Here is a 72089-nt window from a genome sequence, read left to right on the forward strand (position 1 = left end):
CAGCGACTTTCTGGTGCGCGAGAGGTCCTTGTTGCGATGATAAAGAGATGACATCTCTCCGGCGTAGGCAGAAGAGGCAAAACTGCGGTACAATCCACCTTTTTTTTTTTGGTCCAGCAATGTGCGACAGCTGCTCAGATCCCAGAGGCGATCAGACGGACACTCCGCACACTCCCATAGCTGCCGCGGCGCGCCACACATAAAGCATGCTCAACAGGTGTCTGATCGGCCGAGTTTGGACGAGTTGCCGGCGCTCACCACTGGCTGCTCCTGACACAGCGGCAGTCAAGACTGATCCAGCGATCTGTGGCTCCTTCCCCCTTTCTCAAAAAGCACCAGCGACGGAGGAGTGATCATTAGGGAAAAAAATGAAAAACAATCAAAACTGCTGTGCTTCGCTCTCTCTCTCTTTCTCTCTCTCTCTCTCTCTCCCTCATGGCCTCCCCTTTTTCTTCCACTCTCTCTCACTCTCTCTCTCTCTTTGGTCCACCCACCCCCTTCTCCTGAGTCCTCTGGCACACACACACACACACAGATACATAAATAAACACACAGACATGCACACACGCATGCATGCACGCACACACACACACACACACACACACACACACACACACACACACACACACACACACACACACACACACACACACACACACACACACACACACACACACACACACACACACACACATACAGAAATACAGACTAATCATGTAAAAGATCCTAAATGATGAGCTACAAGTGATTTAAACCTAATCCTTTCACAGACTGTACCCTGTAGACACATTTCTATTGGTGTTATTGTTGTTGTTCTATCTGTTAAATTTAGAAACATTGACTTTCAGTGAAAAACAACATTGTTCATTCTCGCTTTCAATCTCAGACACAGACTCTCTCTCTCTCTCTCTCTCTCTCTCTATCTTTCTCTCTCCTGTTTGGAGAAATATAGAGCTCTGTCCAACTTAAGCCAAATTCTCTCACCCTCCCCTCTCTCTCTTTCCTTGTCCTTTACCCTCTACACTCACTCCCCTCCTCTTTTTCTCTCCCTCTTTCCTTCCCCTCTCTCTCACTCTCTCTCCCTCCCTCTCTCTCTCTCTCTCTCTCTCACACTCTCTCTCTCTTTCTCTCCCTCTGGCTATCTGCCAAAGGGCTTCAGTTGTGGGCAGGCCATGGGTTAGGCTGAGAAAAAATCGTTTGGAGGAGGAGGTGGGGGGAAAGAAGTCTGGAGCTACCAGAAAACTGACAGTATTATGACAATTAGCCCTTTCATGTTGGAATATTTAAAATCATTTAAGCTCAGTGTCATTTAATATTTTAGTCATTTAAGCTCAGTGCTAGCTTTCAGCATACTCTATATATAATGCTGAAAAAACTAACCCCAATATGCTCTATGCATATGCCTCTTAAAAGACGTATTCCTCCTCAAAGCATTTTGACTGCACCCTGCAAGCTTCTGCACTGATATGCAAATGCTCAGGCCGTTCTCACTGTAAGCATGGGCTTGGGAAACAGCAAACAAACATCTGCTTCTGATGTTCCTCCTAAATCTCAGAAGAGCACAAATTATGCTGAAATTAAGCTGTTCTACAGAGTAGGCTGGAGACACTGAGGCATCGTCAGAGAGAGAAAGAGAGCGAGAGAGGGAGAGAGAGAGAGAGAGAGGAAAAAGAGAGAGAGAGAGTGGGGGAATGAGAGAGAGAAAGGCCAAGTGCTTTCCTCTAAAAGTGAACTCGGTCGACCCAGGTTGAGGAGATAGGCCTTGAGAGACTTGTATGAAGCCGTGCAGCTCGGCTGGCTTGCCAGAGCTCTTTGGAGCAGCACGGAGGGCGTGGGCCGAGTGGACTGTTGTTCCTTTATGATTTTCCACATGGAACATTCGCATCACACGGGGAGAGTGTGGCCAAGGTCGGCTCCGGTCTCCACTCCACTCCGCTCCGTTCGGCTCCGCACACTCTCGCTCTCGCTCGCTCGGGCCCTACAAGAACAGAACCTTATCTCCATCCCTGCAGCTGCGCTCGGGTTGGGCAAAGGCCGCCGCAGCTCCTGCAGCAAGTTGCACACCGGTGGACTGGCGGAGGGGGTGTTTTTCATCCACACACAAGTTGTTCTCAAGGCCCGCTGTGTGCCTATTTCAAGGTGTTTCCTTTCTCCTGTTCTTTTGTATCGTTTCAAAACTAGATCATTCTCCATTCATCTCGGCTGCTTCCCTTTGCGCCCCCATATTTGTTTCACGGCACAAAAGAAGGAGAAAAAGACAGAGGGAACGGGCAACAGAGGCACAGGAAGACACTTTGACATCTTAATCGCATCCCGTGGAAAAGGGAAATGCTCATCTTCTGAGAGGATGGTCTCTCTAATCGCCATTGTGAAGCAGCACAAATGCACTCACACTCACAGTATCTCAGACAAAACTAGCTCTGAAATATTCTCTCATCTGGTAATCCATAATGGTATCAATTTGCCCACTTGTTCATTAGTTTCCTCTCTGATGACATTGTTGTTTAGTTGTATGAACAGTACATTGTCTATGGCTTATGGCCATAACTGCAATCTACATTCATGTCTAGTTCTTGAACAGCAGAGGGCATAACTTACTATGGTCATAAGCAGCTAGCACAGGACAATTCATCATGTTTCCACAGAGGTGATTATGTGGGACAAATATAGGCTGCTGCATCACTACAGAGCCTGCTCATATTACCCACCGGGCTCTGTGGAGTACCAGACTGAAAACAGCTGAAGATAAAAATAAAATAAAAAAAGTTACAGAAAACGCCTCTGCAAAAATCCCCTTCCCCTTGCCTCTCGTTCCTGCTAAAACTACACGCGTGCTGAAACCAATCACACGGAAGTACACGGTCTTCCTGCTTTCATGCTAATGCTCTTCCTGCCACTGTTTGGATTCTTGATACCCTAAAAATATCCCCCTCTCTCCTTCTCCCCCACCCCACCTTCCACATCCGCCCCCCTGTGTATTTCAAGGTAGACTCTCTGGGTCACGCAGGGTGCAGGAAGGAATTATGATCTAATCGTTCTCATATTGCCAGGCCGTGCTTTTCAGGTTGAGCTGAAAGGGACCTTTTGCCTTTGGCTTCGTTTCTAGTAGCGACTGCCTGACGCAGCTCCTCCAAGCACATATTTAGCTCCTGGCCAATGGATGCCAGTATATTTAATATCTATAAGTCAAGGATTGAGCAGCATGCTGCATCAGCAATTACAAAGGTCAGAGGGGAGAAGCAAAGCAAGACATGCTGTACTGGCCATTTTTTTTCATAGGGTGATTGCTGCAGACAAGTTCAAGGCATGGCTGTAAAGGTGCAAGGCCAATGCTGAGAGGAGATGAGAGGAGCCAGCTAGTCTCTCCCTACATGGTATGGAATGCTAAGATACCTCTGCCATGTGATCTACTGTATGCGGGAGAAAATCAAGAGAGTTTTGCCGAAGAGAGTAAAAGCTACTGGTATACCACTATCTGCCTGGAAGATTCTGGGTGGGAAAAAACCCCAACTCAGATGTGATGAAATTCTATCTGTGACAGAGTCATCACCAGCTGTTCCCTGTCATAAAGCACGCTGTGAAGTACACAACACGTAGATGAAGTTTTCGTGTTCATTATCCCTCCCATTTGTGTCTAACAACATGAAAACATAATGACTAAAATCACTAAACTTGTCTGTCTAATGCTATGCACTAATCAGCCAGAAGTTACTACTAAAAATATGATGCTGAACATCAAGTACCTGAAACAAGTCAAACCCTGACTGATATGGATATAGGGACTATAGTCCAAGGTCAACTCATTTAGAATGACCAATGAGCATAGAGCTAAATGTCTCTAAGAGTGACAGTGCTGCTCACTACTGTACTTCAGACAGCAGCACTCCTTTCACAACACACCAACTCCCCTAACACATTCACTTCACAAAAAAATATAGCAATTTTGAAAATGAGTCTCATGATGAAGCCAACTGAACTCTTTAGCGGCTCATCGCAAGCCTCCACATGAGTTCACAGCTGACTCATCTCATCTGGGGTTTTACGCTAAAACATCTATTTTCTTGCCTTGAGTCATTCCGGTGGTTCTGGCCATATTAACAGTGACTCGCTCAAGATCACACAGCCGGGTCATTATATCCTCCACTGCACGGGTCGGGGTGTCTGTGGCCTATTTATGTGAAGAGGCTCACTTGATGGAAGAAGAAAGCAGTCAGGGCAGCAAGAGAGATATGCTCCTTTTGCATAATACAGATGTCTGAGTTTTAATGGCTTGTGAACTTGTTAGCCGTGACTCAGTAAATCCTCCAGGAGGCTCATTATTCCATCCTGACTGACTCGCTCCAGTCTGTCAAGCTTGCGATTTCTAGGGTGCAGGTGACAGTGCGCCACTTATTATGAGACACCAAAAATAATTTCACCATATGACTCTGTCTGTGTGATGCACAATGTCACGGTTGATAAATTAAGTATGATCACATTTAGAAATGCTGGGCTCTAGGCGGAGTATTCGCATTATCTCCTCCTGGAGATCTTGCTGTTGTTCTAGAACAATTGGGACATTCACAATCATGCTTATCTTTCTACTTAGATCCTCTTCAGATGTATTTAAAAACAATATAATCAATATACTTTTATATTCAGACATTTCTTGCGCGTAGAGTCTATTACACAAGAGCCAATATGTTTTCCAGCACAGTCTGTCGAAACCCGGAAATTTTATATAGTATTTTAACTCCATCTAGTGGCCGATATGGAAAATGGTCATACCATGGAATTCTTCAACAAAACAAAGTTTCAACATATTTGAATCTAAATGTCACAGTATTGACAGCACAAGTACCTTTGCCATCCGGTAACAGGCCTGAGCTGTTGTGAAGTTGTCTGTCGTCTCCTGAGCAGCATTGAGAAGGTCAAGGGTACCCATAGGGTTCTCATTCTCATCTCTCCAACCAACACCTACAGTATGTAAGAACAGCAGGATTATGCAACATAATATATGTATAGCATATATATGGTGCAACAAGTTGGGAAAAGGTAAGACTAGACATGGCAAGTCAAAGCATACAGTACAACCCTGAACACTAAATGAATTAACAATAGACTGTAGAAAACATAAGATTTGAGCTAGATGCAATGTATTAACACTGTTGGACATTTAGGTTACTGTCAAATTCCACAGGTACGAACATCTGTTAAAATGCTAAAGGGGTGCTGATTTCTTCTGAGCTGAGACAGTGGAACACATTGACACAGACAGAACAAGTAACCTCCCTGATCACAGCGCAAGTGACCTGCTGCAGAATATGCGATGGTATGGAATGTTAAGAAAAACACGTTGGGTTTACAGCACATCTAATGGACTATGAGGCCCTGCCTGTAGGTTTGTGTGAGGCCCCTCTTGTATGTTCTGTGAGCCGCTTCTACTCCACTTCTCCTCTGAGACACTAGCATGCCTGTGGGTTGAGGTGTGAGTGGAATGCTGTGTGGAAGAGTAGTATAGCAAAAACCTGTACTCATGTCTGACAAGAGTGCCAGCAGTGGTTGAGCATGAGCCCTGGGTGCTACAGCAGTGAGCCTGGGCTGTTGTGAATTGCTGTCAGGGAACAGGTTTGTCACCCAGAGCTGGAAGGTTGCTTACCTGCTATTACATCATGTTAATTAGCTTGCAACAGTGACTTTTGCAGTGAAAGGGGATGTGACAGGCCCTGCAGAGGCTGCCTCATATGTTTGTTGTTCACTGATTCAAGCAATGCAAGTTAACCGTGTAACAATTGGCCATGTTTTACATTTATAAACAAGCTTAAAACAACTACTTATTGGTATAATCAATAGTATTTTATTAATAGTATACAGTAGTAGTTCTGTACATATCACCCTGCTGAAATGTAAGAAACATAGCCTAATTAGCTCATCATGGCCAACCATTTGACCAAAATATGCTAGTTAGCATGTTATCAACCTAATCAACAATGCCAAGGAGCCTGTTGATGGTGTTTCTAATGGTTTATGCATGCCTTTCCAGACACTGGCATGGTTTGTTTTAGCCCAACACTCGATAATGCTGCTGTAAAGTACTTACCGCCTGAAGCAGTGTTGTTTGTGTCTGATGCATGATGGGAAGCTGTGGAAGACTCAGTGTCCAAACAAACACGAGCCCGCAGATTTCCCAGCTTGAAAACAAAATCTGTTTTAGTCACTGACTCAAAATATTGCAGTAATGTGGAGTTTAGGGAAGATATTCAGAGTAATTTCAAGAGATGCTCCACTCTAATGCAGTTAAACTAGATTATATAATTATTACATATCCTGAATATATCTAAAATCCTTAATCCAGAACCTCTCTGGATAGCACATATTCAAAACTCGGGATAGTGGTGGGATCCCACTCTGCTAACAAGTCATTCTGGTAATGTATTATTTGGGATTTTATGTAGTGGTGGACATACAGTACTGCTGAAAAACAGGATCAAGCTATTCATGGGTTTCATCAGGTCCCTTTGCACAGGTGTATTAATCAAGCACCATGCAGTCTGCATTGATAATCAAGGTGCTTGATTGTATACACCTGTGGAAAGGGACCTGATGAAATCCATGAATAGGGTGGAACTCACAATAGAAGAAAATGATTGATGTAATGCCAATAGGTGATGTCTGGCACCCCACTCACCTCATCTAAGTCTGTGCTCCACTGGGAGCTGCTGGCATCACACTCGGGCAGCTGTGGTAAGACGGGCAGAGGGAGTCGGTCATCTCCTGTCTCCCTCTTCTGCAGGTGCGCTCCACCGAGGTACCTGCTGCTCACATCACCCTGAGTGTCCACGGTCTTCTTGGCCTCTTTTAACTCTGCTAGTGTCACTCCCTGGGTTAGTGGAAAAACAACTCGTCAGGGCAAGACATCATATGTACTGTATGTCAATGTTAAAACTTCAAATAGACCACTTTGCGTTATAAAGTACCTGGGTTGATCTTCGAGTCTGCCTTGCATGGCGCGACTTTGCCTTCCTTTGAGATTCAGCCTCTTCATCCCTGACTGGAGTTAAATATGACCTACAATCAACAGACAGTTGGGGTCATTTGTCACGGTTGAACAAAATCTCAAGATGTCTAAATTCTAACTTTGCAATGTAAATTGTTCATAGGGTTTTATATGCATACAGTACATACATGCAGTCATTGTTTTCAGCATATGGTTACTGCAATAGCCTACAGTATGTATTCTTTGTTTTCCTCAATTTACCCAGTATCCTTTTTATTCAGGAGTTTGATACACAACTAGTTCATACATGCTTTCTCCTTCAGGTTCAGTTACAACCACCTCTTCACAGCAGGCACATCTATCAAAAGGTATGATAATAACCATAGTCAACCTGAGCCTGAAAGCTTGAAACTATTTATAGAACTGGGTAGGATAACCTTAGTATGTACTGTAAGAAATTCAGTGGGATGAAGCTTCAGGGTTCAAGTCTGGCCATCGCCGCCTCATATCACCGTATACACCACACTGTAACCTACTGGGAACTATATCACCACAGCTGACTCTGTGGTGCCCTCTGACACACTGACACTCTCTTGGCCTACTAATGGAAGATATGATGAGAATGAAGAATGTAGACCAGCATGTGCTGTCATGAGACATATTAGCATGTTGCGCTGCTAGCAGTGATTCTAAATAGCACAATGAAAACACCATAGACAAAGGTCGTTGTTTTTTAAGGGAAGGAGTTGCAATTATCTGACCATTACAGAATGATTTGATTAACTTTCCTGCTGCAGTATTATTGACAACTGACTTGTGCAAAAGGTTATGATTTTGTTGTCATACATTCTCATCCCATTATGGGGAAATTAGAAAAGTGTAGAAACAAATGCAAAGTCAGGGCTTAACCCATGGCTGTCTAACTGAACAAGAAAAGAATCAGTATAGAGCAGACAGAGTTGAACGCTTGCCTTTGTTCTAACCACGCATGTCCCACTCACACATACACTCACACAAATAGCTCAGTCGGATCTTGTTACAGCTGCAGCATGGAGAAAGTAACGTGTGTGTGCGCGTGCATGCGTGATTGCTGGCGCGTGTGTGTGTGTGTGTGTGTGTGTGTGTGTGTGTGTGTGTGTGTGTGTGGTGTTGTTAAACAACTGACACCTGTTTAAAAGAAGACTATAGTAGAACATTAGTTAAGCGGACAATCTATATCCATCAGCTGAAATTGTATAAAATAATTTCCACAGACCAATCAAGGACATTTTTTGTCTAACACTGAGTCCTGTATGGCCTTTTCTGTCTGCCCAGCTTGGAGACACAATGTTCACAACTCACAAGCAAGACAAAAAAAATCAATATTTCCCCGCAGGTCACATTTCCTATGTGCAAGCTGTTAGTGCACATAATTGATGACCACTCAATGACATCCTAACGGTTGGAGCCCCAAGAACCCACAGTAACCGGAAGAGCTGAGAAAGCATTTTGTCTAATGGCTGCCCGACTCTATCGAGAAAGTTTCTCCGCCCTGAACCACCTCGTGCTGCACATCGATCCATCCCACGGCAGAAAACACCCGAGCACTCGAGTCCTGGTAATCCTAAACCCGTATGATCTTTTCTGCAACTTTGCTTTGGCAATGACACCTAAAACTCCAAAATCATTGACATTTTAAGAATACCTGACACAACATTTTCATGACAATATTGGCAGTATGAAAAAAAGAATCCATATCAGTCTATCTAACTGACAACATCAGTCATGGTAACGTGGCACAACAACACAAAACACTCGGAGATGGCATAGTGCACTCTATAGAGGATGACAGCATTTATGAAGTATACCAACAAGTCACACAAAGTCCTGTGCACAGCAGTACACCATTTGCAAACAAAATAGACATCACAAATGCATAAAAAACACAGTATTGCATACAGTATGTTACCTCGGTAGGCACGCTTGCATGGTCCAGGTATGAGTTTACGAGAGGCTGCCTGGCACTATCACTGAAGGCGTGAGCTCTCGTGTGAGACTGCAGCGCTGACCAGAACTGGGCAAATGGACAAAACAGCCTGACTAAGCATGAGCCACTGATTTAGAGAGGAGAGATTGAGAGAGAGGAGAGATTGAGAGAGAGGAGATATTGAGAGGGAGAGACAGAGAGAGAGAGGGAGGGAAAGAGGGAGAAAGAGAGAGGAGGGTGGGAGAGAGGGGAAAGGATGAGAGAAAGGAGGGGCTATTGTATCTTTCATACGCATGCCGTTAGTCTTCAGCAGATGAGTTGAGATCTGCTGTTACATAAAGTACATCTGAATATGTCCATGACTACAGCATGTTTGACAAATGGGTAATTATATTGTCAAGATCAATCTGATAGCAAATTGTAAGAAAAAATCCCTCTTGGAAAAAAAGAGGACATTTCATCTTCTAGTCTTTTTTCAGAGCCAGTTAGGCATTATAATGTCCAACAAAGTTACCTACAGTATACAGCATAGCCAGAATCTACACTGACAGCAAATCCCTGATGGGGAAATGGAGGAGACACATACACTGGAAACATCACCTGACAGAGATATTCCCATTCTTCCCAATTTATGAACCCATTCCAAACGCTACAGTAATGGCCCACTATAACACACTTCCACGGGGATCCTGTCAGGGGACTTGAAACTCCCTGATAAGAGGTAGAGGCTACCACCATTATCTGATCTCCTGTTGGAAAGTAAGTGGGGAAAAATCATTCTGACCACTTTGCAGCCACTGAGAGTACAACGCACATGAATGCTTCTCCATCACCCCTCCGAAAGAGTCAGTGTATCAGCAGTGTTAGAACATTTTGCATTCACGTTTTCTAACTTATCAATATTGCGAACACTAAGCATCACATGGAAAGATGAACTACAGTAACAGTGTACATTATATTTCGTCCAAAAACACACGCACTACCACAGCATCGGAGCAGATTAAAAATGCATAGGAGGAGAAAGGGTAAGTCAAAGATCTCCTAAAATAGCAGCATGTTTAAAAATAAAGGAGGTCTGCCGGAGGTCTCCAAACATTTTGGTTGTGGACTGCTTGGCCTGTAGCAGTAGAATCTGTTTTTTTTTTTTTAAAGTTGTGCTTACATTCTTTTATTACTTAAATTGGATAGGAATTCTCTCAGTCAGATCAGAAGCAGTCAGAATAGTCTACTGTTCCTGCCATAATATACTGCCACATGAACTTGTGTTGTCAGAGGGTAAAAAGAAATGATGTAATAATTGACTCTCTGTGTTGCAATGGCATAATGCTTCATCTGCCTACAGCATGCTGCCAAATCATGTGATACTTCATCAATTACCCACAGGCATGTAGAATCAATGATGAGATACACATTTGCTTGTTTTCATCAGCAATATTGTATTCATTTGCACAATTTCAAGAGCATTCTATTGACAAATAGTTGCTGCAATTGAAGGGGGGTGGGGGTGGTGGTACTGAAGTGAGGCATGGCAGGGGGGGGCAAAGGAAATGGAATGTTCTAGGTCTTCATGAACTTGACTCAAAGATCATTAAGGGTGGAGCAAGATATTTCGTCGTAGTTCATGGGTGCCTCTCATTCAGCGTTTATACGTTGTCCTCCCTCGCTCCTCGGGCCTCGATCCTCACTGATCTACATAAAGAATGATGGGGGGGAAACAACGGGATAGTCTATCCAGTGTTAGTTATAGATCAGTGGGAACGCCCCTCGAGGATCGAGCATCGAGGATCGAGGAGGCATGTTGAGAGGCACCCCATGTCTATGGGCGCAAAATGGGGATCACTTCCTCTGCATTAAGGGGGATTTTGACCCCCCCTCTTGCGATTCGGGTTCCAGGAAGTGGCTTCTCATGAAGTATCTTGCTCCGCCCTTAATGATCTTTGCTTGACTCACAATGATGAAGCCCTTCTTCAAGGAACAGGAAAAGACTCTGAAGGCATACAACACACACATTTCTAAAGCTCAAAGGCTGGACCTTTGCCAGATTTTTGTGCAATGTTGCCGGGCAATGTTCCTCATTAGTGTATTGGTGTAGTTGCATTTACCTTTGATATTGGGCAAGACTTTATTTTCTAGAGGCTGAAGGCAAACCATCGTAATCATCCAATCAGAATAAATGGAACTGGTTATGTGGTTGACCTGCAACATTGTTCAAAAAGTTGCCCCAGGTTATCATCACCTAAGAGAAGCTGCAGCCTGTTTTACAGTCATCTTCATGTGTTGTAAATAAATAGTCTAAGAAATTCAGTCAAATATTAAAAAAGGGGGTGAATCCAGCATTTATTTCAAAAAGTGTACATTTTTTTTTTCAGACCCAAGATGAAGTGTGCAAAAAAGCACCATTTGATAGTGAGCCTGGAGTGAGATCACAGAACATTCTAGAAGTAAGTGAAATCAAAAGACATTAGAACTCATACTCGCAGTTAGTGCATCAGCCCCATTCCCGTCCTTCCCAATTCCCTTTTCCGACATAAAGCTCTCCACCCAGTACTCTTACATCCTCGACTGTGTAAACAAACCTGATAGCACTGTAAAGTAATTTCCAAGAGTCTGGGGTGCATCCCTTTCACAAAAAGTGTTCCCCAGAAAAAAAAAAAAAGAGACAGAGGGCAAAGTCATTCTCACATAAACAGCAATCACATTTCATGGGACAGTTTGAAAAATGTAAGTTTGGCGGCTGAAAAAGATACAGTACTGTAGGTAATGTTCTCTAGGTGTAGTACAGTAAAAGTGAAGTGTGATTTTAAAAACTCTAGAAAGACCACCGTGTTGGTATAAAACGTTAAGGCTTACAAGGTTGGTATTTGCACCAGAGTGTCCTGCATATTGTAAAATCCTCTGGCCAAGGTACCCTCCAAAAAAACAAGCCGTTTCTGTCCTGTCTTTGAAAAATGAACCCGCGTATGTGACCTGGTTGCTGTTTGTGAGGAAAACAAAGTTAACACCTTCTTAACTTCATGTTTAATTGTCCTGCTTGTCTTAAGACACGTGGAACTGCCTGTTCTGTCCTCATCACTGGGTTTGGTGAAAGACTCTCTTCGTGAAACCGTGTCCAGATACAGTAACTCTGTTGATGAAAACAAAAATCAATTTAAGTCAGTCTTTTCATACACAAACCATGTACAGTATGAACTGCAATCATATCACCATACAGTATGAGACGATGAAACCAACCAATAAGCATGCTGGTCCACTGAACTGATGGGAACCAGAGCTTAGAACTAATGGAAACCAGAACTCTAGAACCAGGATGCTAAAATGAAACCATTCTCCAGACAGAACTTACATTATTCTTCTGCAGACGTGTCTTCTGCCGGCGGCTCCGCCTCCACTGCTTGTGCCTCGGGTTCTGAAGCTGCCATGTCCTCACTCGTCTCTTCTACCTCCTCAGTAGTAGCAGCAGCAGGAGCAGGCTCCTCCTCCTCCACCTCCTCCTGCTCCGGAGCAGCGGCCTCTTCCACGGCTTCCTGCTCCACTTCCTGCGCCACCTCCTCCTCGCCCGCCGAGGCCTCCGCTGCCTCAATTGCTACATTGTCCTCAGTGGCCTCCTCGACTGCCTCTGCTACTTCGGCTGCTGCCACTGGTGCTTCTTCTGCAGGAGCTGCCACCGGCACACCACCGTTCTCCAGCTGGAACACAAAAGAAATGAGTTCATTTTGATAGTCACATGATTCTTAACATTCCAACTACAGGCATTTCCTGTGTATTAACCTCATAGCTGAAGAAGTTTAGCAAAATCAGCGTATAAGCCACGGCTAATAGTTGGGACATTATGGTATGTTGGTATGGTACTGTATGTTGTTGAGTGGGTCAGATGAGAACACCCTGCAAACATGTTAAATGCTTTTACAGCATGACCTCACAAACAATATCCCTACAAAACACCAATTAGGACTTTACTGGGGATAATAGGCTACTGATGTGCTTGCAATGTCTATACATACAGTACTTTCTAGGTAGGTTGAAAACTAGTTTTGAACTAAAACTCCAGAATGGTTCTGTAATTCAAACGATTTCCGAGTTCATTTGATCACGTTCAAACTTGTATTTTGGCCTATTTGCCTCATCATGTACTAATGTGGTATTCTGGTATTAAGGTGTGCATAGTCAGAATATATGCATGTGGTAGTCACTATGAGACAGGCCATAACTTGCACACGGCAAGTTGATGCTGTGGACTGATCTCTGATCAGCGCCAATCTGGCGGCTAACCTAAAATTGCTCAGTTGAGACTTTAGCAGGCAATTAGCCTATTTGCACTTTGTAGAAAGAGAGATCCCTATGGGAAACCGCTTAGCCAAAAATAGTGCAACCGTACTACGTGTTAAACTCTGCGTAGTATAAAGCTCTATATTCAAGCTATTTGTATGTACAACAGTACATTTTCCTGATGAATACAATCAACATTAGGGATAAATAAAGGAAACCATTCCAAACTCATTAAACAGCTTGAAATGCAACCTGAATATGAACTAAGCCTGAAAGACATTTATAAAAGGGGCAAAAACAGGAAAGTGACCTGGGCCACCTGACTCTGAATAGCCTGCAGCTGGACCAGGAGCTCGGAGTGAAGATCCTGGGCAGCCTTGCTCTGCTCCTGAAGGCCCGTGCGCATCACACCCAGCTGCTCCTCCACATTAGCCTGCTGGGACCGCTGGACCCCCTCGGCCTCCAGTAACGCTCTGCACAGCAAGCACAAGACAATGCATAAGGACTTACAAGCCAAACACACACACGCACTAAACTGAGTGACTAAATTAACAGGCACTGAAGGAATGAGAGCAGGTGTACAGATACTGTAGTAAATGAGTTGAGAGGGAAAGATTCTTGAAAGACTGTAGTCTTTTGAGAAAAGTCTGAATGAGGGGCATTTGTGAAAAGACTACAATCTTTGAAGAATCTTTCCCAAATCTTGTCAGTGTAAGGTAGGCTTTAGTTGACACCTGAGAAACCAGATGATCAGGAAGTAGAAACCCAACATGGCATATACAGTACTGTACTGTAGTAACGGATAGAGTTACAGCCATGCAAGATCCGGTTCTTGTGAATGCCAGGCAGGTTAGACAATACAGAAGACATACACATATAACAAGGTCTCCTCTTCAAGACCATGAAGGTCATTTAAACTTGCGACATGTTTACATTAGCTCAGACTGTTTAGGCTAGTGTTTCCCCAACCTTTTTTCCTTGAAGGCCCCCTTGCCTGTGTCAAAGACAAGCCAGGGCCTCCTACACAAACTCCTACCCACATACACACACAAGACATTGCTTTTTCAACAATCAGGGTCCGGGGATGAAATACCAATGCCTAGCCTAGCCCGACCTGAAGGTTGCTTACGCAAGTTCAGATGTCAGAGGTAATAAATATCTGCATGAAATATATAATTAATTTGGATTATACAGAGTTTTGATTATCCAACTGGGTGTATTACTGGGATTTTATACATTAAATGTGCGCAAATATAATTTTGGTAATCTCACAAACTCAACCAAGGCAACATTGTGCAGACCCCCTGCAATCTCTGGCAGCCCCTAGCGGGATCCTCAGGACCCCAGGTTGGGAACCACTGGTTTATAGGCTACTTACTTCACGCCTGCAATATCTTGGGTGCTGGTTTCCAGCTCAGCCTGCTGTGCAGCGAGCAGGTCGTTCAGGCCTTGTAGCTTAGCAGCTTGGTCCTCCAGCTGGGCGCCAAGGGCCCCGATGGAGGCCGTCCTGTCGTCCACCATCGCCTCACTGGCCGACAGGCTCCCTGAGAGGTTCTCCACGTTCTGGGCCAGCTCCGCGCTCACCCCGGCTAGTCCTTGCACTTGTTGCTTGACGGCCTCGAACTCCTGGTTCTGTTCGCTGAGCGTGGCCGTCAGCTGGGCCAGCTGGTCGGACGAGACGGTCGCCTGCTGCATCTCCGCTAACCGGACCTTCATCTCGGAGTGCAGGGCCAGAACCTGGGCGGGCAGGTCCGAGGTCTTGAGCTGCTCAGCCGTGGCGAGGGCCATGCCCACTTGTTTCTGGGCCAGAGAGTAAGACTCCTCCAGTGAGACCAAGCGCTGCTCAAAGCCTTCCATTCCATGCTGAGTCATCACAGAGAAACAGAAACAAGGAACAAGGAGAAAATAAATAGCCACATATGTACTTCTATAATACTGCAAAACCAAATGTCCTAGTAACCATGTGATCGTTTCACGTAGTGCCCTGTGTGAATATATGCAAATATATGACCAATATGTTAACGTAGGATAATTGTGCTGCATTGGGAAACATTTGAGTCACTTTTGGAGGAAGTCCAGCATCAGGGCCTCAGGAACTCACTCCTTCCATTTCAATTCATCTGCAAACTGGCAGAGTGATTTGACAAAGCAAGTAGGTCAATTATGCTTTGCAGTCACCAGGGCCAAAACCAAGTCCAAAACTAAATGAAGAATAACTCACAGCTGCTGTACGTTAGGGCAGCTTCTATTTGACATGATAGGACCATTGGCTAAACATACTGCTTAGCATATGAAGGGTCTTGCATCATATTGCAGATCTTGCAACAACACACACGACTACTACTGGGAAAGCCCTATAGACAGAATGTACAGTAGTCATTCATCATGGTTTAATTTTGTCAAGCGTAAAAAAAAAATCTGAAAGGAAAACCCTAAAACAAAGCACATTTCCACTTAGATCAGGATGTATTCCCAGTAGGAGGTTACAGTAGGTGACAGATCCGGGTTAGTTAACCCAGAAGAAGAGGAATCAACCCTCTAATAGAACAGTTCTTTGGCTTTGTTTTATTTAGACATTGAAGCCCCCAGGCTGATTTAATATCAGGATTACAATTTCCCCTAGGTTATCTTACCAAGGTTTACTACTACTCTACCTACTTTAAATCATGGCCTGGACAGGAGCTTAACCCAAGAGTTGTGTCTTCTCCGCTATCAGAGAGCCCATTCTGGTTATATGCTGATGGCCTGCGAGGGATACTTTAAAATAAGGAATTTCCTAATCATACGCATTATGTGGTGAGATGTTCTGCACATTTATTGTGCACACGTTTTGCAGCCCTGAAACAAAAGGCTTCTCTGGGTCTACCACATTAACATACCTATCACACAAGAACTTACAGTACCTGCACCTATCAAAGGGGATTACCGAAATTTGACTTGACCAAAAATACATTTTTTGAATGAATTATCTCGAAATAATACAAGTGTCTATTTTGCTTTTTCAAAAATAAATCCAAGTCGGTCTCAATATTTTCTTTGCTTCCGATGAACATGCCTCACAGTATAGATTCCTGACTCTCTACAGACCATCTTGGTGGTCAACTGTCAAGTCATCTCTCCCATGAACTTCACTTCCCCAAATCTATTGAACTTTAAGGCACTGAAGTACATTGTGTAACATATACATCCAACCATGAACGTGATACACCTGATCTTTGTACACCTTTGAATAAGCTTATTTGATTTGACCTTACTGTCCATCAGTGACATTCACAGTTCATGGAATAGGCCTCCAGGAGGGTGTTGCTGCAAGATGCACAAGTAACTTATTGGCAGTTAAACAAAGTTCATGTTGCTGCAATGTGTGTTAGAGGTCTAATGTGTAATCACTAGACAAACACAGAGAACATGTTCCTAATACATACATGACGAGGTGGCAAGGAACCAAATACCATGTGGACACCATGTTAAAGATCATTTAGAGGGCTAAGGGCCAGACCAGATAGCATAAGTGAATATCATCCATGCATTTGGTCCAATACAGGGAAGACAAGAAACTGGCGAATCTACATATTAGGCAGTATATGATGAGGACAGTAGTAGCCTACCTAATGCTGATACATTTCATGTCATCAGTGGTTGATGTTGAAGTAAAATACGGCTTTCCTCTTCAAAGTCTCACACAAAATGAACACTCACAACTGAAGACAGAGGGCTATTTTTGATCTCTGTTGACAAACTCCTCTCTGAGGACTACTGCCAGCATGGATCAGATATAAATGCCTCTGTGGCTAGGATGAACTGTTAAAGACGCTCTGTCATTTCGCAGTGTAGGAAGAGGAAGTGCATCACACCATCATAATATAGTAGCCTACACATAGTACAGCCAGAGAACTTGAGAGTTGAAAATAAAGAATTGAGAGTTGAAATAAATATGCACATACTTTAGGGGCGTGATACTCCAGATATGCCAGCAGCTAAATGATGACAACGGTAAACCTTTGAGGGTGGTTTGGAAATAGATTCATTTGTGTCACTTCAGTGCCACGGTGGGGGGTGGGTTGGGGGGAAATATGATCGTAGTTTCCCATTGAACGTTCTGATGGGGACAACGTGGATGTCCCGCGAGCGAATAAACACATTTTGACTATGTATCCTACGGGTTTGCACGAAGTTACTGTTGCTACACGAGGTGCACAAGTAGAGCACTGACTAGAGACACTGGTCAATCCCACCATGCGCGCTGGGAACTCAATGTTCTATTTAGAACCACTGGACACAGTTTAATGTCCGGTAACTTATTTGCGACTCATATGTCGGCTCGTTTCATTTGGATGTGTTTAAGGGGTCCTAACCTTACTTACCTTCTCGGTTGACTTTCGCAATTCCTCCTGGAAAGACTGCAACTTCACCATTTTCATCTGCATGCCCATGAGGTTGTCTGTTAAATAGGTTAGTGTTTGCTGCTGCTGGAAGCAGAACCAGCCGACGGTGGCTCCACCAATAACGATAATGAGAAATAAAACAAGCAACAAAGCAAGGTTGTTTCCCGGCCGCTCCTCTGGTTCCAGAGAGTCATGTTTGTAAGAATTTTCCTCGTGTTTGTTGCTGCTTTTTCCTCTGCGGTGCTTTGCTGTCATCTTAACTCTGTCTTGATTTGAACTGAGGTTAGGGAATAGCTTGCAGGTTAGAGTAGCCTACCTAGTTGCTTGCAGCAGCACCGACACGGCCTGGATTTTTTTCAGTAAGTGTTTTATCAACTGAATGGAGAGGATAGGCAGAAAGACCTCATGGAGAGGGCATCAGAAAGTACCGAGAAGCAACGAGTGAGGGGGCCGGGTCCTTTGGCACATAAGGAAAAAGGCGTGGCAGCAGAGCTCTGTTACTGGCAGGGAGACATGTATGTAAAGGCGTATCATGACCGTGACTGGCTGGTCTGTGCAAACCCATGCGTTTCCCTTATCTAATGGAAAAGGCACACGTGTTAAAGCCGACATATATGACGACAATTAACTCCTCCGGCACATGCCTGCAGCGTGGCCATTTCTGCTCACCTGAACTACTGCAGTCTTGATTTGAATGTGTTCTCAATGGGGGATGATGCGTTTTGCACAGCATCCTCATGCATTTAACGTCAATTGTCCAAGGTAGTCCTTTAATCCAGCAATCTTCAGAATGAACCAAGGGGTCTCAGTGTCACTTGAACACAATTTCAACAGCCTTATTATATGGAAAGAGAAGTCATTTGTGTTTTCTCAAAGATTAAAGTGGCCTCTGAGAGTGTTTTAGTAGGCCTAGCTCATTTAATGTAATCAAAAATGGAGGACACCAACTTGTTTTTTACGACTTTTCTGCCAATGAATGCATATTTTATTGTGCCGATGGACAGAGACGAGAGCAGTTAAAATGCAGATTGAACTTTATTGCGAAACACAACTGATTGGATTGCATCAGGTGATGTGTCAGTTTCAAAAAAACACCCACTGCACCCATTCAACCTGGTAAAAGGTCTGCCATATTTAAACACTCAACCACCAAGTCATCAGGATGATAGTTCAAGTATGTGGTTACGTGACTGGGTAAGTTCACTAATAGTAGGCTAACTGTAAATCTCCTAGAAGAGGATCCATAGGTTTTGATTTACAAGGCTGAATGAAGGAATGAAGCCACAGGGCTCTCTTATTTGGAAGTTGAGCACTTTCTCTGAGTTAGTCTACTCTACCCCAGAGCTTCACTAAGCCACACACTTGAAATACAACCTCCACATCATAAACAAACCCAATTAGTTTAATTGCACAGTAGTCTAGGCCTACTATGTACTCAATGATAAAGAGCTTCTGAAGTAGTGTAGTACTTGCACTATGCCTTTTCTGTATTCATTCACTGTCAACTTACAGTAGTGTACCACAGATCGTCATATTTAGTCATTTTGATGTATTTGAAATAACCCAGTAGCTTTCACTTCACTCATTCTCACAACAGATATTTCTGTTTCCTTTTGATATAAAGCAAATAATATTCTCAGAGTAAATCTGAACTCTATTAATGAGCAAGTATGGTGTTTGTCTACATAAACAGAAAAAAAAAATACAAAGAAAAGGCAGTATAGCATTTGTACATGTCCTCCAATTAGATCAAATAGACATGCCAATAGCTGTGTGAAGGGTCGATTATTAGAGCAGTCAATAGTAGCACAACAAATTTTCCCATCCTTGAATGTCGACAAGATGGAGGAAATCCTGATAAATATATATGTGAAGTGAAGGGAAGGAAGTGATGAGCCTCTTGAACCCCATGCCATCTCATTCTGTAAGACAAAAAAGATATCACATTATTCATTAACTTTCATATCATAACTGTAAAACAGAACAGAGCATAAAATAAAACAGAATATTTGGATATTTGCATATCACATTTATCACACTGGTAGAGAGTAAATTTGTTTGTTTGTCTACATGTACATTCATTTAGTGACTACTATGTCTAGATTCTATAGTATTACATATTCTCAAAACATATCGGCGGTGGCCATTATCCACTGTGGGAATCTGTAGCCATTGCTGTAATTTTGCATGCATTTTCATACAGTGCCTGATTTTACAATCTAACACATTGGTCATAAGTTGCTCACCTCGGATATTGAGCTTGATGGAGCTCTCAGCCCGGCCCAGTGGGTTCTCAACCGTAATCATGTACTCTCCTTCATCCCTGGGCGCCACCCTGAGGATGAGGATGGAGCAGACGCCACAGATGTTGGAGATCAAGTAGTTGGTGTTGGTGTTGAGGTTGACGTTGTTGTGGTACCAGGTGATGCGGGGCAGTGGGTTGCCCTTCACAGCGCAGCTCATGTAGCATTCATAGCCCTTGGGCGCCGTACGGACCTTCAGTGGCACCAGGAAGGCTGGTGGGCACTGGAAATTGCAGGTTTTGTAGTCAGGCATGTTGACTACAAATTTGCCTGTTGGAGGTGGAATACAGTAGACTCAGTATCACATCCTGACACCTCATTTAATCTCAAATAGATTATTTTGAAGTTTCATTTATATAGTCCTACTTGTACCATTCATAACATAGCTCAACTTGCTACTGTTGTATTATGGAGATTATATAACAATATAAAATTAGGCTTAGTACTTAAATAACGTTGCCATTGCATGCCTTTATAGCAAGAAAAAAAATGTGTTTCAGTGCATATTTCAGTCCCTGGACACAATCTCAGAGTTGATGAAAATCCCATCTGACTCCATGCAATACCTTTCTGTTTAGTTGTACCCCACGTGGGCGATTCAGAGGGTGAGGAGAAGCCCATGTCATTTTTGGCATAGACACGGAAGTGGTATTCACGCCCCTGCATGATATTACAGGCGGTGAACTTGTTATTGAAGAGCCTGTCTGCGACTGGGTGCCAGGTCCGCTTGGTGGAGTCACGCTGGGACACCATGTAGTGCAGCCGGTCGTCCCTCTTCTCGTCCGGGGACGGCTCCCAGACCACAGTTACTGTGCCCGGCACATTCTCCTCCAGCTCGATAGGGCCTGGTGGTTTTGGCTCATCTGAAGTCACATCAAAGACATAATTAAACTGACGTCTGATCTAACTGCATGTTCCACATTTGTTGTTGAAGAGGAGCAATTTGATATGACGTGACAGTTTAATGGCCTTGTTTATGAACTTTCACTGGCCCCCAAAAAATACTACTGGAGGATATTTCAATTGTGTGCGACATAATGGCCTATATAATTAGCGGCTATTTACTAGCATTCCTTTTCAGACTCTAACACTTACCAACATAATGTGAGGACTGTAAAGCAGATTTTAACTCTCTAGTTTAGTGCAAGTTAACTTTGTCACAGTTTTTTGTGTTGTTTTAGAATGAAGGGCTTATCAAGGAAGTATATTAAACCTAAAACTCAAAAGGTTAATCATAAGAACTCCACAAGAGGAATAATGTAAATAGGCTACATGCACATGACATAATGACTTACCTGTCACTCTGACCTCAATACTGAAGGACTCCTGGCCCACCACGTTCTTCACCACTATGGCATAGATGCCTGTGTCGCTGCGCTCAGAGGACGGAATCAGGAGCTGAGATCCAGTATCCGAGTTGCTGATGGTCGCACGTTTGGTGATAGCAACGCCATCTTTCAGCCACTCAATGTCTGGCCAAGGGGATGCCTGTCAACAACAGCTTGGTGAGTTTTAGCACGTTGTGGTGACAGATATTTCATTTGTATATTGTAGGGAACAGTTGCTTCATGTCAGGAGGGTAATGCAAAAAAAGTCAATCATCAAAAGTCTGTAACCTATTATGGATTTTTTTAATATTGGGAGTAATGGCATTGGGACCTAAAATGATGTTGTTATGATGACAGAAATGTCATATTCCTCGCACTTACTTCAAAGGCTAAATTGAGCCGCACTGTATTCCCTGCGCGCACAACCATGAAGCTCTGCATGTTGCGACTAGTAAACTTTGGCCGAACTGGAAGGACAATGTAAATCAGTCACAAGCACATGGGAGTAACATGAGTGCTATAATAATAAAAATAGATAAATAATTGAAGATACTTAAAGTGTAACTCTGGCAAAGGGTCTTTTTCTGCATTAAAACATACTGGGTTGGACGAGCTGGTAGGGAGACAGTTGGTAAGTGTTCTTTAATAAACTATGGGTTCGCTATCTATGTTGTTACAGTAAAGCTTTGTTTTATAGGGACTCAGAGTAAGCTACTGACGAGGTTCAGTGCTGTTTTGAACAATATTACTGGTCTTCACCACTTATTTGATGTATTTTAATGCAGAAAAAGACCCTGGGGTAAATTTTCGCCGGAGTTACACTTTAAATGATACTGTATGTATTTGCACCACATGTCACACTTACCAGGGGGAGGCATGGCCAAGATATAGTTGTCCAGGTCAGTGGGCTCACCATCTCCACCCTCATTCATTGCAACGACCCTCACCCAGTACATAGCCATGGCCTTCAGGCCTTTAACAGTGTAGGAGGTCAGAATGACAGGTGTGGGGTTGCTCCTCAGCCAATCCAGGCACTCTGCTGGCCTGACCTCCACAAAGTAGCCCTTAGGCTCATCCTGGACCCCTGGCCGATCTTCGGGCTTAGTCCAGGTGATTGAAACGGTGTTGTATGTTGTTTCAGTCACTCTCAGTTCAATGACTTTGCCTGGGGGCTCTGAAATGGTACATTGCGAAAAAATATATGTCTATTTATGAAGAGAGAACTGACTCTATTGACAAGTTTGTATGTGTTTTCAGTCACTCTCAGAGACTTTGCCTAAGGGCTCAGAAATAACAGGTTGTATGACATACTCTGTAGACTGTATTGTGACTAGTTAAATGTCCTAAAGAAAAAAGAATGCAATGCCGACAGTGAGACAGTGTTTCCTCACTCTTTGGGTCTCGTGCAATCACAAACTCTGATGGTGGACTGGGTTCACTTGGACCAGAGACATTGATAGCTGTCACACGGAACTCATACTCCATTCCAGCAACGACGTCTTTCACCGCATACTTCTTTTCTAGAATTAAGAGGCAAAATGTTGCTTTAGTTTTTTTTTTGTTGCAGAAATAAATACAGTAATCAATACAGTCAGAATAACTGATTTCTCATTCGTTTGACACACATTTTTTTAAGTTTAATTAAAAGTACTCAAGGAGCTCATTCTTTTAAAATCGACCCAAATAATTTGATACTGGAAGTCAATGATTATAATTCACACATGATCAGTTTTAACCCTAAAACACACCTGGTATGGGTTCCGCTGATACTGCACTCCAGATGTTGCTGCCTTTCTTGCGTTTCTCCAGGTTGTAGCCACTGATACGGGAGCCTCCCGTGTCACCAGGGGCAGTCCAAGTCAAGTTGATACAGTCATTGAAGGCGCTTGCCACTTTTGGTGCAGCCGGCTGCCCTGGGAATGCTGGAAACCAAAACATTAAGCCCATTCAGTGTACAAGATGGTATCTTTTGAGAGGCCAAAGCAGTGGTGAACCCTGTCTCATTTATCTCAGTTTGAGAGTTCGACAATTAGAAATCAGAAAAACACCCCTTACCCAAAGTGCCTGCCATAATGTCGTCTGTCTCCATCATCTCGCTTATGCCCTCCTCGGTGATCGCCCGGATCCGGTAGCAGTACTTCCTTCCGTGGTCCACATTGGTATCCTTGTAAGTGGGAACGCCGGGAATCTCTCCGATTTTGGTCCACGTGTTGCGGCCAATCTGCTGGCGATCCACCATGTAGTTCTTGATGGGTGAGCCACCGTCATCTTTCGGGGGTCTCCACTTGATCTCGATGCATTGGGAGGAGGCTTCCACAATTTCCACTGGGCCCTGGGGTGGACCCGGTTTATCTGGTCAGAAAAAGCAGAGCTTTCAGCAGCTATAAGATGGTGATGTGATAATCGAACCGTACTTCTTCTAACACAAAGTACAGTACAGTACATCACTCCCTGCCCGAATGAAAAACTTCAGATATGTAAACATGAGGAAGAACTAACTGAATTTCTGTGTCATTAGTCATTCATTTTCACCTTCTTGCTAAGAGAATAAAATAGCAGACATTAACTCTATCACTATCAGAAACGTCTTTAACTGCTTTCATTTACATACTACCATGAAAATATAAGACCCCACTGAGGTTATGAAAACTGAACTCACCAAGGACAATTAGCTTTGAAAAGGCCTCAGTTGTGCCAAAGTCGTTCCTCAGTCGGAACTTGATTTCTCCGGTCTCTTTGCGCTGGCACCTGCTGAGCATCAGCCTGCTCTGGGACGGCGACTTCTCGATTTTGACGTTGGTGTCGTCCAGAAGCTCCTCGCCCTCCCTGTACCACTGGATCTTCATTGGATCGCGGCCCTCGAATGGCATCTTAAAGACGGCATTTTGTCCAACTCGTACAACCACAGGCTCAGAGAATTTAACCAAATCATCAGTGTTGAATCTTGGTGGATCTAATGTGACATAAAACACGTAAAAGTGTAGTTGTAGTCAAAGTGATATAAATATGTACTGCACTGTTTATGCTATGTTTATTCTGATTTCTGTTATATTTATACATCACACCGTATCCCATCAAATCTGACCTTTTATATATATTGTGGACTCCGATTTCCGACCTTCGGCCTCAAAGCGGTACCTTCCTGAGTGTTCCTCTTCACAAGAGCTAATCAATAACTTATGGCAGGCTCCATCTTTAATCAGGGTTACTCCATCTTCTCCATCACCAGATAGCTGGCAGAGACATGGAGGAGTGCAAAAAGTCAAAACTGGTATGAGCGGCATCCTTTACTTACTGTATACGTAACTGAATTCATACATGCATTTATCCATCTAATCCTCCGTTGATGTATCAATCATTCATAAAGCATTCATTCATTCATTCATTCATCCATTAATTTGTTCATTAATTCATTCATTCACTCACTCACTCAGTATACTGTATTTGTTTCATGATGGCCTGCAGTACCTTCTTCCCATCTTTGAACCAGGCCCCCTCACTCTGCTCACTGCTGAGTTTACATGTCAGTTCCGCTGGCTGGCCCAAGAGGGCAGTCACATCCTCCAGCCCGCTGACAAACTGGACCCCGGGATCTGGCAATAGATAGTTAGAGAGTTAGAGAGCTGAACGGTTGTGAATAAAGCGCTCCAGCAGGAGCGTTAAACTCTTGTGTGAGAGAGAATACCCAGATTTCAGTCATGCAGTTTGCAAAAGGGCTCTCTGCAGTATTCATGTGTGTGAAATAATCCTTCAATTAGGCTACTGCTTGTCAGCACAGTAGTGAAAAAAGATGTGCAAGAATGTTTGCAGATGGTCCTTGCCAATGGCAAAGGAAATGTATGATGGAATAAAAAGTTCAACGTACCAGCTCTCCATTAGTTGGTTCATTTATTAAAACCAATGAATCTTCTTTTACTTATATGTTTTTTTATTTTTTTTAATCAGGTTGCTTTTGTGCTTTTGTTATACTAAGTTTTGTTTGCTTCATTCTTGCTTCCACTCATTGGGCTTTTTTCTTGTCTTCTTGATGTCTTCAATTGGTGAACAAAGTTCACTTCAAGAAATGATCAAAATGCCTCTTGAAACTTCTTGAAAAGACACAGACATTTAAACTTATTTTGATTGCTTTATGTGAATGAATAGTTTCACGTGTTTCACAAATTAGACCTGGATTTGGAGATTTGGATCTAGTGCAAAATACAACTCACAGATAGCAAGAAGCAGTAAAGGGATGTCTTCTGAGTACAGGTGCTTCCGTTTGTCCATCAGTCTGTAGCATATATTCTTGGTATGTAAAATACTGAAATCTTTGTTTTGTGGATCTATTTCATTTACAAAGACATTTCATTTCATTTTACACTTCCAGATCTGTCATCAGAAAACACTTCTGTAGATGACGTGTAAAAACACTTAACATCTTGAAGGGTGACGTGTAGAAAATTAGTGTTGAAAGTTGGATTTCGAGTCTAGTGATGTCTTCTTAGGCAAGATCTGAAGCCTCTTCATGATGCTCTTTGGTGGTGTCAAATTGAAAACCTTCTGATCATTCTGAATCATTCCGATTCACCTTCCAAATGAACACATTGAATGTGGAAGGTAAAGATAAGCAGCTCCTGACATATTGAGCACTTTCCTTACTTTTGGCAAAAGTGTCTGATAATTAGGGGAAACATAATTGGATTTCCTTCTTTGTATTTTCATCACAATCAAAGAGAAGATTATGGAAAGCAAAGCAAAGAATGAAAACATGATGCTGCTGGTCACTCTTCAAAGATACTCCTTGTCAGGCTTCACCACTAGGGCGCAGCACATAATCAAATTTGTATGTGAATTGGACCTGTAGGTGGATCACTGGTCTTGATGGCTTCTTTCTCAAGAGGGCCGACATTAAAAGTAGTTTCCAAAAAACATTTAAGAAATAGACTTTGTAAGTAGCCGGTAATCTTTTCTGGAGTTCAGTTTAAGCATACCTCATACATTGAATTTTAATTCGAAGATAACTTATAAATGCAAAAAAGAATTTGCATGATTACATGACATGTAAAATGGCATATGCAATGGCATTTTGCACTGAAATAGTTTCTACTGACAACTCCCAAATGTCACACACTCACACACACAAAATGGAAAATAAAAATGATGACAAGACCATTTCCATTCATGTCTCTTTGCACATGAATTGGTCCTCTTTTGACAAACATGTAAAAGACAATGTTAGAAGAACTTAGTAAACTCTTTTCACTAGTTCTATTCATTAAAATCACACCCAAACTTTTTTATAGGTGAATTTAAATGAATGCTTCTCTTTCATGCCACCAGTGACCCCAGTCACCCTCTTACCAACAACCGTCTCGGGCAGCAGAGAACCTTGCCTTGCGCGGCGCCTTGCGGCCCGTGCCTCCGCCGCCGCTGCGCTGTCCTGCGAGTCAGCTCCGTCTCTTTTAGACTGACCGCCTTGAGAATCTAAATCTGTGAGGCCATCTTCCTGTCCCCCTCTCCAAACTCCATCTCCGTCATCTCCGTAGCCTCCAGCACCTCCTACTGATCCGTCTTTAGATGTTTTCAATAGTAGTAGTAGAACATTTTCAGTTATTGGCTGCACTTTGGCTCCATTGTGTGATGCAGTGACAGACAAAGATACAAGTCATTGATATGGCATTATCAATGTACTTTTTCAAGAATTCAACCATGCACTGAATGATGCCAAGTGAAATTGAACATGGCGCTTGCACATTAATGCATGATTGAATTTATGCAGTGGGGTTGGACAATAATTTGACGAAACCAGCTGGTATCAAAGAGTAAATACCAGCTTGGCTTCCATCAAACTTTTCATATTGACATTTTGACCGCTCGAATATGAAGTCCTGGGTTGAAATGCTCAAAATTTGCATAGTGTTGATAGTCGAATGAGCAATTCATTTGTTTGAGAGACGTTAAATAAATCCCGATTTGTATGAAGTTGATGGAAATGGGTTTATTCACGTCAGCTCACAGTTGTTACAGTTGGTAAAATGTAACCAACAACTGTTCACGACTCCTCCCTTAATTAGGAGGGTGAATTTGAATTGTTTGGCCAATTTTCTATGAATGCACAGCGACACAAAAGACTGCAACATGGGCACAACAAAACAGATACTTTTGTGGAGCTCATGTTGTACTGTCAGTTTTTACAATCAGTATTCAGTATTTTTAGAGATTAGAAACCAGGTGATCTTACAACACTCATGCAGAGTTTGGAAAAAAAGACATCAGGGATGCACATTTTTCCAACTTTGAAAACACACAAAAATGGTTGATTATGTCCTTGCAAATGTTCAGTAGAATTTTACATATGGTCTGTTGTTAGTTGATACAGTGCAGTGCAATTCAGGTAATTTAGTTTGCAAATCATAAACTGTATGATATAGCATTTAGCAACAGAGAATGTATATACCGGTTATGGAAGTAATTATTGTGCATATTTTGTTCATGAAAAGGAATTTGTGATCAGATGTAGCCCTCGGCTAATGCAATCCATGATGAAAAAGCCAGCATCACAGTATTCATTATAGTGCTTGTGTCAGAGCAGAGATACAGACTTTAGTCATGCAGTTTCAAAAAGGGGGCTGCCAAAAGGGGGATAACAGTCATACTGTACTGTATATGCGAAATCAACCCGAGACGGATTTTTAGGAGAGACAAATGCTGATGAATTACGGCAGATTTCCTTTGCTCGTACATGGCCTGATGTTGGTACATGATGTTGGTTCACAATATTACAGTAGTGATTTGTGCTTCCTTTGCTTTCATCCATTGGACATGGATGTTGTCTTCTTTGCATCCTGAGGTTGAGAACAAATTATATTATGTCTTCTGAGAACAGACTCTTCAGTGTATACATAAATATACACAGCTTCAAGGTTCTTCAAGATTCTGAAATCTCTGTTTTGTGTGGCTCGACGATATTTAATCAGCATTGGCCATTATCAGACATTGGCATCTAATATGGCTATACATAAAATAACTTTGGAATTCTGTAAAGAAACCTAAGAACTTGAAAGGGAATATAATGAGTCCTGTAGACGCAAGGGTTGAGAAGTTAGATTTCAGTCCAGTTGTCTTCTCATCCTTTATTTTCCATTAATAACATCATGGAAATCCTTTCATCATTCTCTCTTTGTGAGAAAAGTATGTTGTATACTTTTCTTTCTGTTTCAAATCATTCCAAATGAATGCATATCTCCAGTGGAACTTAATGCATTTAATTCCCATGGTGAACCACTACTGATGTATGGTACACTTTCCTTGTATACTTTTGGGCAAAAGTGCCTGATAAAATAGGTAAATGAATTTGACTTCCTCCTTGGCTTTTTCTTGATTAAAGAAATAGTGACAAAAAAAATTAAGACATTGAATCAAAAATACTAAGCTGCTGGTCACACATCAAAGATACTCCCGGCCAGACTTCACCACTAGGGCGCACTATAATTTAATAAATGTGTGTAACCGACTTATGCTTGGCGGGTGTTGGTGAGCTGTCTAAATATTATCAGTTGCTTGGAGAAATGTCCCTTCAATCTCATTGAAAGTCACCACCATTTTGTGGTTTACACAATATGTACATGACATATTGTACCAATCAGTATTTTCATTGTGAACATTAATGCACTGGTATAGCCTATGTTTAAAGGCTCAGTCATTTGTCTAGAAAAACAAACAAAAAAAGTATTTGAAATACTAAAATATTCTGCTTGCATAGATATTTGATCACTATACATTCATACTTTGAAGACAACCTTTTTGCTGAAATACTGTAGCTTCAAGACATTTGAATTGAGTTATTCGCAGCTTGCACATGGATCAGGTTTAGAATTTATATAGAATCACAATGGAATGGCGGTCCTGCACTGTGTAATGCATAAATGCAAGCCTTGAGGTACAATACATATCTCTCTGGGAGTCACTGTCACAAGCCCACAGTGCAGGACCGCCATTCCATGTCATGTTTATAGGAAAATAATGCACTCATCGAGTGCCTGTGGCGTCGGGACCTTATTACCACTTCGAATGTGCATTATTTTCCTATAAACGCATTGGCGCGTCGTTGATTATCCTTTACATATTCACTCTTGCTTATTTTTGAGCCACTCCAGTATAGCTTTTGCATTGTGCTTTGTTTAATGGATAAAGCCTTATCAGATTATGAAAGGGTTTCTTGTATATGCAGATTTTTTTTCCATTCTCCCTTCAATTATCAATTCTCTAGTATAGCCTACCTAGAGCAGCATGCTGTTTATGTCGACACTACTTCATCATTAGAGTGATGCTTGTTTGGCTCTGGCCATGTTAGATTTACACTATACAAAGTACTTTGAGAATTAGACAAAAAGCTGGATTTAGGTCTCATATGACCATAACCTGCCCAGTTTTACAACTCCAACAAGTCTCACTTTCCTCCCACCATTGAATTAATTTTGGTGATAACATAAGACTAAAAAACTTACAACAGCATATGTATGGGCATTTTGCTCCAAAATAGCTTCTACTGACAGCTTCCAACTATGTTACACACTAATACACACAAACACACAACACAAAGAAAACAAGAGTACCGTAATCACAAGACCATTTGCATTCATGTGTGCATGAATTGGTCTAGTTGTTGTGATAAGAGAAACATATAAGACAAAGATCACAAAACAACTACTTGACCTTTTGAATTCATATACATGAACTGGGCCTGTTGTGATATGGCAAACAAGACAATGTTAGAACCGATCAGTTCAAACCCTTTGAGGGCATTTCTCTCTCTTTTTCAGTTCATTAAAATTCCACCCAACCTTTTTTTTGTGGGTGAATTTAATGAATGCATCTCATCCATGCAACCAATGACCTAGTTGCTCTCTTACCAGTGGTCGACCCAGGCTGCCGGGAACCTTGCTTTGCACTCCGTCCGCCAGGATTCTTTCTTTTGGGATTTGAGGTTGCACGTTTACCCTGCGTGCCACCTCCGCCTCTTCCTTCAGACCGGGTCCCCGTCTTCGCCCCCTTCTGCGTCCCACTCTGTGTTCCTTCTTCTTCCTCTTCATCATCATCTTCTTCCTCTGAGGTTGTTTCAAGCCAGTCTTCTCTTTCTCCTGCATATCCTCCTTCTTACGTTTTAATAATGTAGAGCATTTTCAGTTATTGGCTTTACTTCTGCTCCATTATGGGATGTTGTGACACCAAATCACATCAGACAACAACATGCACTCTTAGACAAAAAGGTGCTATATAGAACCAAAAAACGTGCTTCATATATGGCACTTTAAACAATTTTGAAGGTTCCATCAAAGGAACCCCTTAGGGCTCTTTAAAGGAACACTTTGTATTAAATAACTTCATCCAAACAGAGATGAAGTTAGAAGCGACCAAACATTTCCATATTTTCCCTATTAAAATACAGTTACATGAGTAGTCACACGACCAAGTATGGTGAGACAAAATAAAACGTGGTGCATTTCTAAGTAGGTAAGAGGGATAACTATATTGTGTTGCGCAGTAATATCCTCACTCTTGCACTTTCAGTTTCACTTTGGAGTGAGGATATTACTGCACCAAGTCTAAGTGCTCCCAATTGTTATTCCGCCACACAATATAGTTATCCCTCTTACCTGCTTAGAAATGCACCACGTTTTATTTTGTCTCACCATACTTGGTCGTGTGACTACTCGTGTAACTGTATTTTAATAGGGAAAACATGGAGGCGTTTGGTCGCTTCTTACTTCATCTCTGTTTGGATCCTAATGAATGAACTGGGCTAGCTAAGTGCTATCAAAGTTGTGCCGCGTGCCAGAGCCAGTGAGTGCACGCATTGAAACGTGAGAGGTATGTACGTATCAACTCGTCTTAGTTAAGAGAATAACGTAGTTTAATATGAAAAAACGGTGAAGTGTTCCTTTAACTAAGAGGCTGGGAACAACCGATCAAAAGGTCCATTTTTGTCCTATGGAATGATTACAACTGACAATTGCAACGTGCCTCACATTAAAACTAGAAAAGCACTCAGAGAGCGCAGACCTCCGCCTGTATTGTTCTTCCTAGGTTGTCATACATTTGAACCTAAACTATTCAGATCACCACCACGTGGCCATACCATGCCATTACAAGCGAAACCATACCCCTAAGCGAAACACATAAACGGCTCTGGAATCCCGACATAATTACGGATCACTCCTCAAATGTAATCGTTTCTTCCTTGGCTCATATCTGACATTCGCTGAACATTTAATTGAAATCCATTCATGACTTTTTGAGTTATCTTGCTAACAAACAGACAGACAAACAGACAGACAAACAAACAGACAGACAAACATAACCTCCTTGGCGGAGGTAATAAACTAGAAAAGCACTTAGAGAGCGCAGCTACCTCCGCCTGCCTTCTTCCTCCTAGGTTGTCATACATTTATTTTGAACCTAAACTCTTCAGATAGCCACCACGTGGCCATACCATGCCATTACACCACTAAGCTAAATACATAAACGGCTCCGGAATCCCGACGGAATTACAGATCACTCCCAAAATGTAATAGTTTCTTCCTTGGGTCATGCCTGACATTAAAAATCCATCCATTACTTTTTTTAAGTTATCTTGCTAACAAACAGACAGACAAACAAACAGACAAACAAACAAACAAACAAACAAACAGACAGACAGACAGACGCCGGTCCCCGATGAAAACATATACCTCCTTGGCGGAGGTAAAAAAGGCATAACTGAAAAAAAGTGAGGATTCTAAAAATGTGAGGCGCTCAGAGTTGAAAATAGTTCAGCTTTCAAGAATTTTTTTTTTTCAACAATTGGCCGTTGCTTAGCTGACGACCTTAGCTAAGACAGGGAGCTAGGTATTTAGTTAAGTATAACATAAAGCATCAACATACATTTTCACCTCACATGTTCTTGACACTCACTAATGGAATAGAGTCAGAGGTGAAAAAAAGTGAGTTAGTGTGAACACTGCCTAATTAAATAAAACAAAAGAGGGAGAGTACCTGCTTGATAAACCCAATAAAGTGCTTACAAAGGTTGCTTTGATTACCACCAGTGGCACCCGTACCACAGTTTGAGAACCACAGTACTAGAACTAGAAATGGTTCATATATGGTATTCCTAGATGGTTCTTTAAACTATTTTGAAGGTTCCATCAAAGGAACCTCCAGGGTTCTTGAAAGCCTGCATGGTATAGCACCCTAAGGAATTTCTAATATGAAGTGATAACGCTAGCTGGTATTAGCCTGCTTACTACAGTATATCGTATTGCCACTGGAAATAAAGGTTTGCAAAGAAAATACTGACTGGGGGAAATATGTGCAAGTATCTTTGAATTGTGATGACCTTCATACTGTATTAGACGTTTGGATAGGTAAGAATTTATTTCTGTCATTATTTTTGCCAGCCTCGATGCATTTTTGGTGATAACATAAGACTACAACATCGCCTGTTTACATGAGACTTATAACAGCATATGTAAGGGCATTTTGCCCCAATAATAGCTTCTACTGACAACTTCCAACTATGTTACACACTAATACACACAAACACACAACACAAAGAAAACAAGAATACTCACAAGACCATTTGTATTCATGTGACCATGAATTGGTCTAGTTGTGATAAGAAGTGAAGTAAGACAAAGACCACATAACATTTACAGTACAAGACCTTTTGAATTCATGTATTGATGAACAAACAACAAACATGAATTGGGCCTGTTGTGATATGACAAACATGTAGGACAATGTTAGAACAAAACAGTTTGCGGGCATTTCTCTCTCTCTTTCAGTTCATTAAAATTCCGACCCAACCTTGTTTGTGGGTGAATTTAATGAACGCATCTCATCCATGCAACCAATGACCTAGTTGCTCTCTTACCAGTGGCCGTCCCAGGCTGCTGGGAACCTTGCTTTGCACGCCGCCTGGCAAGATCCTTTCTTTTGGAATTTGAAGTCGCACTGTTACCCTGCTTGCCAGCTCCACCTCTGTGAGACTGACTTCCTCTTCCTTCAGACAGGGTCCCATCCTCTAGTCCGTCTTCTCCTTCTTCCTCAGAGGTTGTTTCAAGCCAGTCTTCTCTTTCTCCTGCATATCCTCCTTCTTATACGTTTTCAATAATGTAGAACATGTTCAGTTGTTGGCTGTACTTCAACGCCATTACGTGATGTTGTGACACCAAACCATGTCAAACAACAACGTACTTTCAGTTTTGCACAAATTCAACCATGCACTGAATGATGCCAGGCAGCCAAGGAGGATTTTTATTATGTCATAAAGAATCCTCCATAGCCAAGAGCCATTGTGCAATAATGGAATTTGCACCTTAAATGCATGATTGAATTTATGCAGTGGGATGGACAATAATGTTACAAACAAGAGACAGCTGGTACATCATGTACCAAACAATGGACACCAGCTTGATCTCCATCCAACTTTAAAATGTGAATTTTGAAAGTGAAAATGCTTGGATTCCAATCAAATCTATTATATCACATCAAATCAAATCAAATAATTCACTATGTTGACTCCATATTTGAACATTCTCTTGTGAATAGCTATGTTTGTTTATTTGCATTTGTTGAGATTTATTACATTTCTGTTCAAATTGCCCTGGCAACCCACAGCTGTTCACAACTCCCTGGATGTTTTTTTTTTCATAAATGTTTTTGAAATATACAAACGTTGGATGGAAACTCAGCTACATTCAAGACAATTGAGTATGACATGGTCACAACAAAACAAATACTAGTGTTGTGCTGTCTCTTCTTATGGTCAGTGTTTTTCACAACGTTGCATCAGAAACACTCATGCAAAGCTCAAATATTTCACTCATCAGGAATGGTAATTTTTGCAATTATAAAAATAAGGAGGTACTGTAGTTGTTCATGGCATTACAAAGTCAACATTAATTGTCCACAGATTCAGGTAGTTTCTAATGCAATTATAGCTGATATACCGCACAAACTATAAACGTTATGACACATTCAATCTAAGATAATATTAGCCACCAAAAATATAGCAATATACTAGTAAGGCGGACAGCAAAACCTAATCAGAATATTATCAAATCTTTTGTACATTCAAAAATAATTTTATCAGATTTACAACTTATAGCAGCACAGCCATTATAGCACTGCTTATAGCAATGAGAACTTGGGAATGTTACAGTAGATTCGTATGTGTGTTGCTCTAATTGCCATGCTAGCATGTGCCATAATGCAGAAACAGTCTTGTCAGTCTTACCAGTAACCTTGTCTGAATCAAGTTGCACCTTATTTCTCTTGCTTCTCTTGCCATCTTTTCCCTCTTTATTGTTTTTCCCTGATTGTGCATTTGGGTCAGTGCCATCATTGAGTGAATCTGTCAGGAGATTTTGAAACCGCCTGTCAATGCACTATATTTATATATATATATATATATATATATATATATATATATATATACTGTAAATATATATATATATGATATATGATGTATGATATATAGTATAACATAATGGCCGCATTTCCCAGATTCGTTAAGAAGCTCTTAAGTGCTAAGAACTTCTTAGGAGCATTCTTAGAGCATTCTTAGAGCTCTACTAAGAAGTTCTTAGCACTTAAGAGCTTCTTAACGAATCTGGGAAACGTGGCCAATATATGTTATGATATAACATATTAACATTTTGCCTTGTTGCTTTTCAGTATCAGTACATTATATATGAGAAAATACCAAGGCCAAAATGTGCACCTTCCGGGTCATTCCATCAAATTGATGCCTTAAAGTATTATTGGACATTGTTCAGAGGGACATGATAACTTTAAGTTACAACAAATGAGAGTAAGTTGTTGCATTATATTGATATATACATTTATTTGGCATTTATTTGTTATTGTAGCAATTGTGTTGTGTTTTGTTTGTAGCAATTTCTTGGAATGACACAGATGTGAATCGACCAAAACAGATGTATGGCCTACAGTACAGTATATCTACACATGAACATGAATACAGATGTATGGCCTATAATCTACACATGAATTACGGTTAATAACATCTAATGCTATGGTTTACCTTGGTCTCCACCTTTTCCTCTGCCCATCCCACTGCCATCATCGGCGCCTCCCTTTCCAGATCCGTCACCATCACCCATGCCCTTTAGTTTGGACCCATCCGCACCGGTGCCACGTCCGGAGCCACCTTTTCCCGACCCGTCTTTTCCAGACCCATCTTTCCCGGACCCGTCTTTCCCAGACCCGTCACCTGCTCCAGAGCCTTGGCCCATGCCACCTGCTCCACCTGCTCCACCTGCCCCACCTGCCCCACCTGCTCCGTCGGCTCCAGCGGCAGCTCTTTCGGCGGCGGCCTGGGCTGCCAGGGCCCTCAGCCTCTCCGCTTCCTCCCTGTCCCTCAGCAGCTTCTCCTGCTGCTCCCGGGCCAGCTTCTCCAGGTCCACCCCGGCGCCTCCGGCCTGTGTTGTCTTCCTGGCCACCTTCTTGCCCTTATTAGCAGGGTCATTATCAGCTGTCGGTGAAGACAAAGTGGTAGCAATGAGGTATACAGTAATTTCCCGCATATTAGCCGCAGGACAGTGTTTTTTGCAAGTTAAAAGAAACACAAGCATATTAACACCATATTAACTGCCCCCCTGTATTTAACCTCATAGCTGAAGAAATTTAGCAAAGTCAATGTATAAGTCAATGTATGGCTAATAGTCAGGAAATTACGGTATGGTTTGGAAAATATTCCATAAGTTGTGTATCTGAATTTTTCTGTTACTATCCATAGTTATATAGCGGAATTGCTGCATCTGAACTGATATATCAAGCCAGAAGTAAACAGCTTTACATCATAGGCAGAGTTCATGTCTGCTTTATCCAAGTCTTAAATTCTTTGGATATATGTTAGTCTTTGGAGCCCAGGAGGTATAATTGCAAGATTGTTTTGGGGATATTGAAAGAATGTGTGCTTATTTCCCTAAATCAAGTTTTACTAGCTATAGTATATCTTGTATATTGTTGTTTTACTTTAAATTGTGTTCTCATTGCAATTATTTAGTTCCCACATATAACAACAGAGAGTTTTGTTGAATTTGGAAAGTTTGGATATTACCCTCCACGATCAGCCATGCACTGCAGGTCTTAATGCCTGCTATAGCGGTGTAGATGCCCTTGTCCAGCTGCAAGCAGTCTTTCACCAGCAGCCTGTGGATGAGCTTGTCGTCGGACATAGTGATGGAGAACTTTTCCCCGTCCTCCACGGCCACGTTTTTGGCCAGCCATTGCATTCTGCCAAAGGGGTGAGAGAGGACACACTCAAAGAGGGCATCCTCGCGCTCCTTGGCCTTCACCTCCTGGAGTTTCACGATGAAGTCCACCATAGGAACTATGCACAAAACAACAGTTTGATTAGTACTTAAAACGTCTGCACTCCCACCCTCCCTTCAACAGTATTGCTTGATTCTATTGACCCTGAAAAGCAAATCATGGCCTTACTCTTAAAATCAGTAGAGAACAAGTTGACCTCCTCAACGTCCACTTGGTAGAGGCCAGCATCCTCAGCCAACAGGTCTTTGACAGAAAACACCAGAGTCTTTCCAACTCTCTTCAGGCTATGTTTAACGTCAGTATCATCACTGTCTTCTGTAGTGTAAGGGATCATGACACCGTCCTAAAACACAGCGGGTCAAGGCATGTGAGTATGAGTCTTTTTTTTCATGCATGATGGGCTCATCACCACTTTGACAAGTTTTGAATGATGAATGATGCACTGTGATAGTGATACACAGTAATGAGGAGCAAAATGTGGCGTGAGAGTGAGTGAGAGAGAGTTTGTGAGAGAGAGTTTGTGAGAGTGTCTATTGTTTCAAGTTTAAGTTCAAGTTGTATTATAGCCATTTCAACAGTATAAAAATACATTTGATAGGAATGTGTTTTGGTATGCTCACATATAACACACATAATGACAACACAACATCACAAGACTGAAGCCAAAACAGGCACACATAATATTGTTTGCTGACGTCTTGGCCTATTCATTTGACAGTTAGTAATGCAATGTTTTAAATTTCTGAGATTTCCACTAAGGACTTTGTTAGGCCCATGGAAATTATGAAGATGTTTGAAAATATGTGCAGAACATTGAAGAAGAAGAACATCTTGCAGAATAAAGATGTTCACAGACGTTGTCTGTTGACCGTAATACACTCATAATTTGGTTATGGTCACTGTATCTCAATCAGCCTCACCTTGTAGAGGAAAATCCTACTGGCAGGGTCTTTGAGCTCCAGTTCAAGTTGAAATGATGCAGAGCCGTTTGCTTTCACCTCAATGTGTTTCAGGTTAGATATAGCCTCAACATACTGGCAAGAGTGATGGATGAAAGGGGGATGCCATGGAAGGTAATGAAAGGATGGAGAGAAGATGACGTTAGAGACTATTTTGACCGATGCCCATGAAATGGGTTTGCACCATAGACTATATATAAGGTATAGTGTATATATATACATACACTGAATAGTCTATGGTTTACAATGGCATGTGGTTGTTGAGACTTCAACACATAGTTTAATGATGAATGTTGTTGTCAAACATGCATCATTAAAACATATTTAGACTGCCAAGCCTTTTTTTCCTCTTTTAGAGGTAATTTGTCCATATGGCTTGCACTCGTGATGTGATATTACAGGGAATGTTGCTAATTCTTGCAAAGGGCAGGAATTGTCTCTGGTATCATTTCAGTGTAATCACCTGTTATAGACAGAATGATCAACAGCAATGAGTTGAAAGACTAAAACTAAATCCAATGAAACACCAACCACTTTTTGTTCCTCCTCTCTTTCCTTCTTTATCTCATTGAGTTTCTTCAGCATCCAGCGGAAATTGGTGACGCCAAACTCAGCGCAAATACGTTCATACTCCTTCTTGTCTGAGCTCATAAGGATCTCCCAGAACTTGTCGTCAACCTCTCCATCCTTCTTCTCTTCCTCCTTGTCCTTGCCTTTCCTGCAGTGGAGCAATGTCACGTTTTTCACAATAACAGTGCACCCTTAATCAAGTCTGTTTCATTCGGGACAACAAACACACAGTTGGAAATATGATTTCTGCACATTAGAAATGGAAATAAGAGTCTTAGAGATGATGACATCGTCACCCATGTCAAATCACACAGACCTCTTTCTGAGCATCTTTCTGAACTCAGTAGGATCTGTTGAATTAATAAAGTATTATGAATACATGAGAACAAGTATGCATTCACAAAAAGGTCAAAGGACAAAGGTCAAAAGGTCAAATGACACAGATGACTTACCAATGTCTGACTCTTCCAAAACAGGCTTATTTTTCTTGAACCCAACTGATACAGGGATAAACAAGAAAAGAAGAAGGGAAAAATATATAATTGTGAATAAAAGAAAAACAATATCGAGTGTAGCTGTGCAGACAATTGTTCAGAATCAGCATGGATGTACTAAAGCATTGCTATTTGTTTAGGATGGGGATAAACTGCTTCAATGATGTGCACACGTGATAGGTAAAATGAAGTTTAAACAGTTTTGATCTGAAAAATGCACCAAAGGGGAAGATCACACACATGTTAACACCTGCTGTATAGGGTAAAATGGAAAATGTATCTGAAAGTAATTGTGAAGTTACTCAATGGTTGTGTTTATGTTATAAATTTCCCATTTTATGATTTTAAGAAATATATCAACCAAAATATTTTTAGGAATCTTTTTAAAATATGCTGGTCTTTAGGCTAACTCCAACCTCATAGGCTAACTTCAACCCCATCTATTTCTATGGGAGAGTCTTTGAGTGCCAAATGTTCTCATTAGAAAGTCTCTGGTGTAACTTGTGTGATCTTCACCCAAAGCAATTGAGAAAAACGAATAATCAGAGATGACCGCATTTTTACCTTCAATGACATTGAGTGTAGCTGTGCAAACTGCTTTCCCATATTCATTGTGAGCATAACATTTGTAGGTATCGGCCTCAGCTCCAGTTACCTTGGCAATCTAACAGAACACAGTATGTTTTTTATCATCGAAAACAGACACACACATTGTTCGTACTCCATGCAATACCCGCAGATATACATACACCGCAACCAAGTCATGTCAGAATAAAGGCTGTAGATCTTACCACTAATGAATACTCTGAAGAGGCCTCATCAAACTTCTGCTCAAATTTGTCATCAGTCAGCTCACCACCCTTGGCTCTTCTCCAGGTGAGCTCAGGTTTTGGATCGCCACATATTTGTGCTTTGAAAATGGCCACTTTACCTATAGTTGACAAGCACGATAAGTTTGTAGCTTTGCTTTGCATTGAGCTTTACAACATCCCTTAGCTGTTCTAAAATCAATGGAATCTATGGCCTTTTGGAGCTTATTACCTCCACCAAGGAGGCTATGTTTTCATCGGGGTTTGTATGTTTGTTTGTCAGTTTGTCTGTTCGCAAGATAACTCAAAAATATATGGATAGATTTCGATGACATTTTCAGGGAAGGTCTGAAATGACCCAAGGAAGAAACGGTTCAATTTTGGGAGTGATCTGTATCACCGTCTGGATCCAGGAGGCGGTTATGTTTTCGCTTGGTGGAGGTCTGCGCTCTCTGAGTGCTTTTCTTGTCGCTTAATTATATTAACTTCAGTGATGTACTGTAGTAACTGTTCAAAAAGAAAGTATAGCCACCACCCAGGGGTGCGTTTCCCAAAGCTTAGTTACAGTAGTTAGTTAGCGACTATGGTTTTGGGAAACACACCCCAGATATATTACTTTGGTGTAGATTCAGTTTTGAGTCTCATACTACCCACATCCATACAATTTAGGGAAAATCACAGGTAGAAAATTCCAGCTTCAGAAAGCAAAAGGTTCTACCTGCACCCTGAACCCAGGGAGCTAACCAATGAGCTGCCTGCTCTACCTGGTTGAAGTCAAAGCCATCGATATCTCAAAGTTGCGACACTACCGTTGACTCCCGTTAACAAACAATGGCGGCACATCCGGGAACTATTCCATTAAGAATGAATGAATATAATACGACTTTTCTACATGACTTATAGTCGTGTGCATAATAATGCATTTTCATTGAGTAATGTATATGTATGTGGAAATGCAGTTTATAGTAATTTTCATCGAGTATTCACCGTAAATATTAATGCGATCGCTGCTATCAATCCCGTAGTAAACCAGGGACCGAGGGAACTACTGAGCCTACCCACTAACCACGTGACCGCTCTAATCTGGCTTTAACATGGAAGTCAACGGCTGTCGCAACTTTGAGATATCGATGGCTTTGGTTGAAGTGTTGTGCTAATTAGAATCAGCTGGTTTAAGTGAAAGGTTAGCACGAATATGTGGACTTTTACTTTCTGATGCTGGACTTTTCAACCTCAGAAGAAAATACTCACAAATTGTTGCATTAATCACCATCAAAAACCTGTCTCTGCCAAGTGATTCCTTACCTAATGAATTTTCAGTTAGACTGTTGCTTTCTTTGAAGTAGTTTACATTTACATTTATTCATTTAGCAGACACATTCCACAGACTGAAGAATATTTAAAGCACATCGTTTAGACTTTAGAAGCTGCTGCAAAGCTTGGCAGATGACAAACAAAACAAGACCAGTCGTTTTGCTGCTGAACTATAGATGTTGCTGTACTGTATACTGAATGTATGATACTCTGTGTGTTTTGTGCCTTACCCTCCTGGATGGTTAAAGCAATGGGTTTGCGAGTGAAATCTGGTGTCGACATCCCTTCTGGGAGTTCCTCCACCCACTGGGTGACCATGACACCGGGGACTTTGGATCGCTTCTTGATGCCCGCTGAAAGAAAAGACAAAAATAGTCGATACAGAATTGAAGCCACGCCAAGTGATAGGTGTTAGGTGAACTCTTCGACTCTTTTATCTGGCATCAGGTAGCATCCTTGCTAAGCTGTGTAAGCTTTGCACCCTTCTGCCAGCAGGTGTCACTCATGTCCCACCAGACAGAGTACTGTAGAATGCACAGGGATGAGGTGGTTAAGCAGATCCCAAGTACTGTAAGACATTCAATCTATTCATTTGCCAGCAAATTCTTTTGGTACATTGGCAGAATTCCATAACAAATCTGCAGCTAATAACATATTGTTAGGGTTTGCTGAATGAAAATGCTTTCCATTTAGGGTATGAGACATTTGTGGAAAATGTTTGGAAATGCTTGTGCGGACTCCACCGGTTCTGCTGATTCCATGATTAACAGAAGTTTCCTCCAAGAGGTGGTCAGAAGAAACAGATGTCGGGATAGCAGACAGACATACAGAGACTCACGGAATACATACAGTAGGCTACACACAGGGGATCACATGCAGTCCTGGATCCGTCCCTGGTTGCAATGCTTCCTACCTTTCTTCTTGTTAGCTTTCTCGTCCTGAGGGGGTTCAGTTCCTGTTCGAGTAAATACATGGGAATCACAGAACAGGAGAATTAGACAGACAAGGGTTGTTTCCGGACAAGTCCAGGCTCAGGCCAATATCTTTGTCCAAGATAGTAGAAAGACAGAAGAGAAGAGCCATCATGGGATGACCCATACGCATAGACTCTGGGAGATACACAATGCATAGCAGGGAACAATAGACAGACAGGTAGTGTTTTCCCACCAAAAATGAAAAAGAAAGATGACATATAGATGACAGTCAGGAAGAAACATTATTGGTGCCAAAATTCAGAGCTCATTGGTTTACTTATTCATCGGATGAGCTTTCAGGGTGGATTTATTTGTTCAAATAACATGCCCTGAGGCTCTGGATTCAACATTTATTAAAATACAAATATAATTGGTCTCTTGAGTCTAATTGATAATGACGTCTTTCAAAACTTATTTTGATAAATAGTCTTGCCAAGGTCATCTTTTTTTCATGTTTTGGTTCACTAGCTGAACAAATAGTCAGACAGGTACTGACAAACAACATTTAAAAATTGACATTGAAACATCATATTGAAGAGGTAAGTAAGAATTGTGGTAGTCGTTTCACAAATGAAAGCTTTAAAGAATCTTCAGCTGAACATCCAGCTGTCCTTCCAATGGGGACGAGCATTCACCACAAACAGAGGAAAGTTAAGTGTTAGTTTCTCCAAAGTATCTGTTTCATTTGTTGCCCTAATTTCATTGATGGGTAATGCGGCTTGTCCGAGTCCAATACTTGAGTTGTTAGTGCCCACATGGGTTGGTCAGTGTAATGCAGGATGGGTGATAGAGCTTTCTCTGCTGCTGCTCCCAGGCTGTGGAACGCCCTCCCTGACCACCTGGGGGCCCCACAGACATTGAAAACTTTTTAAAAAACTTTGAAAACCCATCTTTTTAAAAAAGCTTTCTGTTAAATGTATTTTGTTGATGTGTGTGTGTGTGTGTGTGTGTGTGTGTGTGTGTGTGTGTGTGTGTGTTGTACTGTATGTGTGCGTTTGTGTGTGTGTATATTTATATACACGTATGTGTGTGTGTGTGTGTGTGTGTGTGTGTGTGTGTGTGTGTGTGCGTGTATGTGTATGTATTTATTTAATCTATTTTAAATTGCATTATTTTTTTTATCTGTCTTTATCTGTTATCCATTTGCATTATAATTTTGTAGCACTTTGAGATTGTCCAAAATGTAAAGTGCAATACAAATAAAATGTATTATTATTATTATTAATGCTTGCGTCCACAAAGAGACGTGGGAGTTCTATGTACAAATGTAACAACACAATGGGAGTTCTTGCATCACACGTTCTAATAACAATGGCACATTGATTTAAAACAAAATCTAATTATTGTAAACCTGCAGTTATGATTCACATAAAATGCAGAGGTGGGAAATTGTGCACTCTGTTGACACATACAAGAGCGTTTCTGATACAAGAATTGACGTTTTGCAGCAATATTCACTGATGTAGGATTACACTATCATGGCAGTTCCCAGAAAATACAGGCCTATGAATAATATAATGGGCTATTAAAGCTCATCTAAAAGGGTGTGTGTCAGTATTTTATGTGTCCAGTTAAGGTCCTCTGAATCTGATGGCCAGACTTTATTGGGCATAGCCATATTGAGCTTCTGCCAGAGAGGTGATCTTTTGTCAGTCCCATTTTTGGGATTTGGCTCCATTTTGTTATCACACAGGAACACCCAGGGTTCCCTTCACCTTGTTCTGACAAACTTGTCTTCCACATCAGAGTTGGATGCTGTGTAATTATTATCCTGGAAGGTATGTTTATTAAACCATCACGGACAAATCAGTCACCAACTGGTTGGTTTTGTGTGTTTTGAGCACAAATGGAGCTTTAGTTTGCCTTCAGGACTCAAGAACACTGTCCTTCTTAGAGTCCTACAATGTCAAGAACCTTCCGGTCTTCTTTTCTTGCCACATCTGCTGCATAAGAGAGGACGGTTTTCCAGCGCAGGACATACGGTAAGTAGTTTTACTTTTGTGGACATTTATATAATACAATTAATTAGGCATAGCAAATACTGTAGTCTGTGAAGAAAAATGACTCATATTGTAAGTTGTACTTTATTGGTGGCTGAAGAAATTACACAGATGTGGGGGATATCCTGTCCTGACGTTTGAAGAGAAATGCCATCCCAATGAAATGAATGTAGTCGACTTAGCTGCAAAATATATAGGCCTGCAGTATATATTTTGTAGCTAAGTCGACTATACTATACTCTATGAATACTTTGAGTTCCCATGTCACTGGACATTAATGTTCCCATGTCACTGGACATTAATGAGATCACCTCATGCGTATAATTTCACTCACTCACTCACTCACTCACTCAGTAACTCACTCAGTCACTTACTGTACACTCTCACTGATTCAGTCAGTCAGTCACTTGCTCACACACACGCATGCCATATGAGATGTAATGAGCATTAGAGCATAAGAGCATTCTAAAGTGCCTCACTCAATCATTCACTTACTTACTCACTTGCGTACACACAAACACTCTCTCTCACTCTCACACACACACACACACACACACACACACACACACACACACACACACACAAATACACACACACACACACACACACACACACACACACACACACACACTGCTGCTCTCTCTGCAAGGACAAGGAAGAAATTAGCAAACAAATGACAGGTGTGAGGAACATTAGAGCATAAAAGTCACACTAAACATGAATAACTTGTTATTGTATTGTTGTCATCCCATGAACGGTTTATTATTTTACACTCAGATGATTAGATTCACACATGCAAGCTTTACCCTGTCCCGCAGCTGTTTGGTCTGTAACCTTTGATTTCTTGAGCATCTTGGCACTTTACAATATCGGATCCAAATGCCAGAAAGCCCTAAAAATAAGACACATTTTATACACAACATTTCTTGTATCTGTCTGCCACCAAGTGACAGCACGTGCATCCAAAACAAACACACAGACACAGAAACCCAAGCGTGAACAAAGGATTCGAATGATCATATCTATGTGGATCACAACGCCCAAGTGTAACTCAAGAGACATTGGTGTCACATATCTCTGCCGAGCTCTGACCTAAAGCTCCGAGAGATACCATATATCTGCCAATGGAACCCCTTGATGACATGGTTTGAATTGCACTTGCTGAAAAGTCTGTAGCTGTACATTGAGTGCAGGATACAGGTGCTTTTGTCTGAATTTTCACCACTCATCAAATGTGACTAAAATTGGAAGACGTACACTTAGGAATCAATATTGTAAGACAGTGTCATTGTGTAATTGTGCATTTTCTCAGATTTCTCCAGCTTTAAATTGTTCATTTTAATTATATTGTTTTGTTTATGGTTATCATAGCTCTATTACACACAAACATAAGCATACACTTGAAGGGATTGCATATGGTAATTCAAGATATGTTTGCACCTGTAGCACTGCTAGTACAAGGTGCTAATACTGTAACTCCAAGGTCATAGGTTCAGTTCTGATCTGAAAATACCATTTTATGCACACGTATAAACGCAAACAGTAGGTTATTGCCAAATCAGCACCATACATTGTTTTTGTGTGTGTGTGTGTGTGTGTGTGTGACCTGTGTTACAGTATATCTTACTAGGGCGCAGAACCAAAAACACAGTAATAATTATTTGAACTTGCTACAAAAAGAAAAATAAGTGGCAAAAACAGCTGACACAGACAACTGCATGGTGTGCTTATAGCGTAGAAGAGAAAGCAGACACATACCTGTTCGGCGGTGTACTCTTCAGATCACCAACAAAAGCAACGTTGCTTGATGCCCACTTCAGTGTCCACCAGACAATAATCCGTATAGGAGAGAGGATAGAGTGATTATTTTTGGTTGTACTGACGAGCAGCACGCGTCTAGACAGAATAAGTAGTAGAGGGGGGCCCGTCCCTCTATTTAGGCTAGTAATTTAAAGGGGAGGAAGATGGGGGAGGAGGATCGCTCTGAACATTTCAACCCGCATTGGATTTCTCAGTGCCTAATGGCTGGTGACAGCATGGCCATCCTTTGCACCATATTTGCTGACAAGGCCATGATAAGTGTGGGCTTAGTCGAAAAAGGTGTAAATGTTGGACAGGTATTCACTCTCTCCATACTATACCCTGCTGCAGAACGAACCACAGCAGCCTAAGGGCCAACTCTCATCCAGATTTTGTTGCTTTAACGGATATATAACTTTAACGGACATATAACTAACGGACATATAACTGTTTGGAAATGAAAAACAGCGGCCACTGCTTTGTGATACATTTAGCTTGTCAGCAACCATATAACCTTTTAGATCACTTAAGGTGCCAATGATAAAATAGTTTTTTTTATTAGGCAGATATCTATAATTTATCTATTTTCATTTTATTTAGTAGAAATTCCCTTGGATAGTAAGAGTTAGTCAGTGTCAAATGCTCAGAGGAGCATGGCTAGTCAGGGTGTAGGGCAAGAGTGAACTGCAAAAGCAAATGGTGAATTGGCTGGCAGGGTCTTCGACCTTGACTGAAGCCACCCAAGCGGGTCAAGGTTAAGTGCAATCCAGCTATTGCTTTCATCCTAATAGACTTACAACATTACAGATATTACGTAAGCTACTGCCATTCTGTCATTGTAGTCTAGATGTACTGTTCCTTCTGTTCTTCATGGTATTACCACGTAGCAGCTGCTTGTTGACAGAAAGAATAACATGACATGGGACAGTTTAAATCAGAGGAACGTGTACATCACTATCAGTGTAACATTGTAAGATCAATCCATGATGGCGACCCCAAATGATATTAGATATCAGTAGTTGCTGTAAAAACAGTAGCTCCTGAGACTGGTCATCCTTGGTCCAGTGAACTTTGCATTGTCCAGCAGTATTTGGCTTATGCTAACAGGTGGACTGTGTTTGTGCAGTTGCTGAAGGATTTCGCAGGCAGACACACAGGGGAAGGGATCAAAATGTGATGCTACTTTGGATGTGACATGGTAACGCTTCCATGTCTGTTTCCCTCACAATCATAATCCTCAACACTTGAGAAGGCTCTGTCGAAGACTTTGATCTGGGTTTTCCCGACGGGAGACAGGAACGGAACGACCTAGTCTCGAAGACTAATTGGAAATGAATTTGGAGCTGTAAAAAGCCATGACAGCACTGGGTGATGTGTGCATCTTAGAAATTATCCACAGAGCCTTGGCAACTTGGCATAGGAGGCCTGGGATCATATGAAGATAGAATTGTACTCGCTTAATGAAAGTACTATTCTCAAGAAATAGATCAGTCATCAGATAACAGATTATGTAGGATTACGTCAATTTACAATGGTGATATGCATTTCCTTCTATTATCCCCTCTAAAGAGATTCCAGCTTTCCCAAATGCTCTCCGTGTATCCTTTAAATAAACAAACGGTTACAGCACGGTCATGTTCTGCAGCCTGTGATTGATTGAAGACATAAGCATTTATTTTTGGGCCCGCACAATCTGGTGCATGGGACAAGCATGGGAGTCTCTGGCAACAGTCATGTCTGGGATGCAGGCCCCAGCAGTTGTGAACTTTGGAACTCTAACCGTTCATGTTTAAAGGCCACAAGAGATCAGATAATCAGTTAATCTTGCATTGCTATGTATTACTATTAGATACAATTACTAAGAATAAATGTACTTAAGAAACATGAATTTTCCCCAAGAACAAATATTCCGTAGAATCATGCCACACTGGAAGTAACATTGATGCTGTTAATGCTTGCTAATCCTCTGGAAAGAAACAAGTGGCTCTGTATGTCTTCTCTGGGACACCGTCCTTCTTGGAGAACCAGGCAGGGGGGTCACAAGGTAACGTTACAGACAACCTATCCTTTCAGGATTAAGAGATCAAAACGTCTTGCCTATCGTTTTCCATTTTCATTAAATGTCACATCGCATAGTGATCATTCCTGACACCGGCCACCCTGAGTGAGCGCTAACTAGACAGCCGGCCTGCCACACACTGCTCACGGGGAACACGTGGCTCCCCTCAAGGGTGACATCAGGCATCTCATGACAGTCAGGGAGGCATGGAGCTTATGGGTGAGCAAAGGACAATGTTGTGAGCACGATATGCCAATTAACACCGTTGCTTTATCGTGACGATCTGAAAACATTGCTATGCGCAATAGTTCCATTATTGATTATGAGACTGGGTTTGAAGAAAGTGCCACATATTCCTATGCTGGGCTTTATGAAAGCTTTCATGATACAGTATATGTGCCATGTTTAGATTTTCCTTAATAGTCCTTTCAGAATTGCTCAGACTCAAGCGTCTTCTCTCCATGTCATGACTTTGTAATAAAGGTCTTGCGACCTCCTTTTGTCACGAGCTAAGGGTATTCTAGCCTGAGGCAGTAATATTAGGAAGACCCTGACAGGGAACATGCTACGACCAGAAAATGCTGAGGGATGTATATGTATTGTATAGACCAATTATCTTACTTGGAATACCCGCATGACTTGCGTATGGCGCATGGATCACATGCTATGTCCAAGAAGTGATCATGTATTGTTGTATTTTTGCATGTACTGTATGAGGAGTTTTGGAAAAGACCATTGTACCCATGTGATTTGTATTACCACAATGTAACTAACCATGTATAAGATGGGCCTTGCTCTAGAGATCTTCGAACAGTGTTATCAGAGCTATGATGTGGCTAGTGACCTGTTCCCGGTATTGTGAATAAACCTGCAGTGTTTTCTCACACCTGAGTGTGCCTGGAGATTTTTGACTACAAGTGTTCCAGACTAGTATCTCCATGAAAGGAGGTCTAGGTGGGTGTGGCAAGCACTTTCTTTGCTGTTTCTTTGAATTAGTCTGTGATTTCAGAAAACTCAAAAGTGACAACTTGGCAAAAGTGATGGCTCCCAGGATGACCGACTCATGTCAGACACTGTCTGTCTATTAACAGCCCCCAACAAGCATGTCCATCTTGGACAAGCAGTTGGATAAAGTCCTTTCCTGCCCCCTCCATGGTTTGAGTCCTAAAATAAATAGTGCCCACACTGCACTTGCTCTGGTAAACAAGACCAATTACTGTTAAAGCTGTCAAATATTATGCCTATTAAAAGTTGTGGAGAATACAGCAGTTGTAACTTTTATAGATCATTCATAAAACACAATCATCGATCAAAAACTTGAGCTGAATTGTCCAGACACCAGCTCCAGTGGTTGTGGCTTGGGATCCCATTTCTTCAAAACATATCTGAAGTCATTTTTCTGTTTTGAATTTGTATCTTTTAATCTCTCTCCCTTGGTGATTAGCTTTACAATCACAAGTAACAAAACTCTGTTGCCCTGGGTCTACACAATCATATCAGTCAGTCTTTAGGGTAGACCAACTCACAATTGCACAGATTTAGCTTTTGTTGATGTGTGTCTGTGTAAGTCAGTGTCTTGTGGCATAAATTAAGTGCATATCACGTTGGGGAATAATGTCAGAGATAGTACAGAAATAGCCCGGCAGGTCATAACAGCAGGAGAAAGTCCAGTTAGTGTCTCCTTGTGGCCCTCCAGGAATCAGTTGGTGTGCCAAAAGGGCACTGTCCTGTCCAAGACACAGACGATTGTCACAGGTGCATCCTTAAATCATGTCACATGGAATCATTGTCTGCCTCACGTGTTATGTTTGTTGATCTGATTAACATCTGTTTTTTTCCCCCCCAAACAAAAGCCCTTAGGCCTACTTGGGTAAGACATACAGTATACCTCAGTCCAAACAGTGTTTTGAGACATATGAAGATCAAGTTCAAAGATTTGATAAGCAATGAGGTCATGATCTTGTTAAAATGGCATCTTATGTGAGAGGTCACACGCGTAAAGAATTGATTTATCACCACCAAGGTTAGGTATGTCCCAACTATGTGCCAAGGCACCGACCTCAAGACTAGAAATATAAATCAGCTGCTATTTTGAAGCAGATGACTGGCAATGCGTAATGTTTTATACGACGCGTGTCATGTTGCTACACAATGCCATGGAACATCTTTGATCTCTCCATTTTGTTGAAATAAAACTGGGTTAGTACAGTGTGTATTTGCCACATACTCATTCAAGTTTGCGACAACAAGGAGTTGGAAGAGTATCCTGCTTCCCGTGATTTATTTTGGTCTTCTACCCTGTTCATTGTCTGCATTGAGACCGTTCTCATTCAATCTACAGCAATGCGAGGCACACACGCAGCTCTCACGCACAACACTGACATCACAAGTGTACAATAAATCGGGCTGAGCAGACACCAGGCAGGCAACTCTCACAGAGAGGAATGTTCATGATTTCAGAAAATGCCATTCACTTCAAAAACATACATTCTGGTGGGAGGTACAGTAGGATACTGTACACTTTAGACACAAAAGTGACATAAAAATAGGTCTACAGTATATAAGGTCTTTGCTATGTGTAGAATCTTTTGTGCTCTTGAAATACATATATATTTGTGTATCTTCGATGATTCCCAGAATGCAATGCTGCAGCATGAAAAAAGCTTATATTGTTTTGTTGTGACTGCTCTTTGGAAGGTCCTGTGGCCATATCCGCCCAGCCTCATGGGGGATTTGCCATTAGCAGTTTGATTTTAGCCGTTTTATTTTTTATTTGCCCCTTGTCTGAGTGGTGCCATGCTGGTGTAATTACGTTGGGATAAGGCCTTTGAGGTGGCCATTTTAAAGCCATAAGTGTTCTAAAGACTTCTGGAGTGTTGTGTATTGATTTTATTTGCCCTGTGTTTGGGGCCACTGATGGATTGAAAAATGAAAGTTTTCCCCAACAGCAAACATCCCAAAGGTGAGACATGAGGAATTGAAGTACGGTTATACCTCCATGCATTGATCACCCTATTGATTTTGACCAGGTCCTCCATATGAGTGGAGGAATTGCAACCAAGCAGGCCCACATGGTGATGGAGTTTCCACCTTGTTGAACAGAAAGGCTCCTGGCAGGTATCAGTGTACTTAACACCGACTCATCAAGGCTGTATGTTGTTGTTGAACAAATTATTTGATATTTGGCCTCCTAATTTGCTCCAGAAATCATCCAGCCATTGACTGTCATGTTTCATAGTGGGCCACCTTGAAAATAAAGTAAGGTACAGTATGTCAGTTCAAATAGTCAACTCAATATCACTATTAATAGATATTTTGAGGGTAAAGTAGATTTGGCTACATTGATACATTTCAGCAGTTTACATTCATTTTAAATGTTCACATTTAGTTTTCACATTAGACATTGAACCTGCAATAGCTCCATCAAGTGACACTTTTGAAGTACTAATATATTGATCAATATTCTATGGAAATCGCAATTTGAGCGAATGCAATTACAGTACATGTAGCTAGGCAGACATTACAGTAATTGTGCATATCACAACCCTTGTCTCAGTGGTTAATCTGGTCACATGTATTATTTTTATATTCATGTCATACATGTCAGGCAGATAAACTCACTTATCAAACATGCTCTACTTCTTATGCATTAGGTATGCTCACCAATCAGAAGTGGAATATTGGCCTGAAGCTTGACCTGAAGGTAGCAATTATCTGTCAGAAAAATTCCACTTTCCTATTAGAGTGTTGACTTAGCTGTGCAGAACAGCTTCCGGTAACACACGCACTCAGTGAAGTAGTGACTAAGATATCTGCCGACGTACATCACATGTCAGCAATCTCCCCATCACATGCTTCAGGATTCCCATCTGTGGCGGCGAACACACAGTCAGCGCCTTGAACTTCCAAATGGCAGCCAATGACATAATGAACACCGTTGTAAAAGCATGCTACAATGCGGCAAGCATACTGGCTTCGCCCACATGCACTTTATGTGTGTCAAAAATAAGGCGTCGTAACGTTGCGCATTATACACACACACACACTCACTCACACACTCACACACTCACATGCACACACACACACACACACACACACACACACACACACACACACACACATACACACACACAGAACACAGTAAAAATCGTAAAAAAAAAACGTACCGGGAGTATCAAAATAGTAAGTGAAGTTTTTGCTAGTTTATGTTAGGTGACATTGAGGCATTTCAGGAATTGGCTCTTCGTAAAAGGTCAAATTGCAGGTCAAATTGGCTTCACCATGATAACCTTTACAGCCGTGTTGTTATTTTGGTTTGGACATTTAATGGACTGACATTAATTTGACTGGTGAGTGCCAAGGCACAGAGGAGTTGTCTGTTAACAGCATTCTCCTCAAAGCACCATGGTATTCAGAGACAACAGCTGTCCTGTTTATTGCAACTCTGAGGGCGATGGGACAATGCTATTATGATCATAGCTAAAGGCCATGACTTTTAAAATGTTTTTCAACTCTGTTTTTCCTCTTGCGGCAGGAAGTTAGGCAAATACATGTGCTCACAAGGAGAATTAGCTGCTGTAGCTCATATTAGCTAAAAAAAACAGCTGTCTTTAACTGAGAAAAGCAGTCACATTTGGAGTGTAACAGTTCATGATTTGTCACACTACTTCCTCCTGCCCAAAATCTCTGCAGGCACCAAAAATACAACCATGCACTTCAATGTCAATCAACCTTTGTGCTACTTGTCGAGGTGTGTCTTCCTGCTGTATTGTCCTGAAAAATGTAATCAAAGCCAAGTGAATGACAAATGCAATAAGTTGAATTTACCTCCTGCTACATAGCCACACAGCCTTATGTCTGATAATACTGTAACACATTCAGATACAATACTCAATAAATTCAACTATTTGGGCCAATTACTTACTAAGTTAATTAAACACTGCTATTTCTGGTACAGGAACATTTGAGCTATACTAAGTAGCTTGACGGTAGACAATTCAGCCAAAACAATCTTTAAAACTGATAATCACTACAACTGACACACATTACAGTTGCACAGAAACCTTACTTACCATAGGATAGTGATCACCCTTGTCCTCTTTGCAGATCCAAACCATGTCTGGAATACTACTGTTAAGCAGAAGCAATAATCAAGAACATTTTAATTGTCAACTTGTTTAAAAACAGTGTGTATGATTGCTTATAATCTGGTTGTAGATTGGAGTAATTTTTTTGCCAGCCTGTGATTGCGTTGCTCTTCTGCTAATCATGCAATTGTTGAAGTAGCCACAAGGTGGCGCACAGTTTCTGCTTTTCTCCTGATAATCCAAATCCATAAAGATGGACTGTGCTTGTATGCAAATGCACACACACACACACACACACACACACAGGCCAACAACTTGATTTGCGTCTTCTACTCTGTGATCATAGGTCATAAAGCCAGAAGAGTTTCTAAAATATAACATTGGCATATGGATGATAATTATCAGAAAGGAAAACATCCTAGCTTATAAAGATGCATAAAATTGAAGCACACACACACACACACACACACACACACACACACACACACACACACACACACACACACACACAGACACACAAACACACACACACACGCGCGCACACACGTGTGCACATATACGCACACACATTCTAATAATCTAAAAAATATCAGCTTGGCGAAATGTGTTTTCTTAGTTGCAATCTGCTTCTGTCATGCTTCACTATGTTATGAGCTGAGTTCATTAAATGTTCATGTCATATAATGTACTGCAATGTAAATGTAATGTAATGCAACGCAGTATCCTATAGCCTTCTTTATTACACCACACTGTGCTGTACTATTAGCCTAGACTCCCTCTCCTCTCTCTCTCTCTCTCTCTCTCTCTCTCTCTCTCTCTCTCTCTCTCTCTCTCTCTCTCTCTCTCTCTCGCTCTCGCTCACAGTGGAAGGGCAGATGCCTCTGTCTATAGCCATTTCTAGCCCTAGGTCAGAGCAAGCCTGCTGTCATACAATGTTCATGTGAGCACATTTGAGCTCACACATAGAGGTACTGTAGCGGCTCAGTATTGTCTCATATGTGTTTGTTTGCCAGGCCTGTTCTGAGTTTAATTAGTCTCTAATCTGAGCAAAGCAGATTACACTGGCTTTTTTCTTTGTACTTTGTATCTGATCTTGAATCAGAGTGGCGATCTTCATACGAATATTAATTATGAAATCTGAAAGTAGTAGTATACCAGACAGTCCACAGACACAGACTGTCCTGGAAAAAGATACCAAAATAGATTAGAAAAAAAGATGATGAAATGAAATGATTTAACTGATCTGGAATTTTTAAAAAAAAAACTGTTTAAAAACTGTTCTTGAATGCAGCCTATTATGTAAATAATCTGGTATCAGTGGTAGTCCTAGTTTTTACGTAGTGGCCTCTTAGATCTGTGACAACTAAACCAACTGCCATGCACAGCAATACTTGTGTGGGCTATAGTTTTCATCTGAAAAGGAACTGAGTGACATAAAGAGGTCTTAACAGTGATCTCAATTGCTTAGTGTGAGGATGCAACAAAAGCTCACACATCTGAATGAATCCTCCGTCTGAGTACAATGATGTCGATGAAAGGGGAAGATGAGACCATTTGAATGGGGGATAGCTAAGAATTTATTCTGACTGTCCACATACATCTTCTTTCTGGATAATGGCCATAACAAGTCAGAAAATGTCTGCACATTTCTTTTCATTGTTCACCGTTTCAGTGTAATCAAAAATCAGACATTTCCAAAGGTGTGTGGTGTGAAAATGTGTGTGTGTGTGTGTGTGTGTGTGTGTGTGTGTGTGGTGTTGAGGTTGGTTGAAAAGTCACCATATCCCACTCCTCTGTTTACAGTACAACAGCAGGTCCTGGTCATCAGTGTGCAAGAGGTCACTTCCTCATTCATCCCTTCCTTCCTGTCCGGCTGTCCTCACCAGTAGCCCAATCAACAGGCCACCCTCCATCATCTGCTCCTGACGGTTTTAAGCAGCAATAAATAAGTGTGCTCCCAGCACTTTGTCATGTGGAGGCTTGCCCTCCATATATCTTCCCCTTTTAGAGACTGTAGGTCTTTCCTTTATGGCCCCTGTCACAAGTTGGCCGGTGGGTGCAAATGATGGCACCGAATGACCGCTGGACAAATAATTATAGCCGGTCGTTCCGCTGTAATAATGAGAGGGAAGGGTCCTAGGCTTGTAAAAGAAAGACACCTTTTAAAGCGTTCGTTTCATTAAAAAAAACAACAGATCCCAAATGGCATGGTGAGGCGAAAGGCAGACCCATTGGTGAAGATGAGAGTGAGTAATTATGGTTTAAGAACCGTATAGCTCCCGTAGGGGGGGGGAGGGGGGGGGGGGGGGGGGATGATATCGGACTCCATTGTCGCTTCACTGTCCTTTAACATTTTAAGACATCTCTCACTGGCTGTGTCTTCATTCTTATTGGTTACACGAGTTGCAAGTGACACATGTCATATAATAATCACCATTGTCATAGAATGGAGAAAGGGTCAGTTATCATGTACACATTAAATGTATATATAATTGTCAGCCAAACTGAAAGGAATTGCTTTTTTTGGCAGGCATGACAAATAAGCATTTCCAATGCAGGAGCAGTATTGGAAGGATCCCTTCTGTTTCTTCCCTAGCTCCGTGTCCCTGAGAGCTTGAGTCTCAGAGAGATCCCAGACTTGTTAGGGCTCAGGAGGAGTGGAATCCTCTCTTCTCTTGTCACACTGTGTTCGATGCTCGTGTAAAATCCACAAATCTATTCAATATCTACAGTACACCATGTATAATAGAAATGAACTGACAACATCATATGGCCTACTGCACAAATTATGTAAATAAGTATGCGTTCTGGATTGCAAACAGTACTGTAAGTAAGTAAGTAAGTAAGTACATATCAGATAGCACATTTACACCCAAAGTACTTCATAATAAAAAAAAAGACACCAAACCAACTACAGTAGGCCTACAGCTGATACTTCCAGTCAAAGAACAAAGACACAGAGACATAATACAAATATGACCTCCCTCCACAGTAGATACTCCTGAAGAGCGAAGGTAACACATATGGGGGCAAATTCAGTGAGTATTGTTTAACCATAAAGCATTGTCAACATAAACACATTAACCTTTGCCCTCTAGTTATTTGACAACAACAGTCGTGATGACTGGAATACAAAATATTGATGAGCACCTCAAGTACTCATCAGCAAAGCCATAAATGACATCTGCAATTATCTGTTATGCTAACGCTTCTGTCATTATCCTCTAATCGCACCCATGGGTCAGCTTTGCCTCTCAGAAGCCCTTGTTATTGTTTGTTGCCCTTCAGTTTAGCCCCATATTGAAACCTGTCAAGTTGCGGTGGAACCTGTTCTGATCTCATTGTGGGGCGTATCATGAGGGATCTCATCTAACCTGCATTCCTGGGGCGTTTCCGCTCCGTCATCGCCAGATAGCATCGCCTCTGACATCCCAATCCAGCTGAGCCTGATCAAGCCTCACGTTTGTGCCCTCGGAGCTCCCTGCGTGCGTGTCTCCGCTCTCCTGATCAGGAGCTGCCTGCGGGCTTCCTCTGCTGCCGCCGCCGTACGGCTGTAGATAACTTTCCCCTTCCTTCCTCCCCCTCCTCCTCCTCCTCCTCTTCCACCGACGCCAGTTGCAGAGTACAAGCCCTGCAGGTTTAGAGTAAATCAAAGCCTGTGTGTGCACCCTTTTACCTCCACGGGCGAGCGCCGCGGCTGTAGCACAGAGCCTTGCCCGTGGCAGTCAGTGATGACTCTCATTCCCCCCCCCCTCTCTCTCTCTCCCTTCTAACGCTCGAAGGCCTTCCTCTCCCATTCTCTCTCCCCCCGCACGGCTCAGTGAGCCCCATGCAGCAGAATGTACTTGGTTGCGCCTGACATCTGAATGATGTCAGGTGTGAGGGTGGCCTTGGCAACGTATACCGAAGAAACTTGATTAGGCTGCCAAAGTCTGCCACCTGCTGTCTGTGCTCCTCCTGTGGAGGAGGGTTTATGTAGGTTTAACATTGTGTTGAAGTTTTCCCACTATCTAATATTTATGGCTGTTCTGGACAACTGGCCCACAGTGATGGCACCGTGGATGACCTCTGTGATGGACTTAGTCGGCAATATCAGCGTCACCCCAACGGGGCCTGACTGTTTGCCTCACTTCGCATCGAATGAGCCGCTAAATTTTGGACCTACTATATATATAAACATTTAGTATGACCCACGTTATCCAAGTCTGAGTGTGGAAGCAGGCCCAAGCCGCCATGTTTGTTTCTCACGTGGAGCCCCACACGCTGAAGGGACAGGTAGAGAACTGTGAAAGCAAACACATGGAATTGGACAGAGTGCCCCGACTGTGCCTCTAAGTAGCTAGTAATAAAACATGATAAAATATGAATATCTCTTGTAATAAATGTTTTGCCTGGCTGTTGTGTTAGCCTCTTCTGACCTCTGACCTTTGGGCCACACACCATAGAGACCATGAGTGAAATGATAATCTTTTTCCCATGCAGATAAACGGCCAGAGGACTCTGGGCCAGCCAGACAAATAAGACTATCTCAAGGCAAGCACAACCGTTGCCCTGTGAGTCTAGCAGGAATTGCAAACACACACACTATATAAAGCTACACACGCTCAGATGTGAGCCTCACCTCGATGAAAAACAAATCCAAGCTGCTTGTTAGAAAAATAATCATATTTGTATTATGCTGCGATGAACATGAAAAAGGCTAGTCCCATAAACAAATGATGAAAGGATTGCTCCAAATATTTGTTCAAAGTCGATTTATTCAGTGGTCTTTCTCACTCTCATACAGTTACTGAAATCCTGCTGCACTGCATCAATGATCATCTAATGGGAGACATTCAATTCAACTGACATATAATTCATTTTGGATGTGGAGTGGTACTGTAAATAGATTTGAGGATTGCTTCAGAATTCCATCACGGAAATTGACCACAGAGTGTTGGGTGATCTGAGTTTATCTTTCCTCCAGAAAGGCACGTCTAGAGGGTTGTTACGTAGATTATGGACATATGGAAGACTGCTCTCAAATCATGGTATACTATGAAAGGGAAAAATATTTTTGCATGTGGTCCCTTCCAGACATGGGGCCTCAATTTAACTAATGTGTAACATGGCTGACAAAATGCAAAGTCTGCTGCACATACGCTACTGTACAGCCAATTAACTTGACAAATTATGTTCTAACATGAACAAGATTGCGATTTACAAACATGGGTATCAGCACAATGCTAGAATGAGTCCATGCACAGACATGGGGTTCGTCTTGCTTTGTGTCATTGAGATTAGCAGAAATTAGCTAATTAGAAAATGGCTGCTGATTTGCAAGGCACATTCACAGCTTGTTGTGCTCAGATAGGGTCCATTGTGATTTATAATGCATAGGGAACTTTCAGAAGATGAAAAATACATCTGAGCACATCATACAATTTCTCAAAAGCTACTATAGGCTTGTACTTGAAAGATGTGTGTATCCAAGAAAAAAAAGATATACTGTATATAAAAGAGGTGAGCTTCTCACCATCAATGGCCTTTTTACAATCATTAATGGAATACTGTAATCAACATAACAATGAAATGTATTATTTATCTACCAACTAAAACTTGATTTTGCATTGTTCAGTGACTGGCAATATTTTACCCTTCTATTGCACTGTAGGCACAACTTCTGTGGAAGATTGGATTTATTTTGACATTCCCCTACTGTATAAGAACACTATATAGCACTTGTTTCTCCTCCAGAGAGTAAACACATTACATCGGCCACACACAGCAGTCGCCTTCCCTCCATCCTGGGTCCTACTGGGGACTCCATTAAGGCGTCTGCCTCTCACTGTATATGGAGGCACGGGCAATCACACAAACACACACACACAAAGAGAGAGGGAAACACACACACACACAGACACACAGACACACAGACACACACAGGTACACACACACACACACACACACACACACACACACACACACACACACACAGAAAAACACAAAAAAAGTGTCCTGTAGGATCCCTTCCCACCTTCGGCCAGTTGTTCATTAACTGCAAACACAGGAGCCCTCCCCGGGCGGTGTGTTTTTTAGCGCTCGCATAGATGGAGAGGTCGGGCGCCCCTTCACACAGGAAGCAAAGCGCTCTGAGGCGGGCTCATTAATATAAATAGGGTTTTTGTTGGAATGCCTGTCGAGATGAATTATTCAGGACAGTTTCCGCCACAGACATATGGGCAGTCCCCTTTGGAAACAGACGGGCGAGAGAGAGGGAATGGGAAAGTGTAAAACCCCTCGGAATGGGCACAGCGAGGGGAGAGACGCTGCTCCGAGGAAGCCCCTCCTGGCCCGCACGGGCGACGCTTAATCATCATGGCAAGGGCATTCACGTAGCAGGTGAGGGGAAAATGGATGGGGCTAACATGCGTGGCATACTGATTCATCATGTCTCTTTCAGACGTGTAATCAATATTACTGGACCCAAGGTGCTTTCCTTCTTTCCAAGGTAAACAACTATAAGAGAGGCGTGTACCTGTTGGCTTGGCGACACCCTGTATCTAAAACAGAGAGGCATAATTAAAAAAAATAGAATACAAAAATAACAAACAAGTGAAATGATAAAGAAATGTGAGCATGTCATGTTTCATGCATATCCATAAAGGGGTGAATCTGATATTATGAACAGCTTGTCCACATGTGTTATTGCTGGTAACATAATGGCATGCTCAGGCTCCTGTCAAAAGTGCCCCCAAGTTTGATAAACCTCATCTTTTTATGTGGCAGTTTTGTGAGGCTAGACAGCAGTCCATCAGGCTTGACAGAGTAATATGGGGGATGTGGTTTGATGTTAAGCCAACATCTAAGGGATCATGCCATCCTTTGGGAGGAAATCCCCTTCTCTGCCCTTGCCAACACACCCCTGTCACTCAAAACCTGGGAACCTTAAGACCTGAAATGTGCTGCTCCTTTTATAGCATTAAATAAGTGGCAATAAAGCAGTATCTTTCCAAAGTTCAGAAAAAAGGGTATTTAGCTTAGACCAGCAGCACTGCTCATGGATACAATATGAGAGATAAAGTTTCAAAATTTCAAACTGAGTTTTCTTCTTTTAACTTTTGAGCTTAGACATACATATAGCAAGTTGATCAATCCTTTTTATATTACTTGACTTTCATGCCTTGATGTTTTGTCCCAAGAAAAAAAAATAGCAGAATTATTTATTGCATTTTTTTTTATATTCAATATACCTTTGCTTTGTCCACATTCAGATATGAGCTGCTGCTAGCTGTCTGACTGCTGTTATTGAGAGGTGGACTCAGAGCTGCTGTCAGCCTTGTTCCTCTGCTCTTCTCAGATGGGATTTGGCCATTCTGGACTAGCCACCTGTACACACCACTCTTTCTCACTCATTCACTCTTCTCTCTATCTCTGTTATTCCAGTGTTCTCACTCACCACTCTTTCTCTCTCTCTCTCTCTCTCTGTTCTCACACATCACTCTCTCTCTCTGTTATCACTCACCTGTCTCTCCACTCTCACTCACCACTCTCTCTCTTTCTCTGTCTGTTGTTCCACTTTTCTCATGCACCACTCTTCTTCTGTATTTTTACTGTTCTCACTCACCCTCTCTCTCTCTGTTTTCTTCCACTCTCTCCATTCCTCCAATGTTCTCACTCAACTTTCCCTCTCTGTTCTTCTCCACTATTCTCTCTCTCTCTTACTCTCCCTGTTGTTCCACTGTTCTCACCACTCCAGAAGCACTAGACTGTGTGTCTCTGTGGCTCAAGCTGCCTGAAGTGTTCTCCATGCTGGACTATACACAGCAGGCAGCAAACACAGACACAAGACATCGGTTTGAATGCATTTCTTTGTACATCGTCAGCCATTTTCCATTCCATTCAATTCCCAACAAATGTTTGACATATCTTTTATTTTACAGCATTCAGCGTGTGACTAGACTGTGAAAATGGGAGGGAGATGGAGTTTTAGAGCGTTATATTTCCATATGATTTCTTGAGATTATGTGTAAATGGAATGAGCCTTGAGATAGGAGTATTTTAGAACAGAAAACAGCATAAAACGGCATTGCATCATAGTTATAGGTATTCTAGTATGACCTTCTTGGTTTCAACTCTAGTATACTGGGTTTTTTTTGGACTTATGGAAGTTTAATGGCCTAAAGCAGGTCTCTTAGAGTTTCTTTTTTTTTTTTTTTTTTATCAAATCCAATTTTCTTCTTCCTGATGGACAGGGGTCTGACTCAGCTTTTCTTTATTGAGAAAATCCTCCCCACAGCTATGTTGGGTGTGATGTTAATATGATGAATTCTCCTCTCGGAAATTGGACCTGTCCTTCTACGTATGATCACGCTCCTCGGTGCTCTCAACAGACTGACAGGTACAAGAATGGCACACACCTGAAGATAGCTACAACAGACCCCAAAGGCTTCTCTCATGAACTCAATGTTGTGCTGCTTTCTGTGAAAAGCAATAGAGTTCTGCTTCTTTTTCTTTGGCTTAAAGTCACCAGGGTGATGAAATCCATCTTAGGCCCAGTAATAGGAATCTCAGTTTTCAACCTTATGACTTAATGACATAAAAAGTGGCACTCATCCACATCTTCCACTTTTTTTCAACCACCTTTATGGTGTCCCAGACCAGTATCTCCCTACATATGCCCCTCTTCCAGAGGAAAACGAGAAGAAATCACCTTCAACTTTCCATGACTCGTTGAAACTTCCACGACTAGCCTGCCAGCGGTCAGTGCTAAGCTATGTGAACCCAGCCTGACCTGCCGGCGAATTTGGATTTCTCCAGGCAGCTCAGGCTGGAAACCTGCACATCTACGTATCTCCCCTGCTTCCTGTCCACAACCTTTGGCTCCAATCACAAGCTAGCTTATCCACAAGACACACCGGATATACTGGATTGTTGGTCTGATTGGTTGAAGGACTATCCAAGCATTCGGAGTCATTTGAACGATGCCCATTGATCATGCCTCTTGTGCAGGAGAAATAAAGCACAGACTAATGTTCAATCTTAAAAGATTGTGCTTAGTATGGTGATAGCCAGACTAGGTGAATGCAGCATGACGAACAAAATATAAACTTTATGTCTTACTGTTTTGGTAGCATCTGCAGTTAACTTGAAAGCTCATTTATTTCATGCATTTTACAATGGTGACAGTTACTGTACATGAAGGGTCATGAATGAATGTGATATGTAAATAGTCATGTGGTCTGCGTTTCAGGGGTCCATCATTTCCATTTCTGGAATTCCAAATGTTTGTGTGTGTGTGTGTGTGTGTGTGTGTGGGGGGGGGGGGGGGGTGTTGTATTAGTTTGACACAACATTTTAAAATGAAAACAGAATAGGGTAGATGTAGCTTCAGCTGAACCCAGCCTCTGTGAGGACAGCACTGTGTCTCTATCTATGTACTGTATCTGTAAGTCTTACCTTTAAACCATTAGCTCAGTTCACCGAAGCCTTACACTTGACAGTAACAGTGAAGCTTTCCGCTCACATTCGAGTCAGTGACACCCTGTTCCTGCAGCAGAGTAAGCCCAGTGAAACCCTCCTCCATCCAGTCGCCATAAGCAGTCCAGTTAAGCGGTTCCTCTGCACTCGAGTGGGTAAGCCCGAGAAGTTGTTGCTCTGAAGTCTAAGGCAGCGAGCGCTCCAGCAAAAGCCCTCTACCTGCTGTCAGGTCAGCCAGAAGTCCACTGAAGCCTCTGTCTTGCATTCGAGACACACAGCGGCTAAATCTTTGTCGCTATATATGCTTAGGCTAGGCTACTTTCAACAGCATTCTAGTCATTCTCGAAATGGACTCTGACTGTCACAACAGAAATGTTCTTTCACAAATGGAGAGGGAGATATTTGTTGAGCAACTAGTACTTAAAAACAAATCAATTTCAGCATATCCTCTTGTATTATGTCATCAACTGACACCTATAAAGGTCTATAAAGGTTTGTATAATTTTTTACTAATTTCTAATTTATTATGCATTTGATATTAAATGCAATACAATTAAAATACATTTCATAGAAGAGCCTATTTTATTCTGGAGATTCTATTGTGCACACTTTCATCTTGTTCATTCTCAGTAGGCCTTGCATGCTCATCTCTAACTAGGTGAAACATTTAGGCGACTTCATGTTTGCTCAGATGGATCTTATGGAAAACAACTAATCTGCATCCTTATGCCCAGATGAATGCCAGGAAGCATGGCAAATCCTTTGTTATACAGTATGTTGTACATCTTGCAAATCACTTGCAGGAAATCACTGCCTCTCATACAGTAGGTTGAGTTTTCATTATGCTAGACCTGCATGTAGTATCTGCATATTTTGTGTGCACAGAGTTAAAGTTCTGTCAAAGAAAACAGAATTTGTAAATTGCATTTATTTATTTATTTGATTGCTTTTCAGCAGACACTGATAGACCAAGTAGGCCTGAATGATACGGTAGCATAAAAACATGCATCTTTTCAGGAGACAGTGATGAGTCAGTCCAGTTGTTTCAAGATTTTTAGAGGGTTAGCTTCAGCCAGTTAGCATCCACCATCTCACGCTTTCCCCCAAGTGCTAATGTCCGACCCCATTTTTACCAACAATTATTGGTTGACAGCACAAACGCTTTCTGTCTATGTGGATTGGTGGATGAGCTGTCAATTTCCTGCTGAGGATCAGCCAATCCACAATGATGACATAATTTGTGTTCATCAGCAATGTAGCGCCTAATTGCTGCCTAATTGGCTTGTTTGTGAAAATGCGAGTGGAAGTGAGCGGGTTGAACATCATTTTAACGGATGGCAGCAGGCCACTGAGTATACTTTTGGCTGAATTTGCTTGTCTAGGATCAGCCATTGAAATGAATGGCAACGTAACTTCCTCTCTCTATCTCTCTCCAGTGCTATATAATGCCTCCATGGCTTCACTGCTGAGTTACTTTACTTGTCCTGAAGGAAATCTGTCCTCTGCATCCGGGGGGAGTGCACACACACACACACACACACACACACATACTGTACACACACACACACACACACACACACACACACACACTAGGAACAGTAGGCTAGACTCATCAGGAGCACAGACAAACCTGGAGCAGTGGGCAGCCCTTGATCTGGCACCCAGGGAGACATATTGGCAATGCTAGGAACATACCGGCAATCAGAGGCCGCTCAAATACCAGGCAGTTTGATACTGAAATGTCTTACAGCTTTGGTACAAACTACTTGCAAGGATGTTTGATATGACATTTTTTGCATTTTGATGAGTTTCAAGACACATTTCTGAGGTAGTCCAAGGTTGTAATTAAGACAATTATAGCCTATTGTGCATTAGGCTATAATTGGGCCAACTAGAGTTCAGTTGTTTTCAAGGATTGTGTGGACAATGTGATTGCATAATCAAGTACAGTGGTTCTTTTACAGTGGTTTTTTTTTTTAAAGTTTTTTTTTTAAAATAAAATTACTAACAGGGAAGTGGAGTATGGAAGTCATTGAAATATATGTGTCTAAATCCCCATCAAACTGACTGAGACTGAACTGGTCACAGAATACATGTTGCACTGACATGGTGTTTTTGTTATTGCATGCCTTTAATTAAGCATGGTAGTTGAGTAAGTAGGCAATTGAATTGGCAGGTGAATAAGGTCAAAGTTCACTGGCTGTGGTCCTGGGGTGCCTATAGTGGAGATTGTGTGTGCATCTGTATACAGTATGTCTATACTGACATAAGAAGAGATGAAGTGAACCCCTCAAAAAAATAACGAGAGCATGGAGGAGGGATACTGAGCTATATCAGAGTGTGATGTGGTGGGCAGGAATAGAGGGTTTGAATCTCCTAGAAATTGAGAGTGGTGTGGTTGACTGTCAATCATCTCAATGGGCCCCACTCGATTTGTTTTAGAAAACATCATTGTTGTAATTAGCCCATGCTACTGATACTAATTTAGAAATGAATTATCAAACGAGGGGAGAGACAGGAGGAAACAGACTGGACAGTTCTGTCAAATGAGACGAGGCAATTTAACTGCAAAACATTTTATTAGAAATATGTTGTAAAAAAAATTAACATGCTCTACACATTTTCATAAGTTTCTATACATAATTCATAAATATCCAGGCACTGCAATTATATATTTATATATATGTACTTTTCATCTTGTTTTAAATTTGTCAATACACATAGCAAACATGGTCAATTTATTTTTCTTATTTTAAATTACCTCACCATTTGGTTTGGTCAGCACATACTCTACTCTGAATAACAACACATACAGTTGGAGCATTGGTAACCAAATCAAGGAGACAGGGAAGCAAAAGAGGAAGCAAATCATTGTACACAGTTACAAACAATCCCACAATACTTCATCTGAAGATTTCAAAAATATTTACTCTTGTTCTTTTTTATTTTTATTTTTATCGAAGCATAGAGCTGACAACCACAAATTGAAGGAAAAAAGAAACACACCACCTTTACAGATCTATTTACCTGTTTTCCTTCTGGAGATCATACAAGCAGACAAGTATTGGTCCAAAGTCCAGTATAACATACAGTACTGTATGCCTAGTGTAGTGTGCAGTGACATACCGACTAAAACATTTTTATCTCCAAGTGAGTTGTGCCATAGATACTATCAAGAGCATATTAATGCCATGGTCCTTGAACAACAAAATCGTATTCTCTACCTGGGCTTGTCATGGAGACAACTATTCAGCTGAAATGACAACTGTTTTGGTTGAAATGACCTGAGCCAGGTTTCCCAGATTCGTTAAGAAGCTCTTCAGTGCTAAGAACTTCTTAGGAGCGCTATCAGAACACTCTAACAACGCTCCTAAGAAGTTCTTAGCACTTAGAGCTTCTTAACGAATCTGGGAGACCTGACCCTGGCCTTTTTAGTGAGAGGCCGCAATGGGTTGGGCATCAAGGAAAACTACATAACTGACTACAGTTTGATGGGGTCCTATAATAGCCTCCAAGCATCAAGACTTGGGTTGTTTTATATAGTTTGGAGGGCTGTTACTCTAACAGCCAATATACCTGCTAACACTGCTAGTTTAAAGCAGACATTGGAAAGGCAGTTGAGGACTTAACTGCATGATTGCCTACAATATGATATAAATTCTAAATTTATATATAATATCGATTCTAAAAATGTTTGTATACCCATGAAAATTGTTTCTCACAATGTCAATGTGAGAATGTCAATGTTTTAAAACAACAATGAGGAGAGCTAAAGCATATATTTCATCGCAAGTTGCAATTGTATGACTGGTGGATAAATGATAAAACTATGGGTTTTGAAGGCAGTCGTTGGTAGATGCCAGTCCATGGTTTTACTTTTATTATGTGTTCACCAGTTATTATTTGAGCACTATCTCACAAGATAAAATGCAGCTACAGTAAATAGAGTATGAGCTTTGCTATAAGACACTCAATCAGAGACAACCACACAAACAGACAAACAAAGATCATCAGTCATGCCTACAGCCACTATGACAAAACATTTACTATGATAATGCTTAAATAACAAATGGTTACTATTTACTGCATCTGATTTCAAGATTTCGGTGATGCAAGCATTTAGAAATATCACAATACTGTTATAGTGAATGTCAGCACCTGGATTGAAGATTACTTTTTTGACCTTAACAAATCGTCACTCCAGATTAATTTAATTAATTAATAATTAATTAAATGTGTATTGAAAGTATTTCTTTGGTAATGGTTGCAAAAATAACCAAGTTGATTGCATGTTTTAACAGTTGCTAAATTAACCATACACATGATACTGTGGTGATCACTAACCATCTCAACACTATTCATGGGAAGCATACACTGCAGGTTTAGGATAGGATATCAAATGTGACATTGTTTTCGTCCATTTCAGCTTGTGAGCTGGGCAGCAGTCAACTGTGAGCCGCCAGACAGCCCAGAGAATTTATTTCACCAAGCAGTCCACCAATCAGCTTGCATATGTGACACACCTTATATGGCTTAAATCACCCATGAACAAATAACATTGTGACTGTTGTGGCTTTTTACCTTAAAAGTAAACAACAAATTCATGTTAATAACTTACAGTAAATACTGTCAAGGTGCCAAATTAACATGTATGATATAATAACATAGTATTACTACATTGTGTACACACTATTAACCTTGGAATTTCCCCAGGAATAACTGCACTTTCAGGAACAAACCATGAATGACTAACTGGATAAAATAACCTTGACATAGCCCACCTCAGACATAGAACTAATTTTGGCTTTGCTGCATCCAAGGGCTATGAAGTAGGTGTTGCATTTTTCATATTACATACTGAACTCAGGAAGGTATGGAGAGCTCGAGAGAATGGAGCCTCCACACCGACGTGAGCAGAGACTGCATCATCTGTACAGTATATGGCACAGAGATGTGCCTTTATGGTTACATGGCATGCATAATTCAACGGGCCAAACTGTGAGAGGCCTGAGTGTATTTTGAGGATGGGAAAAGGGGGGTTGAGACGGAGATGAAACCACTTTGCTGTATGCCCAACTTGCGCAGACCGTGGCCTTGCCGCAGACCTCTTGTGACATTTGCCTAAAAAATGAATGAACGCGCAACAGAACACATGGGCTAGCAAAATGTTAATCACATAAACATGCATATTTCACTCTCAAAACAAAGAAGGGCTTTGATCTTATCCTCTGAGACAGACTCTACGCCCCAGGGGAACTAAGTGGCAGTTCTGTCTGTGTGCATACGTGTGGGGGTGCAGTGGCGCCACTAAACATATTTGTTTACAGATTTATCCCCACTGTGCTTGTGCTGACACTTTATGTCTGTTGACGTTATATGAAAGGAGTTGGACTTTTTACTTCCAAAACATCCAGTGTGTCATTGTGCCGCACAATGCCATTTCTGTTGCCAGCTTATCTTAGACAACTCTGTCATGTCGAGATAGCTCGTCTGTTTTGGAAAATTGTCAAAAAATATTTGTGAATGAAATGAAAAAAAAAAAAAGAAAAAACCCATTAGATCTCAGGGTCATTTGAATCATGAAATGATTCCAAGCTCAAAGCCCCTGTAGCCTCTATAGCCTATCTTTTATCATTACATTTCATAGATATCTTTTGAAAATAGACAGTGTCAGTCTCCAACACCAAGCAGTTTAACTCAAATTTGACTGAAATCGACCTGGTCACACTTCTATCTCAACATCTGAAACTCTGTGGTGGTAGGATTTTATCGACAGCCCATAATTACTCCTCTTGTCCCCCCACTACTCTGGTCACCTCGGAAACGATACTCATCTATCACGAGAGGGATGAGCAGTCCTGACCAAATCGCAATCACCAGAAAGGTTTAATCACACCTCGTGAATACCCATGTTCCAATTTCGACCAATTTCACAACACAAGCCAGGACGAAATAGGCACCGCTAGCCGCACTCCTCGCATGCGGGAAGTGTAAATAATGGACCCATTTTGCGAGCCCTGTTGTCATTATCACAGATTAATGGGGAGCTGGAGGACACAAATGAGAAAAGGAACTACAGTTGTTACCCATGTGTTGATGAAAGAGAGAGTGTAGTGTGTGTATGAGTGTGTTTGTCTGTGTGCGTGTGTCTGTGTTTGTTTGTTTGTTTGTTTGTGTGTGAGTGTGTGTGTGTGCATCTGTGTGTGTGTGTGTGTGTGTGTGTGTGTGTGTGTGTGTGTGTGTGTGTGCCTGTGCGATGTGCGTGTCTACAGTATGTGTTTGTGTGTGAGTGCTTGCGTGCATATATGGGTGGGTGTGTCTATGTGTGTGTGTGTGCAGCTGTGTTTGTGTCTGTGTGTATGAAAGACTGTTTGGACATTGCATATCACATTTGCTTTTTGTGTGCTTGTGAATCAACAAATAGCAGTATCATCATTCTTTGTGATGTCAAATAGATAATAATACAGCGTTGATTCCAAACTCGCTCTCCAGAAATAATGGACAGGACCATTTACAATCAACCACCTATACAGTGTGAACTTCAAAAGAAAGAGCTTCATGGATATTTTCTTGAGTGACAAACAAGCTTTGAATCTTTGACAACACTTCCTTTAAATAAATAAACAAAAAAAATCTGAATAAATACAGATATTCTCCATTGCAGACACAAATGCAAATGATAGTCCATGAACATTAAAAATATTTATATAAAAAAATAACTTCACATAAGTCAAGCTTCAACAAAACCATCATGACGAAGACACAATACAAACTCCAGAAGGAAAACACTGTCTTCACTGTTACCTTGGAAACCCGAAGGGTGGGCTGAGAAGGAGGGGAGATTTCACTGTCATTTCTGTGGCAGGTTCCCCCTCTCACTCACACTGCCTGTATGAGTTGAAATGGAAAAAAGAAAGGATCCCAAAATACTCTTTGATTCTTCCTTGTATCATTCTTTATTTCCTGTTGCCCATCATCCTTTGCTGCCTCGTGTGATCATTTCCAGTTTTCAGCTGACCGACGGGCCACAAGGAGGGGTGCCAGGGGGGGGTTCAGTCGTTTTTAGATGGCGTGGTTACTGTAGCTGATGTACGTTTGCTTTGAAGACAAAGCTGGAAGCAACATAAAGGGACACATTACTAGGTTTGAAGGGCACAGTTCATTATTTCCTGAGAAAAATGCTTGATTTGCACAGCAAATGTTATGAGAGTAACACACATCAAGAGAAGAGTACTGTACATAAAGCAAGAAAACATATTATATTACAAATATTATACAAAGAGTATACCAGAAGTATACTGTATATACACGCAGATGGCATCATTCAATAATACTGTCAGTTTCATGTATGTACGCATTCAGGTACAAATTCCAAAGTGTGAAAAAGCATAGCAGTATCAATGCAGGTGTGGTGTTCTGTTTACACATTTAACATTCTTATGAAGTCCCCGTCACAACAACTATGGTCCTGGGAAACATAAGCTGAGCTCAGAACACCAATCGTGCTGCTCTGCTGAACTGCCTTTCAAACAGAAATCTCAGTCCCATGCAAATACATCAAATCATGTGCAGGTATTTTGTGCACCAGGCAGTACATGCAGTGCTGTTCCAACAAAAGCAGAGATAAGTAAGCATAGGCAGTTTGTCCTGCTGAGACGTGCCAGAGAGATAGCAGAAAACATATTCTCTGCGAGGCAGTTGAATGGGCCAAAGCCAACGCATTGGGAATACTGCCATTTTGTGTTGTAGAGAAGCCCATAAAGATAGAGAGCATTTTAAGCACTCCGACACTGTGTCAAACTAATGAAGATCGAGAGAAACAATATATGAGCACAGCTCCCTCTGTTGGGCAGATACTTAAGTTCACACTGTGCTGACAGCCTCTGAAATTTGCTCTATAAATTCAAGGAAAGAATTTCAAAAGGCAATTAGGAATGTTTTCAATGAGGTTTTGGATTAACATCAATTTGTGGACTTGTGGACCAGAAATCTGGGGGGCTGCATTAACATTTCAACTCTCGGAAGAAACTAAAGAAGTACTTCACAAAAAAAAACATTGCTTGATAATGTCTGTAACTTTAATTTCATCTATGAAATTCACATGTCATTTCTGCTCTTAAAGATATTCCCACAGTTACCTACTGTAGGTACAAAGTTTGAAGGTAAGGCTGCCAGTAAGAATAGGTGTGCTTGTATGTGTGGCTGAATGGTGTATGTGCTTACGTGTGTGAGTATGTTGTGCTTGTTTGTTTTTCTGTGTGTGTGTGTGTGCATGTATGTGTTTGTGTTTGTGTTTGTGTGTGTGTGTGTGTGTGTGTGTGTGTGTGTGTGTGTGTGTGTGTGTGTGTGTGTGTGTGTGTGTGTGTGTGTGTGTGTGTGTGTGTGTGTGTGTTTTCTGTGTCCTCCAATATAAAACCATCATCAGCTCGGCACAGCCATTCTGCTGTGCAATCAGCACACAAATCTGCCAATCTCGGCCAGATGGGCTCCGGTGATTGGCTAAGTCGGAGTGGATAAATCTGAGAGGCCATCGTCTGACAGCTCCCCGAGACGGGCGAGCCGGGAAAAGGTGCTCTCTCTATCCCCAGTCTCCGTCCGTCCTCCCTGCCATGCTTTGACAAATGAACCTTATTTAAATATTTACACAGAGCAAGGCCGAGATAAAAAATAGATGGTCCAGAAAAAATTGAAGTTGACAGTTCCATCTGTCTCAGCCCCCCCCGTCTTCCTCTCAAAGCAGTTGTTGTTTCTCCCATTACTGTTAATTTCTCAGTTTGCCATCATGCAAAAACAAATTACTGGCATGTGTGCCAACCGCTTGCCCCCCCTGCCTTATACGCAGAGTAGCAAGGAACGCTATTAACCCTTGTATTGTGTTAGAAAGCTGTTTACACCTGTGGTGTTAGCGGGTCCATTTGGACCCATGATTTTAAAATGCTTGAAAATGCTTAAAATCACCAGTTTTCTTCAAATGTTGTTTTTCAGCTAATTGCTGGCTTAGTATGTATTCATATAAATGGAATGAATTGTGAATTATTTTTAGTTGGCTCCACAGACACAGTATTTTAAAATATACTACTCGTTTTTTGATTGCAAAAACTGTTTAAATTCACTAAATATACTTATTTTTTTATAGAATGAGTAACAATAAACTGTAAATGTGTTATAAACTAATATTAGAGTACACCTACCAAAACAATTGTATTTATTTATTTTTATTATTTAAAATTATTAACAATAGTGACATCTTCGGTGTTTCGGGTCAAAACGGACCCGCATAGATAAATGGTAGGATAAAGACAACAAGTAAATTTTTTTTCCATAAAACCAACTTTTATTTAACCATACCAATTAACCAAACAATTTAACCATAAGCTGAACATTGAAAACTAGATGTACTGCAAAGCGGTACGCAATATGACCGCCGGTCAGTCCTGCACATTCTCTCCGCAAATATCAATCACGCTTTTGTTTCCATCGCCGACTCCATACCTTACTGCAACTTTTATATATGTAAATGAGTGTGTGCATGTGTGCGCTTGCTTTTGTGTATGAGTGCTTCTCTGTCTATGAGTGTGTGTGTGTGTGTTTGTCTGCTTGTGTGTGTGTTTTATGTGTCTCTATGTGTACATGTTCACTGTGTTCTCTGCCGTCACTGTCACTCCAATATCAGATCACACACACACACACACACACACACACACACACACACACACACGCAGGAACACACTCTCACACACACACACACATACACACATGCGCACGCGTGCACACACACACACACACACACACACACACGCATACACAGGCACACACTCACACACACGCGCACACACACACACACACACACACACACACACACACACACACACACACACACACACACACAGGCACACACACAGATACACACACAGGCACACACACAGATACACCCACAGAGAGAGAGAGCAAGAGAGAACACACACAGAACACACACAGATAACACAGAACACACAGACACAGAGATAGAGAGAGAGAGAAAG

The 72089-nt window shown here is 41.6% G+C and overlaps 4 protein-coding genes across 12 annotated transcripts in view; all 4 read right to left on the minus strand.

The window, feature by feature from the left end:
* LOC134087825 (protein phosphatase 1 regulatory subunit 12B-like) overlaps window positions 1-438 on the minus strand; it is a 13282-nt gene extending 12844 nt beyond the window's left edge. For 2 of the 4 annotated variants that reach the window (XM_062541593.1, XM_062541592.1), the window contains exon 1: window positions 1-436. This exon is cut by the window's left edge and continues 48 nt beyond it. In XM_062541593.1, the coding sequence (XP_062397577.1) occupies window positions 1-201 (201 nt within the window). In that variant the 5' untranslated portion in view covers window positions 202-436. The other 2 variants (XM_062541591.1, XM_062541589.1) reach the window with 2 other exon arrangements.
* Window positions 439-11247: 10809 nt separating this feature from the next.
* On the minus strand, window positions 11248-18066 carry LOC134087826 (mediator of RNA polymerase II transcription subunit 15-like). Of its 2 annotated transcripts, none has more exons than XM_062541595.1 (5): window positions 17573-18066; window positions 14587-15071; window positions 13528-13681; window positions 12286-12628; window positions 11248-12066 (listed from the first exon to the last, which is right to left on the minus strand). In XM_062541595.1, exons 1-4 carry the CDS (start codon window positions 17846-17848, stop codon window positions 12287-12289), a joined length of 1257 nt encoding a protein of 418 aa, XP_062397579.1. In that variant the 5' UTR covers window positions 17849-18066; the 3' UTR covers window positions 11248-12066; window position 12286. The 2 variants fall into 2 exon arrangements, with proteins under 2 accessions (XP_062397579.1, XP_062397578.1); XM_062541594.1 differs by having other exon boundaries at window positions 13519-13681; window positions 17573-18064.
* A 543-nt stretch (window positions 18067-18609) lies between these two features.
* LOC134087827 (immunoglobulin-like and fibronectin type III domain-containing protein 1) lies at window positions 18610-45570 on the minus strand. 5 transcript variants are annotated; one of them, XM_062541596.1, is made up of 29 exons: window positions 45421-45570; window positions 44469-44554; window positions 41602-41643; window positions 40919-41041; window positions 39357-39496; window positions 39130-39229; window positions 38524-38568; window positions 38388-38421; window positions 38033-38219; window positions 37463-37576; window positions 36711-36885; window positions 36328-36600; window positions 35290-35739; window positions 34483-34599; window positions 33118-33339; window positions 30116-30358; window positions 26565-26774; window positions 24693-24817; window positions 24310-24457; window positions 23884-24177; window positions 23280-23576; window positions 22973-23146; window positions 22616-22744; window positions 22090-22398; window positions 21606-21691; window positions 21192-21384; window positions 20463-20759; window positions 19840-20166; window positions 18610-19515 (listed from the first exon to the last, which is right to left on the minus strand). In XM_062541596.1, the coding sequence occupies exons 2-29, from the start codon at window positions 44512-44514 to the stop codon at window positions 19511-19513; spliced, it is 4905 nt and encodes a 1634-aa protein (XP_062397580.1). In that variant the 5' UTR covers window positions 44515-44554; window positions 45421-45570; the 3' UTR covers window positions 18610-19510. The 5 variants fall into 5 exon arrangements, with proteins under 5 accessions (XP_062397580.1, XP_062397581.1, XP_062397582.1 ...); XM_062541597.1 differs by lacking the exon at window positions 41602-41643; XM_062541598.1 differs by lacking the exon at window positions 33118-33339.
* A 23559-nt stretch (window positions 45571-69129) lies between these two features.
* LOC134088108 (metabotropic glutamate receptor 4-like) overlaps window positions 69130-72089 on the minus strand; it is a 130180-nt gene continuing 127220 nt past the window's right edge. The window contains exon 10 of the mRNA XM_062542036.1: window positions 69130-69179. Within this exon, the coding sequence (XP_062398020.1) occupies window positions 69130-69179 (50 nt within the window). The remainder of the gene's footprint in view (window positions 69180-72089) is intronic.

Source organism: Sardina pilchardus, chromosome 7 (assembly GCF_963854185.1).
Source record: "Sardina pilchardus chromosome 7, fSarPil1.1, whole genome shotgun sequence".
NCBI lineage: Eukaryota > Metazoa > Chordata > Actinopteri > Clupeiformes > Clupeidae > Sardina > Sardina pilchardus.

Bases quoted from the DNA above. Each gene is read 5' to 3' on its own strand.
- LOC134087827 (XM_062541596.1), bottom strand. From the start codon at position 44,514: ATGCTCAAGAAATCAAAGGTTACAGACCAAACAGCTGCGGGACAGG. The intron at 36,886-37,462 runs GTGAGGCTGATT...GCTGTGTTTTAG, and splicing joins GTAGGATTTTCCTCTACAAG to GACGGTGTCATGATCCCTTA. The intron at 24,458-24,692 runs GTACTGCAGGCC...TGTCTCTGCCAG, and splicing joins GGTTCAAAGATGGGAAGAAG to CTATCTGGTGATGGAGAAGA.
- LOC134087826 (XM_062541594.1), bottom strand. From the start codon at position 17,848: ATGACAGCAAAGCACCGCAGAGGAAAAAGCAGCAACAAACACGAGGAA. The intron at 15,072-17,572 runs GTAAGTAAGGTT...GTGATGACTCAG, and splicing joins TGCGAAAGTCAACCGAGAAG to CATGGAATGGAAGGCTTTGA. The intron at 13,682-14,586 runs GTAAGTAGCCTA...CTTGCTGTGCAG, and splicing joins CAAGATATTGCAGGCGTGAA to AGCGTTACTGGAGGCCGAGG.